Source organism: Meriones unguiculatus, chromosome 3 (genome assembly GCF_030254825.1).
Source record: "Meriones unguiculatus strain TT.TT164.6M chromosome 3, Bangor_MerUng_6.1, whole genome shotgun sequence".
Classification (NCBI taxonomy): Eukaryota; Metazoa; Chordata; class Mammalia; order Rodentia; family Muridae; genus Meriones; species Meriones unguiculatus.
In genome coordinates this window covers 49,383,653-49,455,741 of record NC_083351.1, presented here as the reverse complement: position 1 = coordinate 49,455,741, position 72,089 = coordinate 49,383,653, and the positions used below count along the sequence as shown (strand labels likewise).

The 72,089-nt window shown below is 38.3% G+C and overlaps 2 pseudogenes; both read left to right on the top strand.

Annotated features, from left to right (window-relative positions):
* The first annotated feature begins 33,810 nt into the window (after nt 1-33,810).
* On the top strand, nt 33,811-34,740 carry LOC110542121 (putative vomeronasal receptor-like protein 4; annotated as a pseudogene).
* Nucleotides 34,741-64,391: 29,651 nt separating this feature from the next.
* Nucleotides 64,392-65,300, top strand: LOC110542120 (vomeronasal type-1 receptor 100-like; annotated as a pseudogene).
* The last annotated feature ends 6,789 nt before the right edge of the window (nt 65,301-72,089 follow it).

Below are 72,089 nucleotides of genomic sequence, written 5' to 3'. Positions count from 1 at the left end.
TAAGCATTGAGAAGAACAGTAACTCCTGTGTCACCACAGGCACAAGGCTTGAGTGAGGAGACTCCTATTCTCACCATGCTCTAAGGGGAAAGAGGAAAAAACATTTCAGTTCTACACAGACACAGAGTTCATTGAATACTGAGAAAAAGTTTGTTAGAACTCAAAGTGGCCTTCAGAGGTGAGAGGAGCTTTATGTATTTCCTCCAGGACAATGGACAATGCTTCAAGCTGGGTGCTTGTGAGAAGCTCTGTAAGGCAGAGATTCCAAGATGTTGTGCATTTGTGTTTCCCCAGAAGAATTTACAGCAAGCAGTCAAAACGTCCTTTTTTTGTTTTAATAAAAGAAGAATACAGCTTTCTGAATTAATGCTATAGCAATGTCCCCTTTCTGCGGGCTCAGATTTAGCAGAAAACTGACACTTGATTAAATGGCATACCTCTCGCATGAGCCAATATTTAACATTTTTTATGATACATTTGATTTACTATCAGTGTCTATAGTAAATAAAGTCAAGTACATTAGCAGAAAATTTTGTCTTAAGTGTACATTTGAAACTTTTAAGCCCATTGTCTTGGTACCTGGGAGAGTCCCAAAAGCAGCAAAAGGGGAGAGAAGAATCCACCACTGCAACAGGCACTAGGTGGAGAAACTTGGGCTGTTGATTGACAGGTAGAGTTATAGACTTTCAACAAAAATTAATCAAAAGAGATGGGAAGGACACAATCGACCACAATGACATCTCAGTTCTGAACATATATGCCCCACATTCAAGAGCACCCATATTTGTAAACGAGAATTACTAAAGCTTATATCATTAAATGAACCCTACACATTAATAGAAGGAGACTTCAACACACCTCTCTCACCAGTGGACAGATCAATTGAGATGTAAATTAAATAGAAAAATAATGAAGCTAACATTATGAGTGAATTGGACCTAACAGGTATCTGCAGAACATTCCATTCAAACACAAAAGAATATACCGTCTCAGCATACCATGGAACCTTCACCACATACTCAGACACAACACGAGCCTCACAAAATACAAGAAATTTAAAATAACACCGTGTATTCTATCAGACCACTGTGGATTCAGACTAGACTTCAACAACAACAGAAACAATAGAATGCCTACAAAGTCATGCAAACTGAACAGCTCTGTACTTAATAACTACTTGGGTCAAGGAGTAAATAAAGAAAGAAATTAAAGTTTTTCTAAAATTCAATTAACATGAAGGCACAACATAGCCAGACTTATGGGACACAATGAAAGTAGTGCTAAGAGGAAAGTTCATAGCACTGTGCCTTCATAAAAAAAAGTAGAGAGAGTTTACACTAGCAACTCAGCAACTAATCTGAAAGCTCTACCAAAAAAAAAAAATGGAAGTAAACACACCCAAGAGGAGTTGACTGCAGGAAATAATCAAAATCAGGGCTGAAATCAATAACATAGAAACAAAACAAACAATACAGTGGATCAACAAAACAATGAGCTGTTTTGTTTTGTTTTTTTTTTTTGAGAAAATCAACAAGATAGACAAACCCTTAGCCACAACTATTTAAAATTTCTACCAGAGGACTCCTACAACTGATAAAAAACTTCAGCAAAATGTCTGGAAGAAAATTAACTGAAAAAGTCAGTATCCCTCCTTTATACAAGTGACAAGGGGACTGAGAAAAAAATTAGGAGAGCAACACCCTTCATAATAGCAACAAATAATATAAAGTATCTTGGTGTAACTCTAACCAAGCAAGTGAAATACCTGCATGACAGGAACTTCAAGTCTCCGAAGAAAGAAATTGAATATTTTAGATGATGCAATGATCTCCCATTCTTGGAATTGGGTAGGATTAACATAGCACAAATGGCCATACAATGTAGAAAAGAAACCTTTTTTAACAAGTGGTGCTGCCCTAAGTGAATGTTTGCATGTAGAAAAAATGCATATAGACCAGTATTTATCAAGCTTCACAAAACTTAAATCCAAGGACCTTGACGTAAAACCAGAGACTCTAAATCAATTAGAAGACAAAGTGGGGAAATATCTGGAACTCGGCTTAGGGGACAACTTCCTCAACAGAACAGCAACAGCACAGGCTCTGCTATCAACAATAATAAATGGGATCTCATGAAACTGAGAAGCTTCTGTAAGTCAAAGGACACTGTCAATAGAACAAAATGGCAGTGTCTAGGTTGGGAAAAAAATCTGACCAACCCTACATTAGACAGAAGGCTAATATCTAAAATATATGAAGAACTTAAGAAATTAAGCACCAACCAATTAAATAACCCAATTAAAAATGGGAGAGTTTGGTCTTTGTGTGGTTTAGGTATCAAGGTGGCTCTGGCTTCATAGAATGAGTTTAGTAATTTTCCTTGTGTTTCTATATTGTGGAATAATTTGAAGAGAATTGGAGTTAGTGCTTTTTAAAGTCTGGTAGAATTCTGTGTTGCAACCATCTGGACCTGAACATTTTTTGGAAAGGAGACTTTTGATGATTGCTTCTGTTTCCTTGGGGGATATAGAACAATTCAATCTTTCTACCTCATCTTGATTTAATTTGGTAGATGTAATCTATCAACAAAATTGTCCATTTCCTTTAGATTTTCAAATTTTGTGGCATATAGGCTTTTGTAGTAATACTTCATGATTGTATGGATTTCTTCAGTATCTGTTGTTATGTCCCCTTTTTAATTTTTGATTTTGCTGATTTGGATTGTTTCTTTCTGCCTTTTATTTAGTTTGGCTATGGGTTTGTCTATCTTATTGATTTTCTCAAGGAACCATCTCTTGGTTTCATTGATTTTTTGAATAATTTTATTTGATTCTAATTTATTGATTTCAGCCCTGAGTTTGATTATTTCCAGTTGTCTACTCCTCTTGGACATATCTGCTTCTTCTTCTTCTTCTTTACCTAGAGTTTTTGAGTAAGCCATTGAGTTACCTGTATGAGATGTTTCAACTTTCTTCTTAAAGGTGCTTAGTGCTGTGAATTTTCCTCTTAGAACTGCTTTTATTTTGTCCCATAAGTTTGAGTATGTTGTGTTTTCATTTTCATTGAATTCTAAGAAGTCTTTAATTTCTCTCTTTATTTCTTCCCTATCCCAGCTGTCATTGAGTAGAAAGTTGTTCAGTTTCATTTGTGTGTAGGCTTTTTGCTATTTCTGTTGTTGTTGAGGTCCAGCTTTAGTACATGGTGGTCATTTAGAATACACAGGATTCGTGCTCATGTATCGGTAGGATTAACATAGTGAAAATGGCCATGCTACCAAAAGCAATCTACAGATTCAATGCAATTCCCATCAAAATACTAACACAATTCTTTACAGAACTTGAAAGAAAAATTCTCAACTTCATATGGAGAAAAAACAAACAAACAAACAGAATTTCCAAAACAATCCTGTACAATAACAGATCCTCTGGAGGTATCTCCATCCCTGATCTCAAGTTGTACTACAGAGCAATAATAATAAAAACTGCTTGGTACTGGCATAGAAGCAGAAAAGTGGATCAATGGAACTGAATAGAAGACCCAAAAATAAACCCACACACCTGTGAATACTTGATTTTTGACAAAGAAGCCAAAACCATTCAATGGAAAAAACACAGCATCTTCAACAAATGCTGCTGGTCCAACTAGATGTGTATATGCAGAAAAATGAAAATAGATCCATATTTATCACCCTGCACAAAATTAAAGTCCAAGTGGAGCAAAGACCTCGATATAAAACCAGATACTCTAAATCGGTTAGAAAAAAAATTGGGAAGACCCTAGAACTCATTGGCACAGGAGACAACTTCCTGAACAGAGCACTGTCAGCATAGGTCCTAAAAGCAACAATCAATAAATGGGACCTCATGAAACTGAAAAGCTTCTGTAAAGCAAAAGACACTGTTGCTAGAACAAAACGTGAGCCTACAAATTGGGAAAGGATCTTTACCAACTCTATAGCTGACAGAGGGATGATATCTGGAATATATAAAGAACTAAAGAAGTTAAAAGGCAATAATTCAAGTAACCCAATTGAAAAATTCTCTGTATGGAGCTAAACAAAGAATTCTCTGTAGAGGAATATAGAATGGCAGAGAAACACATAAGGAGATGTTCAACATCCCTAGCCATCAGAGAGATGCAAATCAAAACGACCCTGAGATTCCATCTTACACCCATCAGAATGGCTAAGATCAAAATGTCAAGAGACAACACATGCTGGAGAGGCTGTGGGGAAAGGGGAACCCTCCTCCATTGCTGGGGGGAATGTCAACTGGTACAACCACTATGGAAGTCAATTTGGTGCTTTTTCAGACAATTAGGAATAGTGCTACCTCAAGATGCAGCTATACTACTTCTAGGCATATATCCAAAAGATGTTCAAGTACACAACAAGGAAAATTTGCTCAACCATGTTTATAGCAGCTTTATTGGCAATAGCCAGAATCTGGAACAACCCAGATGTCTATCAACGGAGGTATGGATACAGAAATTGTGGTACTTTTACACAGTGGAATACTACTAAGCAATTTAAAAAAAGGAAATTAATTTTGCTGGCAAATTCGAGCAAAAATCATCCTGAGTGAGGTATCCCAAAAGCATAAAGACACACATGGTATACACTCACTTATATAGACCTATAAGATAGGATAAACATACTAAAATATGTACACCTAAAGAAGATAAACAAGATAGAGGTCCAGGGGTAAGATGATCAATCCACATCTAGAAAGACAAAGGGGATGGACATTGGAAATAGGAGAAAACAAGTAACAGGACAGTAGCCTACCACAGAAGGCACCTGAAAGACTCTACCTAGCAGCGTATAAAAGCAGAGGCTGAGACCCATAACCAAGCCTTCGGCAGAGTGCAGGGAATCATATGAAGGAAGGAGGAATTAGTATATCCTAGAGGGGACAGGGAGCCCCACAAGGTTTAAATATATCTGAGCACAGAGGTCATCTATGGGACTGTTTATCCAACCAAGGACCATGCATGGATATAACCTGCTCAGATATAGCCCATGGTAGCTAAGTATCCAAGCGGGTTCCCTAGTAAGGGGGACAGGAATTGTTTCTGATATGAACTCATGATCTTCCCCTTCCCCCCTGAGGGAGGAACAACTTGCTAAGCCACAGATAATGATATTGCAACCTTATATGAAGATACCTGAAGACACCTGATAAGCTAGGGCCAGACAGAAGGAGAGGAGAACACCCCCTCTCAGTGGACTCTGAAGGGGACAGAGAGGGAAGGTTTGGGAGGGAAAGAGGGAGAGGGCTACAGCTGGGATATGAGTGAATGTGTAAAATTATTTTAAAATAAAAAATATTAAAAAAAAGAATACATGGGATTATTTCAGTCTTCTTGTATCTGCTGAGGATTGCTTTGTGATCAAGTATGTGGTCTATTTTGGAGAAGGTTCCATGAGGTGATGAAAAGAAGGTATACACTTTGAATTTGGGTGAAAAGTTCTGTAGACATCTATTAGGTCCATTTGATTTAGGAGCTCTGTTCAAAGACCTCAACATAAACCCGGACACACTAAATTGGTTAGAAGAAAAAGTGGGGAAACCCTAGAACTCATTGGCACAGGAGATGACTTCCTGAACAGAACATCAACAGCACAGGCTCTAAGAGCAACAATCAATAAATGGAACCTCATGAAACCGGACAGCTTCTATAAAGCAAAGGACACACCGTTGTCAGAACAAAACGACAGCCTTCAGACTGGAATAGGATCTTCATCAACCTTATATCTGACAGAGGTGTAACATATAGAACATATAAAGAGCTAAGGGACTTAAACAGCAACAAAGCAAGTAATCCAATTAAAAAATTGGGTACAGAGTTAAACAGAGAATTCTCAGTAGAGGAATATAGAATGGCAGAGAAACACTTAAAGAAATGCTTAACATCCTTAGTTATCAGGGAGATGCAAATCAGAATAACCCTGAGATTTCAGCTTACACCCATCAGAATGGCCAAGATCAAAAACTCAGCAAGTGACAACACATGCTGGAGAGGATGTGGAGAAAGGAGAACCCTCCTCCATTACTGGTGGGAATGTAAACTTTGCAACCACTTTGGAAATCAATCTGGTGCTTTCTCAGACAGGTAGGAATAGTGCTTCCTTGAGATCCAGGTATACCACTCCTAGTCACATATCTAGAAGATGTTCAAGTACACAACAGGACATTTACTCAACCATGTTTGTGGCAGCTTTACTCATAATAACCAGAACCTGGAAACAACCCAGATATCCCTCAATGGAGTAATGGATACAGAAATTGTGGTACATTTACATAATGTAATACTACTCAAAATTAAAAACAAGGAAATCATGAAATTTGTAGGCACATGGTGGGAACTATAAAAGCTCATCCTGAGTGAGGTATCCCAGAAACAGGAAGACACACATGGTATATACTCTCTTATAAGTGGATACTTGGCATATAACATAGGATAAACCTACTAAAATCTGTACAACTAAAGAAGCTGAGATAGATGGAAGACCCTGGGTAAGATGATCAATCCTCACTCTGAAAGGCAAATAGGACAGTGATTGGAAGAAGGAGAAATCAGGAAACAGGACAGGAGCCTACCACAGAGGGCCTCTGAAAGACTCTACCAGCAGTGTATCAAAGCAGATACTGAGACTCATAAACAAACTTTGGGCAGAGTGCAGGGAATCTTAGGAAAGAAGGGGGAGATAGTAAGTCCTGGAGTGGACAGGAGCTCCACAAGAAGAGCAACAGAACAAAAATATCTGGGCACAGAGATTTTTCTGAGACTAATACTCCAACCAAGTACCATGCATGGAGATAACCTAGAACCCCTGCTCAGATGTAGTCCATGGCAGCTCAGTAGGTTCCCTGGTGAGGGAAACAGGGACTGTCTCTGACATAAACTCAGCGGCTAGCTTTTTGGTCGCCTCCCCCTCATGGGGGAGCAGCCTTGCCAGGCCAGAGGAGGACAATGCAGCCAGTTCTGATGAGACCTGATAAGCTAGGGTCAGATGGAAGGGTAGGAGGACCTCCCCTATCAGTGTACTTGGAAAGGGGCATAGGAGGAGATGAGGGAGGGAGGATGGGATTGGGAAGGGATGAAGGAGGGAGCTACAGCTGGGATACAAAGTGAATAAACTGTAATTAATATAAAAATAGAAGTTTAAAAATGGGGTACAGAGCTAAACTGATAGTTCACAACAGGGGACTCTCAAATTGCTGAGAAACAATTAAAGAAATGTTCTGTGTGCTTAGTCATCAGAGAAATGCAAATCAAAATGACTCTAGGATTTCATCTTACACAAATCAGTATGTCTAAGTTCAAGATCTCAAATGACAACACATGCTGGTGGGCATGTAAAAAAAGGGAGCACTCCTCCATTGCTGGTGGGAATGTAAACTTTACAGCCACTTTGGAAATCAATCTGGCACTTTCTCAGACAATAAGGAACAGCGCTTCCTCAAGATTCAGCTATGCTACTCCTGGGCATATAGCCATAAGATTCTCCACCATACAAAAAGACATGTGCTCAAGTATGTTCATAGTGTCATTATTCATAATAGCCAGAAACTGGAAACAACTGAGATGTTCCTCAACCAAACAATGGATACAGAAATTGTCATACACTTACACAATGGAATACTGTTCAACTATTTAAAAAAGAAAATCATGAAACTTGCAGGCAAATGGATACAACTAGAAAAGATCATCCTAAGGATATCCATACTATAATCCACAGACCCAAAGAAGCTAAGAAACAAAGAGGGTCTAAAGGAGCGTGCAGGACTGTCACTCAGAAGGGGAAATAGAATAGACAACAAAAGTTATGAAGAGGAGACTCCAAGATGGTGGCGAGCAGAGCTCACCGTTTTGGAGAGGCGGAAGACATGAATCTCCGGAATTGATGATTGGAGAGTCAATTTAAGCTAGAATTTGGACTTTTGGGCTTTCTAAAGGAGAGGGGCCGCCACAGAAGCGTGGAGTGCTAGTAGATTTAGATTGGGCGTGGACTTCTCTGGGAAGGAAATAGGGCACTTCCCTTGTCCGGGCCTCCCGAGGGGAAACCCCCACACAGCACCAGGCAGCAGAACGCAAAGCTCACATCCGGGAGATCAAGGCAGCAGAGACAGTGCTCTGGGCCCCTACAGCAGCGGTCTGCTGTAACCACCCACTGATCACCCATCCCCTCCTTGGACACACATTCCACTCAGGGCCCTCCAGACCCACGGAGCGTCCCCTCCCCCATCCCACGGACTCGATCCCTAGCTAGTCCTCAGCAGGAAGTGCAGCAGAGCTCAAGTCCCAAGCGGCCAGAGTGCAATAACCCCAGAAACATCCTCATAGGAGGAGCGCAGACCCAATCACAGAGCTCCAACCACTGAGCGCTAACCACAGAGACTCAGATCCACAATACAATTCTTTCTGGATACCAAAGCCGCAAAGATCAGTGTCTGGGACCCAAGATGGGTGGAGGCAGGGAGGCAGGGCTCCAAACCCCGCAGCCACAGCGGAGAGCAGTAATGACCTGCTGAACGCCACCACCCCGAGGAGAACACACCCCACCTAGGGCCTTCTCGCTGAGCTCTTGACCTGCGGAACACACCCCCCCACTACCATCACCACCCGGCTCTGCAGGAGTGCACACACCGTGGAAACTCCATCCCGCTAGAGTGCATGCCCAATGCAGTGCTAGCCACAGAGACCCAGACCCACAGTACCACCGTTCCCAGATCTCAAGTCTGCAAGTGGCAGCACAGACTACACAAGGCTGCCCAGCCAGTGATTGTATGGGCCATCCAACGCCTCAGTGGCAGAAAACCAGCTGAATAGACACCAAAGACCAGCAGATTTGTAAAATCAATACGCCTGCGCACACATTCTTCAACAGCGCTTGCAATCCTTAGCGCCTGCAACAACTTCAGTGCCTGAAGGGTACCCCTCTCACACACTGAAGGCCTCTTCATTCACCAACACCCTGTCCCTTAGGACATACCCACAAGCACACGCTCAAACACACGCTATCCCACATTTATCCTTCTGTGCCTGCGAACTTTCCTCCTACAGGTATAGCTGAATAACCAACGCACACACTGAAACCACTAGACATCACCCATTTTCCTGAAGAATTCTCTAGATACCAGAGAAAAACCAGTCTGACCTGCAGAATCCAGGAACAGACAATAAACACTACGGATAACCAAATGGCCAGAGGTCGGTGAAAGAACACAACCAACACAAATCAAGATATCATGGCTTCACCGGCAACCTCCAAAATTATTGGACACTCCAACTCAGCAGAAACACAAGAAAATGATTTTAAAGCTATGATTATCCAGTTATTTAAGGCACATAAAGAGGAAACCAACAAATCTCTCAGAGAAATAGTCATAGAGAGTCAAACAGTTAAAGAGTATACAAAAAAAAACATCCCTTAAAGACTTGGCCTCCCAAATAGAAACAAAGAAAAACAAAGTGAACGAAGAAGCTCTTACAGAAACACATGCAAATATATCCAAACAATTGGAGGCAGAAGCAGAGGCACTAAGAGAGGAAACAAACAAAAAAAAAAATAGAGACCGTCTTGGAGACACAGGAATCCACACTCAAACAGATGAGGGAAATGTTGCAAGACATGAAAACAGAATTAGAATCAATAAAGAAAACACAAACCGAGAAAACCCTGGAAATGAAGAACTTAGAGAAAAGAGAAAGAATCACAAAGGTAAGCATCACTAATAGAATACAAGAGATGGAAGAGAGAATCTTGGGTGCTGAAGACACACTTGCAGAAATGGATACTTCTCTCAAAGTAAAATCAGAAAAATCCAAAACACAAACCATCAAGGAAATCAAGGACGCCATGAAAAGGCAAAATCTAAGAATAATAGGAATTGAAGAAGAAGAGGAGTCCAGGCTACAAGGTCCAGAAAATATTTTCAAGAAAATCATAGAAGAAAATTTTTCCAACCTAAAGAAAGAGATGTCCAATAACATACAAGAGGCCTACAGAACACCAAATAGACTAGACCAGAGAAGAAACTCCTCACGCCACATCATAGTCAAAACACTTAATCTACAGAACAAAGAAAAGATACTAAAAGCAGCAAAGGAAAAAGGCCAAGTAACATATAAAGGCAAACCTATCAGAATCACACCGGACTTCTCATCAGAAACTATGAAAGCCAGAAGGGCCTGGGGAGATATCATGCAGGCCCTAAGGGACCACAGATGCCAACCTAGACTATGTTACCCAGCAAAGCTTTCAATCAATATTTCAATCAAATAAAATATTCCACGACAAAACTAAATTTGAGCAATATTTGAACAGCAACCCAGCCCTACAGAAGATACTAGAAGAAAAATTCCAATCCAATGAAAACAAATACACCCAAGAAAACATAGGTTAAAGATAATTCCCAACAAAAATCAAAAGCAAACAAGCAATGATTCACAGTAAAATCGCCAACTCCACAATAATAGGAAATAACATTCAATGGTAATTATTATCTATCAACATCAATGGACTCAACTCTCCAATAAAAAGACACAGACTAACAGAATGGGTGTGGAAACAAGAACCACAGCATTCTGCTGCATCCAAGAAACACCTACGCAACAAAGATAAACATTACCTCAGAGTAAAAGGCTGGAAAACAGTTTTTCAAGCAAATGGACCCAAAAAACAAGCAGGAGTGGCTATCCTAATATCTAATAAAATAGATTTTCAACCAAAACTAATCAAAAAAAAAGACATAGAGGGGCACTACATTTTCATAAAAGGAAAAATTCACCAAGAAGACATCACAATTCTAAACATGTAAGCCCCAAATACAAGAGCACCTACATTCATAAATGAAACATTATTAAAGCTTAAAGCACACATTGATCGCAATACCATAAGAGTGGGTGACTTCAACACCCCACTCTCACCAAGGGACAGATCAACTAGACAGAAACCAAATAGGGAAATAAAAGCACTTACAGAGTCCCTAAATCAAATGGACCTAATAGACGTCTATAGATCTTTCCAACCAAACTCAAAAGAGTATACCTTTTTTTCAGCACCTCATGGAACCTTCTCCAAAATAGACCATATAGTTGGTCACAAAGCAAGCCTCAACAGATATAAAAAGATTGAGATAATCCCTTGTATTCTATCTGACCACCATGGACTAAAGTTGGACATCAACAACAATAAAAATAATCAAAAACCTACACGCACATGGAAATTGAACAACATGTTACTCAATGACAGCTGGGTTAAGGAAGAAATAAAGAAAGAAATTAAAGACTTCCTAGAACTCAATGAAAATGAAGGCACAACATACCCAAATTTATGGGGCACATTGAAAGCAGTGCTCAGAGGAAAATTTAGAGCACTAAGTGCCTTCAAGAAGAAATTTGTGATATCACATACAAGTAACTTAATGGCCCAACTTGAAACCCTAGAAAAAAAAAAAAGAAGCAGATACACCCAAGAGGAGCAGAAGGCTGGAAATAATCAAACTCAGGGCTAAAATCAATCAATTAGAAACAAATAAAACTATTCAAAGAATCAATGAAACAAAAAGCTGGTTCTTTGAGAAAATCAACAAGATAGACAAACCCTTAGCCAAGCTAACTAAAAAGCAGAGAGAATCTATCCAAATCAGCAAAATCAGAAATGAAAAGGGGGACATAACTACAGACACTGAAGAAATCCAAACAATCATTAGGTCATACTACAAAAGCCTATATGCCACAAAATTTGAAAATCTAAATGAAATGGACAATTTTCTTGATAGATTCCATCTACCAACAGTAAGTCAAGACCAGGTAGAAAGACTGAATAACCCTATATCCCCCAAAGAAATTGAAGCAGTCATTAACAGTCTCCCCTCCAAAAAAAGCCCTGCACCTGATGGTTTCAGCGCAGAATACTACCAGACTGTCAAAGAAGTGCTAATACCAATTCTCCTCAAACTATTCCAAAAATAGAAACAGAAGGAATACTACCAAACTCATTCTATGATACCCAAACCACACAAAGACCCAACAAAAAAAGAGAACTTCAGACCTATCTCTCTTATGAACATTGACGCAAAAATACTCAATAAAATACTTGTAAACCGAATCCAAGAACACATCAAAGATATCATCCACCATGACCAAGTAGGCTTCATCCCAGGCATGCAAGGGTGGTTCAACATATGGAAATCCATCAATGTAATCCACCACATAAACAAACTGAAGGAGAAAAGCCACATGATCATCTCCTTGGATGCCGAAAAAGCATTTGACAAAGTCCAACACCCATTCATGTTTAAAGTCTTGGAGAGATCAGGAATACAAGGCACATACTTAAATATAGTAAAGGCAATATACAGCAACATCAAACTCAATGGAGAGAAACTTAAATCAATCCCACTGAAATCAGGGACAAGACAAGGCTGCCCACTATTTCCATATCTCTTCAACATAGTACTTGAAGTCCTAGCCAGAGCAATAAGACAACTAAAGGAGATCAAGGGGATACAAATCGGAAAGGAAGAGGTCAAAGTGTCACTATTTGCAGATGATATGATAGTATTCATGAGTGATCCCAAAAATTCAACCAGAGAACTCCTTCAGCTGATAAACACCTTCAGCAAAGTGGCAGGATACAAAATCTACTCAAAAATCAGAAGCCATCCTGTACACCAAAGACAAAAGGGATGAGAAAGAAATTAGGGAAACAACACCCTTCACAATAGCCACTAATAACATAAAGTACCTTGGGGTAACATTAACCAAACAAGTGAAAAACCTGTTTGAGAAAAACTTCAAGTCTCTGAAGAAAGAAATTGAAAAAAGATCTCAGAAGATGGAAAGATCTCCTGTGCTCATGGATTGGTAGGATTAACATTGTGAAAATGGCCATCCTGCCAAAAGCAATCTACAGATTCAATGCAATTCCCATCAAAATACCACCTCAATTCTTTCCACACCTTGAAAAAAAGATTCTCAGCTTCATATGGAGAAACAAAAATCCCAGAATCTCTAAAACAACCCTGTACAACAACAGATCATCTGGAGGTATTTCCATCCCCGATCTCAAGCTGTACTACAGAGCAATAGTAATAAAAACTGCATGGTATTGGCATAGAAATAGAAAGGAGGATCAATGGAACCACATAGAAGACCCAGAAATAAATCCATGTACCTATGAATACTTGATTTTTGACAAAGATGCCAAAACCATTCAACGGAAAAAAGACAGCATCTTCAACAAATGGTGCTGGTCTAATTGGATGTCTACATGCAGAAAAATGAAAATAGATCCACATTTATCACCCTGCACAAAACTAAAGTCTAAGTGGATCAAAGACCTCAACATAAAACTCGATACGCTAAATCTGTTAGAAGAAAAAGTGGGGAACAGCCTAGAACTCATTGGCACAGGAGACAACTTCCTGAACAGAACTCCAACAGCACAGGCTTTAAGAGCAACAATCAATAAATGGGACCTCATGAAACTGAAAAGCTTCTGTAAAGCAAAGGACACCATCATCAAAACAAAACGACTGCCTACAGATTGGGAAAGAATCTTCACCAACCCTTTATCTGACAGAGGGCTAATATCCAGTATATATAAAGAACTAAAGAAGCTGAAAAGCAACAAACCAAGTAATCCAATTAAAAAATGGGGAACAGAGCTAAACAGAGAATTCTCTGTAGAGGAATATAGAATGGCAGAGAAACACTTAACGAAATGCTCAATGTCATTAGCCATTAGAGAAATGCAAATCAAAATGACCCTGAGATTTCACCTTACACCCATCAGAATGGCCAAGATGAAAAACTCAAGTGACAACACATGCTGGAGAGGTTGTGGAGAAAGGAGAACCCTCCTCCACTGCTGGTGGGATTGTAAACTGGTACAACCACTTTGGAAGTCAATCTGGCGCTTTCTCAGACAATTAGGAATAGTGCTTCCTCAAGACCCAGCTATACCACTGCTAGGCATATACCCAAAATTTGCTCAAGTACACAATAAGGACATTTGCTCAACCATGTTTGTAGCAGCTTTATTTTTAATAGCCAGAACCTGGAAACAACCCATATGCCCATCAACAGAGGAATGGGTACAGAAATTGTGGTATTTTTACACAATGGAATACTACTCAGCAATCAAAAAAGAGGAAATCATGAAATTTGCAGGCAAATGGTGGGATCTAGAAAAGATCATTCTGAGTGAAATACCTCAGAAGGAGAAAGACAAACATGGAATATACTCGCTGATATAGACCTAAAAGATATGATAAACATAATGAAATCTATACACCTAAAGAAGATAATCAAGAAAGCAGACAAGGGGTATGATGATCAATTTGTCTTTCATTTAGAAAGACAAATGGGATATGCATTGTACGTATGTCAGGAGTCTACCACAGAAAGCATCGGAAAGACTCTACCTAGTATTGTTCCAAAGTAGATACTAAGACTCATAACCAAACCTTCAGCAGAGTGCAGGGAATCATATGAAAGAAGGGGAGTTTGATGTGGAAAGGATAGGAGCTCCACAAGGACAAAACATATCTGGGCACAGGGTCTTTTCTGAGATGGACACTCAACCAAAGATCATGAGAGGATAAAACCTAGAACCTCTGCTCGGATGTGACCCGTGATAGCTCAGTAATCATTTGGTTTCCCATAGTAAGGGGAACAAGGACTATTTCTAACAGGAACTCAATGAATGGCTCTTCCCAAGGGAGGAGCAGTACTGTTAGGCCACAGAGGAGGGCTTTGCAGCCAGTCCTGAAGATACCTGATAAAACAGGATCAGATGAATGGGGAGGAGGTCCCCCCCCATCAGTGGACTTGGAAAGGGGCAGGGAGGAGATGAGGGAGGGTGGGTGGGATTGGAAAGGGAATGAGGGAAACAGCTGGGATACAGAATTAACAAAATGTACCTAATGAGAAAAATAAAATTAAAAAAAAAGTTATGAAGAAAATGGAACTGGGAAGGATATAGAATGTATATGGAAACAAGAGTGGGGATCATATGTGGGGAAAACAGGGCAGCGAGGTAAGAGTGCTGGGAACAAGAAGGAAAACTGAGGGGGCACATTGCTTTTTCAAGCTGGAGTCCTGTGAAAGGCTGGGCTCCTGGAATGCAGATAGGTTTTTTTTTTTTTTTGTTATTGTTATTGTGGGACCCTGGAATTGGGGAAACTTGTCAGAGGATATAAAAATGCTAGAGCACCACTAGGGGTGTATTGGAGTAGCTTTAAAAACTATTTTTTATGTTTCCTATGCCTCTTCCTTCCTTCTCCACCACAAACACCCCAACACCAGGTAGAAGAAAAAGAAGGTTAGTGGAAAGAAATGCTTAGTTTTCCTTAGCTACTTCCAGGCTTGTCAGGGTAGTCAGGTTCCTTGGGGAAATTCCAATCCTCATTTCAGAATATTTCCAACTTCTTGTCTCACTGCATCAACACCAACTAGGAACAGCAGGTAGAAGGCACCAGTAGCTTCTTCTTTCTCAGAGGCCCCTCAACACACTTTGGCTTCTGACATTTATTCTGTCAGGGTCTTCAGAATTATACTATTTGTAGCTGGCAAAGAATTGCTCTCAGAGCCCACATGAAGCAAATATTGCTGATGTTGACAATCTGAATCAGCCCCATATCACACAGTTGAGATTAAAACAAAAATATGTTTACTTATCATAAACCAAAACTTCCACAACAGATTGTCTGTTAGGCCTGTTGGTAGTTACATGCTGTTGCTTGCTGTAGGGTGAAGCTTGTCAAGCAGTTGTGTGCAGAGAGATGAGAAGACAAATTTATAGGTTCTGAAAATCAAACTTGCCCAAAGGAACTTGGTGCCCCTAACTTCTAGGAAGTACTCTAACAATAGTATCACTTTCTTTCTTCCTTATCCTTTTTTCTGTTCTGCCTAGTGTTAGTTGGTTGAAAGTGTAGAACAAGAGGGATGGAGAAGGGTGAAAGGAAAAAGAAATCACAAAGTAGCAAAGTCCATTTACACCCATTCAATGGCTTTTATAATCTAAAGGCCCTATGTTCTTCTACAATCCTTCCCAAAGCACAAAGCACATGTCTCTCAAAGGATTACCCCATCATCCTGGTACCATCTTGACTTAGTTAGAGCTTCTATCATTGTGATGAATATCATGACCAAAAGCAAGTTTGGGAGGCAAGGACTTATTTGGCTTATGGTTGTCCATATTTGGAAGAATTAGGGACAGAAACTAAGTAGGGCAGGAACCTGTAGGCAGGACCTTACACAAGGCCATGCAAGGGTTCTTCTTACTGGCTTGTTCCATGTGGCTTCCTTAGCTTGCTTTCTATTAGAACCCAGGACAATCAGCCCAGGGATGGCAGTACCCACAAGGAGTTGGACACTCCCTCATCTATTACTAATAAGAAAATACCCTCCAGGATATCCTAGAGCTAGATCTTGTGGAAGAAAAATTGGGATTTCCTCCTATCAGATGACTTTAGTTTGTGTCAAGTTGACAAAACTACCCAGCACATGGATCTAGTTTCATTCTTTGAGGAGATATCTCGTAATTCCTTGTTAATTTTTGGTGTAGTGGCTAATTAGGTTATGCCTGAATGTAACTTTCTCAAGTTTAATGTGAAGAAAAGGCAAGTCTCCTGCTGAGAGCCTGTCTATGACTCTGTAACCCTGCCACAGGCTCTCCAGGTATCCAGAGGGCAGAAAGGAAATGTTAGAGCCAAGATCAGATGTTGTTCTTTCACACCCATATATAACCCTCTCTATTTCCATTCTTATAGCTGATTGTGGTATCCCTGCTTCCAACAGAGAGAGATAAAAAAAGAGACAGACAAAAAGAAAGAAAGAGAGTGGTGGGAAGACAGAAGGAAGGGAGGGAGGGATAAACACAGAGACAGAAAGAAAAGAGAGAGACAGAAACATACTACACAGTGAGAGATAGAGACAGAGAGAGAAAGAGAGAGAGAGAGAGAGGGAGGGAGAGAGAGAGAGACCTTTCCAAGACCTCTCAATAACTCTAGTTTCAGGAGAAAGGCAAATATCCTAATTATTACTTCCAGGAATTTAGAGGCCTAGCACATACCTTCTGCTGGGCATTGAAATACTGTTAATGGATTGATGTTAATCTGTGTCTTTTAATCCTATTTTAAAATTTCTCCTCTATGAAGTTAGACATCCTTCAGTTTGATACATAGTTGTTTAGGATGGAAATGTCTTCTTGGTCAACTGTTTCCTTGATTAGAATGAAGGGTACCTCTTTATCTCTTCTGTTTAGTTCTAGATCAAAGTCTATTTTGTCTATATTTAGGATAGTGACAAATGCATTTTTCCTAGTTATATTGGAGTACTTTTGTCTATCCTTATACTTTATGGTGGTGCTGCTGCTTAAGATATTTTTCTTGGAGGCAGCACAAAAATGGAATTCATTTCTTGATCCATTCAGTCAGTCTGTAATTTTGAGTGCAGAATTGAGGCCATTCATAGTTACATTATTATTATTGTGCTTTAGTTCTGGTCATCATGTTAGTCTTTCCTGTTGTGTTCTCAGAGATACTTTATGTTTTAATACTTACTGCTTCATATAATTTCCACAGTCTCTCTGCTCTACTCTACTCATTTCTCTCTTCAGCCCCAAATAATGCTTCCTGTATTATCTTAGGTTTGGTTTGTTGAATATTATTATTTTAGGCTACCTGCGATGCGGAAAATTGTTCTTCCTTCAATGATAGCAGTAGTTTGGTGGATATATTATTTTAGATTGGATGTCATTTAGTTCTGAAGATACAATTTTGGAGGTTCTTCTGGCTTTGAAAGTTTATCTTGAGAAATCAGGTGTTCCTACCCCACTTTATCCTGGAATTAGGGAAGTTCAAGTTTTCATTTGATGGGTTTTGTTTATTTGTGACTTACATTTTTTTTTTCTCTTGGAGCTTTCAATCCTTTATTTATTTATTTATTGGTTTTGCATACTTAGTGTTTTAAATGTAAGATGCACTGACATTTTTGTTTCTTCAATTGTCTTTTTTGTGCTCTGTGTGCTTGTTGTATTGCAGGTGTGTCTTTGGGGCAGGTTTCTTCTCTGATCTTCTTGAAGGTTTTGTGTTTGCCATTGACTTGGGTTTCTTCTCCCTCCCCAATGCCTATAAGTTTAAGGTTTCATATTGTGTGTGTTCCCCCTCCTACACACACACAATACTTTGTAGGCAAGCATGCTACCAACTGAGCTACATTCCTAGCCCAATGGCCTGATTTCTGTTGATACTACATTTACATTACCTCATTTAGGTATAGTCTACAAGAAATATTACTTTCTCCAAGTGTGTTTGGGGAGGTAACATTTTCTTAATTTTAGCTGAAGAGCTGTTGTTTTCTAAATAAGACCCCGAATCCACGTCAAGTAAACGTGGAAACCAACTCAAATATTCTGGAGTTAGGAAAGATACCTTGGGGAATCCAAATGTTTTCCTAGTATTTCCACATCCTTGCCAAGATGTGTGGTCACTTGAGTTTTTGATTTTAGCCATTCTACAGGTATAAGATGGAATATCAGAGTCATTTTGATTTTCATTTCCCTAATGAGTGAGGACACTGAATGTTTCTTTAAGTGCTTCTCCACCATTTGAGATTCCTTTGCTGAGAATTCTTTGCTTGGCTCTGTATCCTATTTTTAATTGGATTATTTGGTTTGTTGGTATTTAATTCCTTGAGTTCTTTATATATTCTGGATATTAGTCCTTTGTCCGATGCAGGATTGCTGAAGATCTTTTCCCAATTCATAGACTGCTCTTTGTTCTACTGATAATGTCCTTTGCTTTACAGAAGCTGGCCCAAACCTAAACATAATAAAGCCTGTATACAGCAAACAGATAGCCAACATCAATGCAAAAAAAAAAAAAAAAAAACCAAAAAAAACCATACAATGGAAAGAAGACATCATCTTCAACAAATGGTTCTGGTCTAACTGGATGTTTACATGTAGAAAATGCAAATAGATCCATATTTGTAACCCTGTACAAAACTCAAGTCCAAGTGTATCAAAGGCTTCAACATAAAACTAGATATACCAAATATGCAGGAGGAAAAAATGGGGAAGAGCCTGGAACTCATTGGCACAGGAGGCAACTTCCTGAACAGAACACCAACAGCTCAGTCTCTAAGATCAACAATTAATAAATGGGACCTCTTGAAACCGATCATTTCTATGATGCTATTGTGAAAGGGAGTGTGTCTATGATCTCCTCTGTATGTTTTATTTTGCTTTTCAGGAAGAAAAATATTGATTTGTGCCAGTTGATTCTTCTGCCATAGTGCTGCATTTGCTTTTTGTATCTAGAAATGTTCTGAGAATTCTGGGATCTTTAATGTATACTTCATGTCATCTACAGAATGGATATTTTGACTTCTCTCCCTATGTGGATCCAGTCAATTTCCTTCTCTTTTCTTATGTTGTTTCAGCGAATCCTTTGGAAACCATGTTGAAAGGAATGTGGATTTTGGGCATCTTTGTCTCATTCTTGGCTTCAGGAGAACTGCATTTAGGATATTGTTTGCTGTGGGGTTCTAACCTGTATATTTTATTAAATTGGGAATGTTCACTCTAGTCCTATGTTTTCCTAGGAAAGTTATCATAAATGCATATTATATTTTTTAATTCCTTTTTTTCCCTGCATTTATTGCGATGAGTGTGTGGGTTTTGGCGTTTATATTTGGCTTATTAAATTTATTGACTTGTGTTTGCTGAACCATCCCTACGTTTCAGAGATAAAGCCAAGGTGTTTGGGGTAGACTTTTTGTTTTCTTGATGCATGCCTGTATTCTGTTTGCAAATATTTTATCATTTTTGAGTCTATTCTCATCAGGAATATTGGCCTTTAATTTGGTTTGTTTTTCTTTTCTTTTCTTTTGTTTTCTTTTCTTGTCTTGTCTTTTCTTATTCCTTTTTTTATTTCTGTTTTTGTTGAATCATTACTTGGTTTTGTTGAAAAAGTTATACTTGTTTTGTAGAAGCATTTTTTTGAAACATAGTGTTGGAAAGACTGGCTCTAGATCTTCTTTGGATATCTGGTAAATGTCTTCTCTGAATCCATCAAGTCATAGATATTTCTTGGCTGAAAGCCTTTTATTATTATTAAAGTATCCTCATTTTTTATTGGGCTATTTATGCTGTTGACTTCTTTGTTTAAATTTGTAATTTTGCACAATCTAGAGAATAATACAGGTCTTTCAGATTTTCCTACTGAATGGAGTAAACATTTTAAAAATATTGTCTTACAATGCTCTGAATTCACTTGGTATCCCTTATAATGTTTCCCTCTTCATTTCTGATTTTGTTAATTTAGATCCTCTCATTGTTTCTTTTGGTTTGTTGGGTGAAATGTTTGCCAATTACATTCATTGGTTCTTTTTATTGTTTTCTTTGTTTCTGTTCTGTTTATTTCTGCTTTTAATATTATTTCTTGCTGTCAATTTTGTTGTATTTGGTATTTTTCAACTTTTTGTGGTATATAATTATGAAATTTATTTCTGCTGTTTGTTTCTGATTTTTTTAATGTAGGCAATTAGAGCTATAACTTTTCCTCATATGATTACTATAGATGTATCCCAGAAGTTTGTTCTTATTGTTTTCATCATCAAATAATTCCAGGGAGTTTATATTTCTCCATTGATTTAATCTTTGACCCCCATCATCATTCTGTAATGAACTGTTTAATCTCCATGAGGTTTTGTATTTACAAGACATTTGTGTCTTATCAATTTAGCTTTGATTGAAGTATGGTCAAATTGCATACAAGGAGTAATTTCAAAGTTTTTTTTTTCATTTCTAATGATTTGTTTTTCATATCAGAATGCAGTTTATTTTAGAAAAGTTTCTGTGTGCTTCAGAGTAAAATGTGTCTTCTTTGTTCCTCTGTTAAAATATTCTCTAGGTATCTGTTAAGTCCATTTGATGTAATGTCATATATTTATCTGAGGTTTTTATTTATTTTGGTCTCGAAGACCTGTTTTTTAGAGAATGTTTGGTATTGAAATGACTTAATAATTATGGATGGTGTTAATCTGTGAATTTTAATCCAGGAGTAGCTCTTTTTAATGCAACTGGGGGTCCCAGACATTGATGAATATATGTTTAGGGTAGTAATGTTTTCTGTTAACTTTTTCCTGTATTAGAATGAAGTGTCCCTTTTATCTCACCTAATCAGTTTTGGCTCAAAGTCTATTTTATCAGATGTTTGGATAGTGACTCCTGCTTTCTTCCTGGTTCCATTTGATGGGGTTACTTTTGCCCATCCTTTTACCCTAAGGTGGTACCTGTCTTTAAAACTAAGACATGTTTCTTCCAAGCAACAGACAGATGTGTTTTGTTTCTTGATCCATTCATTCACTCTCTGTCTGTTGAGTGCAGAATTGAGGACATTCATGTGTAAATTATTGTTGAAATGTGTGTGTTAGTTCTGGCCATCAAATTGTTAATTTTGGAGTTGTTCTCATCGACACTCTCTGTTTTATGATTGTGCCTTCACATTTTTTTTCCCACAGTGTCTCTGCTATGCTCATTCCTCTCTTCAGCCTAATAAAATGCTTCCTGTGTTATCTTAGGTTTATTTTTTTTAAATATAAATGCTTTTTTGGCTGTATACTTTGTGGAAAATTATTCCTCTTTCCTCAGTCATAGCAGTATATTTCTTTATATATTATTTTAGATTGGATTTCATTTAGGACCTGGGCTGTCTTATTGCAGGCTCTTCTGGCCATGAAAGTTTTCCTTGAGGAATCAGCTATTCCTGTCCACTCTTTTCCTGGAATTAGGCAAGTTCACTTTTCCATTGGATAGGTTTTCTTTATTTGTGACTTGCACTTTTTCCCGTAATGCTTTCAGTCCACTTTGTATTTGTTGTTCTGTGTACTTAGTTTTTAACTACATAATGATGGGAATTTTTGTTTCTGCCATGTGTCTTTTGTAAACTATGATCATTTTTTATTTCTATGGATGTGTATTTATGCACTTTTCTCCTTGTGTTTGCCATTATTTTGTGATTGGTTTTCCCCATCTGTGCCTGTAATTTCAAGGTTTGATTTTTTTTATGTGTTCCATATCAACAATACTTTCCAGGCATGTTCTTTATGAACTGAGCTAATACCCAGCCACAAGCCCAATTTCTACTGATAATACAGTTATGTTACCTCACTCTTTGTGCTCTGTAAGAGAGGTTAGTTTCCCCTAGTGTGTTTGGAGGAAGTGAAATTTTAATAATTTTATAAAAAGAGCTGTTAATACCCAGGTAAGACCCTGAAGCCACTGTCAAGTGAGCAGGGAGGCCACAACAGATGTTTTGGAAACAGGAAGGATACTTTGGTGAATGTTCTTCTATTTGTTTTAAATAGAATATCATTATTGTTACTTTTGTTCACAAGGTTGGGATCAGTTAATCCACACAGACAAGCATGGTCTGGGGAGAAGAGCTCATACACAGGAAACCCAGAGCTCAGCTGTTCCTACTCTGCTGTTTAGTTGGAGTTAGGAAAGTTCACTTTTCCATTTGATGGTATCACTTTCTACCAACCTCAAGGACAAAATTGCCTTCTTCAGATGACAAGATAATTATGGGTCTAGAGAGAGATGAGCTGATGACAGATCTTCCTTATAACTATTTCTTAGTGCCTCATTCTACATGGATGTTTGTCAAAGGCCCAGACTGGTGAGTGTTTATTTCTCTTCATTAACAGGGAGAGCTGTATGTAGGTGGTAGAAATAAGCAGGATTATCTGTAAGAAATGAGTAGAGAATTCTTCGTTTAGAGTTTTACTTTTAAGCCTTACTGTATAATAAGCATAAAATGGATTTTTGTAGACTTAAAAATATCACTGTAATGATGACTAAAAGAACATAGATTTGACTTACTGTGGTCTCTAATGATAACATATGTGACAGTAGAAGGGCACTATTGAACATCAGACAGGGCCTAGCAGAAGGATGAACAGAGAGACAGGAAAGGCTAATAGGATGAATGTCATCAATGGGTATCATATATGGAACGAACATATTATGAAACCCATCAATTTTCAATAAATGTACATATATATATATATGAAAAATAGCTCTAGATGCAATACTTTAAAGAAAATACCTGACATAGGATTCTCCTGTGTGTGTACGCTAATATTTCTAAGAATATGATTCCATCTAGGTACTGTCAACTGTCTTAGTTTTACATCCTTAACAAAACACTGAAATAACATAGAGGAGGGGGTGAAAACAGAGAACAGACATTTGTTCGTTTGCAGGAGTACATTTGTTATATTAAGGTACATTAAATTGTATTTTTTATTTTCCTTATTTTCTCAAGTATGACTCTATGTGTTTAATTACATGAAACATAAGCTAAAAATATTCAACTAATATCATTAATTCAATGTTTCTCAGCAATGCCCTAATCTGCTAAGTTTGCATACAGTTGGGAAACTTTGGAAAGTTTAAGCTCAAGTCCTAGGAAAACACAGATATTGCTGACATTCTAGAAGTTTTAAAAAAGTTAGATAGATTTGTTTATTCTATTACAATGATTTCTAATAAAGTTTATCTTTTTGGAGTCATTCAGTAATTTATTAAATAAATATAGAATTTTAAAAAATATAAACAGGATAATTTTCAGAAGGTTTTTAAGAGTTTTGATTAAAATGCAATCAATTTTATTGTTTCCCTTTTTATAAATTGAAATCTAGAATATTGCTACTGACAAAATATGAGAAAGCTTTGCATTGCCAGTGAGAAAAATGTTCTTAAATCTTGAATAGTATAAAATTATTTAAAGTCAAAATCCCTAAGGTTTTCTCCTTTACTTACAAAATAAAATTTTTCATTAAAATATACATTCACAAATAAATACTAAAGAAATTTTATGCACCAGTGATGAATATCACAGGTCCATTTTTATTTTGCTGGAATATCATTTGCTAATGTAGATAAGAGAATCAAATGGACAATGAAGGCAGGTGTGGTGGCACATGCCTATAATCTCAGCACTTACAATGCATAGGCAGGAGCACCATGTGTTTGGTTAAAATCAGTCTGAACTACAGGTTGAGACCTTATTTCTTTATGTCTTAATCCTCTCTCTTTCTCTCTCTAACATGTACATATAGCAAAATTAAACTGAAAAACAGATAATGTAAAATTATGAAATAGTTTTTTATTTTTTTATTTTTTTCCAATGCAGTTTATTCAGGAACCTTGAACAATCATCTGACCCTGGGGAAAGCCAGCCCACAGTTTAAATAGCCTCTGGGTAGCAAACCCCAGCATGCCTCGTGGGCAATGCAGATAGGTCCACATACATGGAAGCAAGCCAGATCCTCAGCCTTAGCCAAATGTGGAAGAAATAGTTTTTTATAGGGAGTAAATGATATCAGTTAATGTCTTGAGTTAGTGTCACTGGCCACAGAATATAAATACCACAAAAATCAAATTGTAGGTATATGAATTAATGCTTTCAAGCATTTACAGAATTTTAAGTTTGTTTTTGTGACTTACATTAACTATCAGCACTGGTAAAACATGAAGGACCAGGGATTTGATCAAATCAACTGGAAAACAGAAGACACATTCTCCATTTTCCTTAAAGTTCATTTTATCTAACTAACATATTTTATCTATTTCTCAGTTCTCACTCAAGTGATGTGCAGGTATTCATGTTAGGAGCCCCCACACATCATATGCTATAGCTCTATTCTTTTTTTATCACTATTTTATTATTATTATTATTATTAGTTACACTTTATTCATTTTGTATCCTCCCCATAAGCCCCTCCCTCCTCCCCTCCCGATCCTACCCTTTCTCCCCTTTCTGCATGCATGCCCCTCCCCAAGTCCACTGATAGGGGAGGTCTTCCTCTCCTTCTTTCTGATCTTAGACTATCAGTTCTCATCAGAAGTGGCTGCATTGTCATCTTACAGTATTCCAATAATCAATCTCTCTCTCTCTCTCTCTCTCTCTCTCTCTCTCTCTCTCACACACACACACACACACACACAGAAACACACACAAAGACACACTTTTCCATTGAACACTTTCCTATCTTTATGTAACTCATGACATGCAACCTGTGATGAATCTCTGAGCTTGATGGCTTCCCCACAGTCTCTCTGCAGTGACCCTCCTGCTGCTGCTGCTTCATCTCAGCGGAGCTGGATTGTAAGTGTGAGACAGGAACATTCTAGTCAGTTTCTGTGTGCTTCCAGTCACAGCTGCACTAAATTCAATATCCAAAGAACAATTAGTGCATTTAAGTTATTTAAGAGTATCAGGTAATAGGTATGATTTAATACCTTATTGGTAAGTGATAAGTATTTATTTCTGCTGTCCTTAACTATTTTATAAAGGTTTCATGGAAGTAGTTTGAGTGGCTATGGTCTCCATCTCCTGAGATCACTGAAGATCTATCTATTCTTGTTGCTGACAGTGGACAGTTCATCAGGCAACACCATGCACCTTGTCACCTGAAAGTCACACACTCACTTTATGCTCTCTGAGCAGTCATATTGCTTTTAGGTCATTATCCACTAAATATGGTAAATCTGAAAATGAAAATGATACTTCTCACATACTTGTATGCTTTTTAGATTACTAAATTTCTACTAGGCAGAAGGCAAATATCAGCATAGTTTATAAGACAAGTCTGTTCTAAAATCCAATACTGTGATAATGAAGTGGTAAAGTGTTTTTTTCTTAGAAAACTTTAGAGCTATGCACAAAGCAGTTCTTTGGCTTTGGTTGAAGTTGTCTTCAGACAGCTGCCTGCACACTCTTTAGGTCTGGGTCAATCTAACAGTGATGGCCTCTCCACTATGATGTATGTGTATGGATACAATTTGGGCTTTATTACCCACAACTGAAATTACAGTTTAAATTAGTGTGAAAAACCCCCAGCACTGCAATTTCTCTTTGTTTTGTTTTGTTTTGTTTTTTGTTTTTGTTTTTGTTTTCAAAGAGCAGGCCAATCAGTTTATGTCAGAGGCAGTCCCTCTTCCCATCACTATGTAACCCACTTGGACACTAAACTGCCATGAATAGTCCTTGGTTGGAGTATGAGTCTCTGGGAAGTTCCCTGTATTCAAATTTTCTTGTTCTGTTGCTCTCCTTGTGGAGTTCCTGTTCTCTCCAGCTCTTGCTATTTCCCACTTCTTTTTTTTTTTTTTTTCAATGCAGTTTATTCAGGAACATTGAACAATCCTCGGACCCCGGGGAAAGCCAGCCCACAGCTTAAATAGCCTCTGGGTAGCCAACCCAGGCGTGCCACGGGGGCAATGCAGATAGGTCCACATACATGGAAGAAAGCCAGATCCTCGGCCTTAGCCAAATGTGGAGTTGTTCCTGACAGAGAGCACTCACCATCGGGAAGGTGGATATTTCCCACTTCTTACATAAAATTCCATTCACTCTGCATGTCAGTTGGTCATCAGGCTCAGCATCTGCTTTGATAGTCTGAGGGCAGAGGCTTTCAGGGGCACTCTGTGGCAGGTTCCTAGGTGGTTTCCTGTTTTCTTCTTCTGGCTTTCAGAAGCCCTCTGTAGCAGGTTCCTAGGTTGTTTCCTGTTTTTTTCTTCTTCTGATGTCCATCCTCTTTGCCTTTCAGGATGAAGATTGAGTGTTTTAGTTAGGGTCCTCTCTTTTGCTTAGTTTGTTTAGATGTACTGATTTTAGTGGGTTTATCCTATGTTGTATGTTTATATGAGTGAGTATATACCATGTGTATCTTTTTGCTTCTGGGATAACTCACTCAGGATGATCCTTTCCTGGTCCCACCATTTACCTGCAAATTTCATGATTTCCTTATTTTTCATTGCTGAGTAATACTGGATTGTATAGTTGTACCACAATTTCTGCATCCATTCTTCTGTTGAGGGGCATCTGGTCTGTTTCCAGCTTCTGGCTATTACAAATAAAGCTGCTACAAACATGGTTGAGCAAGTGTCCTTTTTGTGTACTTGAGCCTCTTTTGGATATATGCCTAGGAACGGTATGGCTGGATCTTGAGGAAGCGCTATTCCTAGTTGTCTGAGAAAGCACCAGATTGATTTCCAGAATGGTTGGACAATTTTACATTCAAATAAAAAAATTGGTTTGCTCAGTGCATGCAATGTTGACAACTCTGTAGCCATGACAGTTATGGTCTTTTTTTTTCTCTTCCAGTCTCAGCTTCAGTGAACCTCAGAGAAAGATGTCACTTGATCATTTAGAAGGTATGTCACTACTGGATGAGACAAACATTTAGGAAGCAATAGATATGAAGTAGAAAGATTGAATAATATACTTTGTAAAAAGAAAAAAACATTTTTAGAATACTATTTTTTACATTATGATCTGTTTTATGCCATTACATGTGCTATATTAATAAAATATAGTTCATGAAAATTATCATGCATATATGGTTTGTGCAGTTGTGATTTTAAAATTGGAATAGGGTTGTTGCTCTTTTAATTTGGAGACCAACACTTGAATAAGTTATTATCAGGGAATTTTCATTTATTTATTAATTATTTTTCATATATGAATATTTAGCTTCCTTGTATGTCTCTGTACCTCTAGTGTGCCATGACAGAGAGGGCAATGGATCCTCAGAACTAGAGTTACAGATTGTTATGAAGCACCATATCAGTGTTGGGAATCTAATCCAAGTCCTCAGCAAAAGTTAAAACTGCACTGAACCACTGATCTATCTCTCCAGCCCACCTCCTGGATTTTTAAAGAACAGACAATCACTGTGTGGCTATCCATGTGTATGTTTTCTTCTTCTGGCTTTCTGAAGCCCTCTGTAGCAGGTTCCTAGGTTGTTTCCTGTTTTTTTCTTCTTCTGATGTCCATCCTCTTTGCCTTTCAGGATGGAGATTGAGTGTTTTAGTTAGGGTCCTCTCTTTTGCTTAGTTTGTTTAGATGTACTGATTTTAGTGGGTTTATCCTATGTTGTATGTTTATATGAGTGAGTATATACCATGTGTGTCTTTTTGCTTCTGGGACAACTCACTCAGGATGATCCTTTCCAGATCCCACCATTTACCTGCAAATTTCATGATTTCCTCTAGAGCCAGAGGTTTGGCTCTAGCGATTGGGATGAATCCTTTCCTCTATTAGACTGAACTCTTTGGGCACAAAAAATTGTGACTGTAAAATGTGTGATCTATGGTGTTGTATTCAGGGAAATATTAGAGTGTGGTCTCTTCCACTAACTTCTTCATTACTTCTACACATGCATGTATGCATACATCTATACATGGAAATTATAAAAGTGAATTTGAAAATATAATTTCTCACAAGAACCTGAGTCAGTATAACCATTTTCTACATCTCTATCACAAAGCTGATTTTAAAGTACTGAATTAAGTTAATTCAATAATAATCTTATATAGGTAACCAGGCCAAATAACTTACATAAGCATCAAAAGTAAGACTGTTGAGTGAAACTGTAAAAATGTCTGGGTGCTAGTGATGTATAACACTTGTACCTTGTGTTCCACTGCATGGGGAGGAATCTCTTAAAAAGAAATTCCCAAAGAGCATCAATATATATTGATCTCCACCAAGTTCATGTTTGTTATAATGTGTGGAAAATAGTACTCATCTTAATGTAACAGGTGTTCTCTAGTTGGTGGATCCTAGTTCCACATCTTCAGATGTGATTATGTAGCCTTTAGTAACTACAGAAACTAAGAAAGCAAAATTAGACCATTGGCAACATAGGGGTTGTTAGAGAGCAGAATAGCAGCGTACAAGTATGTATTCAGGGAAATCAAGTAACAAGGCTCCTTATGCAGGAAGGAGTGAGGTAAGCACAGAAGGTCTGAGGAAGATAATGGTGAGTAGAAGAACACAATTGATCAGATAGGGAAATGGGAAACTGGATGGGCTCTTAGGTAAGGGCGAGGAAGATATATACAAAAAAGGTAGTTAGGTAAAATAACAACATGGATTGCTGAAAAAGACATAAGGAATCATACTGTTTCCTCAAAACTCAGCTACACCTCTCCTAAGAACATACCCAAAAGATGTTCAAACATACAACAAAGACACTTGCTCAACTATGTTCCTAGCAGCTTTATTCAGAATAGCCAGAATCTGGTAGCAACCTAGATGTCCCTCAACCGAAGAATGGATAAAGAAACCATGGCATATTTACACAATGGAATACTATTCAGCTTATTAAAACAAAGAAATCATGAAATTTTCAGGCAAATAGATGGAACTAGGAAAGATCATCCTCAGTGAGGTAACCCAGACTCAGAAAGACACACATCGTATTTAGTCCCTTTTAAGTGGATTTTAGCCATATAGTACAGAAGTTAAAAAGCAAATTAGCAAAAAAATTCTTTACAGACCTTGAAAGAAAAATTCTCAACTTCATATGGAATAACAAGTAACCCAGAATTGCTAAAATAATCCTCTATAATAAAAGATCATCTGGAGGTATCTCCATCCCTGATTTCAAGCAGTACTATAGACCAACAGTAATAAAAACTGCATGGCACTGGCAAAGAAACAGAATGGTGGATCAATGGAAGTGAATAGAAGACCCAGAAATAAACATACATACTTATGGACACGTAATTTTTGACAAAGATGCCAAAACCATACAATGGAAAAAAGATAGCATCTTCAACAAATGGTGCTGGTCTAACTGGATGTCTACATGTGGAAAAATGCAAATGGATCCATACTCATCACCCTGCACAAAACTAAAGTCCAAGGGTATCAAAGACCTCAACATAAAACCAGACACATTAAATCAGTTAGAAGAAAAAGTGGGGAACATCCTGGAACTCATTGGTACAGGAGACAAGTTCCTGAAAAGAACACCAACAGCACAGGCTCTAAGAGCAACAATCAATAAATGGGACCTCATGAAACTGAAAAGATTCTGTAAAGCAAAGGACACTGTCATCAAAACAAAACAAGAGCATACAGAATGGAAAAGAATCTTAATCAACCTTCTATCTGACAGAGGGCTAATATCCTCTATATATATAGAATTAAAGAAGTTTAAAGCAACAAATCAAGTAATCCAATTAAAAAATGGGGTACAGAGTTAAACAGAGAATTCTCTGTAGAGGAATATCAAATGGCAGAGAAACACTTAAAGAAATGCTCAATGTCATTAGCCATCACGGAAATGCAAATCAAAACAACCCAAAGATTTCACCATACACCCATCAGAATGGCCAAGATAAAAAACTCAAATGACAACACATGCTGGAGATGTTGTGGAGAAAAGGGAACCCTCCTCCACTGCTTCTGGGAATGTAAACTTGTACAACCACTCTGGAAATCAATCTGGTGCTTTCTCAGACAACTAGGAATAGAGCTTCCTCAAGATCCAGCCATACTACTCAGAGGCATATATCCAAAAGAGGCTCAAGTACACAAAAAGGACACTTGCTCAACCATGTTTGTAGCAGCTTTATTTGTAATAGCCAGAAGCTGGAAACAACCCAGATGCCCCTCAACTGAAGGATGGATACAGAAATTGTGGTACCTCTTCACAATGGAATATTGCTCAGCAATAAAAAACAAGGAAATCATGAAATTTGCAGTAAATGGTGGGAAATGGAAAAGATCATCCTGAGTGAGCTAAGTCAGAAGCAGAAAGACATACACAGTATATACTCATTCATATAGACATATAATATATGATAAACTTACTACAATGTGTACACCTAAAGAAACTAATGAAGAGGAAGGACTCTGCTTACAATGCTCATTCCCCATTCCAAAAGGCAAAGAGGATGGACATCAGAAGAAGAAAACAGAAAACAAGTTAGGAGCCTGCCACAGAGGACCTCTGAAAGGCTCTGCTCTGCAGACTATCAAAGCAGATGTGGAGACTTATGGCTAACTGTTGGGCAGAGTGCATGGAATCTTATGAAAGAAGTGGGAAATAGTAAGATCTGGAGAGGACAGGAGCTCCACAAGGAGAGTAACAGAACCAAAAAATCTGAGATCAGGGGTCTTTCCTAAGACTCATACTACAACCAACTACCATGCATGGAGATAACCTAGAACCCCTGTACAGATGTAGCCCATGGCAGTTCAGTGTGCAAGTGGATTCCATAGTAATGGGAACAGGGATTGACTCTGACATGAACTGATTGGCCTGCTCTTTGATCACCTCTCCCTGAGAAGGGAACAGCCTTACCAAGCCAGAGAGGAAGACAATGCAGTGACTCCTGATGACATCTGATAGATTAGGATCAGAAGGAAGGAGAAGACCTCCCCTGTCATTGGACATGGGGAGGGGCATGCCTGAAGAAGGGGGAGGGAAGGTGGGATTGGGGGTAGAGGAGGGTGTGGTTTATGGGGGGCTACAAAGTGAATAAACTGTAATTAATAAAAATTAAAAAATAAAAAAAATTCATGGTGAAAAAATAAAAAGAATGGAGAGCTAGAAAGACATGGAGGGGACAGGTGTTCCACAAGTAGACCAACAGAACCAAAATATATGGGCCCAGGGGTCTTTTCTGAGACTGATACTTCAACCAAGGGCTATGCAAGGAGACAACCTAGAACTATTGCTCAGATGTAGCCCATGGCAGCTCAGTATACAAGTGGTTACCCTAGTAAGGGGAACAGAGTCTGTCTCTGACATGAACGCAATGGCTGGCTCTTTGTTCACTTCAACCTGAGTGTGGGGTGGAAAAGACTTATAAGGCCACAGAGGAAGAAAATGCAACCAGTCCTGATGACACCTGATAGGCTAGGGTCAGATGGAAGTGGAGGAAGATCTCCCTTATCAGTGGACTAGGGGAGGGGCATGGGATTAGAAGAGGGAGGGAGGATACAAGGGAAGAGGCTACAGCTAGGATACAAAAATGACTAAATTGTAATAAATAAAAATAAATAAATAAATTTAAAAACAGAAAGGGACCTGAGGTGACAGGAGCTCCACAATAAGACCAACAGAGCCAAGTAACCAGGGCATCAAACAAGGACCATGCAGGAACTGGACCTAGGTGCCCTACAAAGGTTAAGCTGATGGGCATCTTAAACCTCATGGGAGTCCTCTAGTAAGGGAAGTGGGGACTCTATCAGACAAAGCCACACTTGCCAGGATTTTGATCACTTTCCTCTTGTGGGACTGCCTTGCCAGGCCACAGGGGAAGAGAACATGCTTAGTCCTGATGCAACTTGATGAGCTGGGCTGGATGGGAAAGGAAGCTCCACTTTTTGAGGAAAAGGAGAGACTGGAGAGGAAGGTAGACAGTTTGGGAAAGGGAGGATGGATGGGACTATAACAGGATGTAGAGTGAATAAAAATAAAATTAAGAAAAAGAAAATTATTTACTTCCAGCCTTTATCCCCCAAAAGTAAAGAACAATATCGTTTGTCTAAATAGCTCAAAGTTAATTTTTTTAATACTAAATTGGAGTTAGCAAAAGGTTTAAATGGGATAACAACTGCACTGGAAGTCATCCAAGTCTTACAACCATATTGGTTCTACAATTAATAGTGGGTGGAAAGTACAGGAAATGTCTCCAAAGCATCTATTTCTTCAGTTCTAGCTTCTGAGGATGTAAGATTTGTGGAAGAGTAAGCAAACAAACAAAAAAAGAATTGAGATAAACATTTTGCTGATTCAAATAGTGAGATTATCTTGAATTATCACTGTGATTCAATTAGAAATTTCAATGAAAACATTGTTATAAATTACAACATAGTAAAATTATAGACTATGAGAATGACTCACCTGATTGGATTCTTTTAGTGATTTTTTTCTTCAGACTGACACAGTTTTTTTTCAGTTGTACAAATGTGATTAATATTTTCCGCTCCTCACTACTATTTTAGGTGGTAACAATAAAATGAGGCAATTTAAATCAATAGGATTGGATTTAAATTTTTTATTTTTTTTTAGTATTCATCACAGGTTATTTAGTTTGTATCCCAGCTTTAACACCCACCCTCATTCCCTCCCAATCCCACCCTCCTTCCCTCATCTCCCCCTGTCCCTTTCTAAGTCCACTGCTAGAAGAGGTCCTCCTCCCCTTACATCTGACTGACCCTACCTTATCATGTATCTTCAGTACTTGCTGCAATGTCCTCCTCTGTGGCCTAGCAAGGCTTTTTCTTTCTCTGAGGTGAGTGGAGGTAAGGGAGCCAGTCCTTGAGTTTGTGTCAGAAATAGTTCCTGTTCCCCTTACTAGGGTACCCACTTGGATACTAGCTACTATGTACTACATCTGAGCAGGGGTTCTAGGTTATATCCAAACATGGTTCTTGGTTGGAGAAACAGTCTCATAGAGGACCCCCGTGCCCTTATATATTTTTCCTCGTGGAGCTCCCGTCCTCTCCTGGTCATATTAACAAATGAAATGGACATAGGAAGTAGGAGAAAACAAGAAACAGGACAGGATCCTATCACAGAGAGCCTCTGAAAGACGATACCTAGAAGCACATCAAAGCAGATGCTGAGACTCATAACCAAACTTCAGCAGAGTGCAGGGAATCATATGATAAAATAGGATTGGTTTTCTAAAGTTGATATGCAGGTGCAATACAGGCACACAAAGTATGTGTTCTGTATAGATATGAATGTGGATGCATTCGTTAATCTATATGTGCTATATATACAAGTGACACATGGAGGCTATCTACAAATGTAGGCTATTGATGGACAGTCTGGAGCTTCAAAAGTTAAAAATACGGATTAATCAAAAATTATTTGGGAAAATGGAGTGATGATATAGACATACTGTCCAAATGATTACAAGTTTGATGAGTAATCTTTTTTTTTTTTCAGATATAAGAACTATGCTTCCACTATGGTCTTAAGATGAATACACTTCTCACCTATGTCCTCATTAAAGGATGTCCTTTATATTCAAGCTGGGCTTGGAGTCCTGGCCAATATGTTTCTCCTTTTTTTCTATTCTTTCACAATCCTAGGTCACAGACCTAAGCCCATGGACCTGATGTCTTGTCAACTAACCTTCATTCATATAATGATGCTCTTTACAGGAGGAGACATTTGGCTTGTAGACATATTTGAGTCACTGAACATTGAGAATCACATCAAATGTAAGGCAACTTTCTACATACACAGGGTAACGAGAGGCCTCTCTATCTGCATCACCTGCCTCCTGAGTGTGTTCCAGGCAGTAACTATCAGTCCCAGTAGCTCTCTGTTGGCCAAGTTTAAACATGAGCTTAAAAAATACATGATCTATGCTTTCTTATGTATTTGGTCTTTGAATTTGTCCTTCAATAGTAACCTGATCTTCTATGTTGGTGGTTTTACCAATGTGAGTGAGACAAACCAGATGAAGGTCACTAAATCCTGCGTAGTCTTCCAAATGAACTATGTCATCAGGGGATTGATTTTAACAGTGACAACCTCCAGAGATGTGTTTCTTGTAGCAGTCATGCTGACCACAAGTGCATACATGGTGATGATCTTGTTCAGACATCAGAGGCAATGCAAGCATCTTCATAGCATCAGCCAGCTGAGAGCATCCCCTGGAAAAAGGGCCACCCAGACCATCTTGCTGCTGGTATTTTTCTTTGTGGTCATATACTGGGTGGACTTCATCATGTCATCTACCTCATTCCTTGTGTGGATGTATGACCCAGTCATCCTGACTATTCAGAAATTTGTGATGAATGCCTATCCCACAATTACTCCTTTGGTACATATCAGTTCTGATAAGAGAATCATCAATGTGCTGAAAATCTTGCAGTTAAAAAGCTACTAGATTTTTTAAAGAATTTTTTATTCTTTTAAAAATAATGAATTCTTTTTATGGTAGCCAACCATGCTTGGGGAGACTGTCCTGCTCTTTGGGTGGATGACACCTAAATGAGCATCAGTACAAAGTCCCAATTTATTTCTAATATCAGAGATCAGACATCTACTCTTGCCTGATGCGTCTAAAACAAAAAGGGGGAACTGTAGAGAGTTGCGTAATGCCGCACCTTAAAGATGGAGCTGGTTTCCGCCTTCCACCTTCCTGATGGTGAGTGCTCTCTGTCACGAACAACTCCATATTTGGCTAAGGCTGAGGATCTGGCTTGCTTCCATGTATGTGGACCTATCTGCATTGCCCACGTGGCATGCTGGGGTTGGCTACCCAGAGGCTATTTAAGCTGTGGGCTGGCTTTCCCCAGGTTCAGATGATTGTTCAAGGTTCCTGAATAAACTGCATTGAAAAAAAATAATAATGAATGCATTTTTATTTATATATTGTGCCAGCATGTATGCATGTGTGCATTCCAGGTGACCTCAGATTTCTGAAGAGTATAAATCAAGCCTCAATAGATACAAAAAAATTGAAATAGCCACTTGTATTTTATCAGATCACCTTGGACTAAATCTGGAACTCAGTAACAACAGGAAGAACAGAAAGCCTATTAACACATGGAAACTGAAAAACCTTTCTACTCAAGGACCACCGGGTCAGGGAAGAAATAAAGAAAGAAACTAAAAACTTCCTAGAATTCAATGAAAAAGAAGACATAACATAGCCAAACTTATGAGACACACTGAAAGCGGGGCTAAGGGGGAATTCATAGCACTAAGTCCCTTCTTTCAGAAACTGTAGAGTTTTTATGCTAGCATATTAAAAGCATACCTTAAAGCTCTAGAATATAAAGAAGCCAACACACCCAAAAGAAATAGATGGCCGGAAATAATCAAACTCAGGGCTGAAATCAATAATTTAGAAACAAGTAGAATGATAGAAAGAATTAATGAAGCCCAGAGCTGGTTCATTGAGAACCCCTAGTCAAACTAATTAAAAGGCATAGGGAGAATATCCAAATTAACAAACAGAAATAAAAAAAAAAGCCCATGTTTCACAAAATTGATAAACTTTGTGGGTTTTTTTTTTGTTTGTTTGTTTTTTGTTTTTGGTTGAGAGACTTTTAATAACTGCCACTATTTCCTTAGGGGTTACAGGACTGTTTAGTTTGCCTGCCCTTAATTTAACATTGGTAAGTCCTATTTATCAACAAAATTATCCACCTTGTTCAGATTTTCCAATTGCATAGAATATAGGCTCATAGCCAAACATTGGGTGATGTGTAGGGGACCTTGTGGAAAAATGGGAGGAAAGAGAAAAAGACCTGGAGGTGAGAGGAGCTTCACAAAAAGACCAGCATAGCCTACTAACCAGGGCCCAAAGAGGCTTGCTGGTACTGAAGCAAAAATCATCAGGAACTGGACCTAGGACCCCTACAAAGATTTAGCTTATGTTAGACTTAGGCCTCATGTGGGTCCTCTAGTAAGGGAAGTAGAGACTGCATTGGACACAGACTCACTTGTCCTCTGTCAGATATAGGGTTGGTGAAGAGCCTTTCCCAGTCTGTAGGCTGTCATTTTGTTCTGATGACTGTTTCCTTTGCTTTACTGAAGCTTTTCAGTTTCATGTGGTCCCATATGTTGATTGTTGATCTTAGAGGCTGTGCTCTTGGTGTTCGTTCAGGAAGTTGTCTCCTGTGCCAATGAGGTCAAGGTGGGAGGGGGGTTGTAAGGAAGTGAGAAAGAGGGGGAGAGGGAAATAGATAGATACATAGATAGATAGAGAAGTAGATAGATAGATGGATAGATAGATAGATAGATAGATAGATAGATAGATAGATAGGTAGATGGAGAAATTTCTAAGGCTTTCCAAGAGCTTAAGTTCTAGAAGAAAGGTAAATATCCTAATTATCAGTTCCAGAAGTTTAGAGGCCACCTAGGGCATACCTATTGTTGGGTATTGATTGAAATCACCTACTGTGGATCACCTAACAATGGATTGATGTTAATCTGTGTCTTTTAATCCAGTTCTAAAATTTATTTGATATGAAATTAGTTGTCCCTGAATTTGATACAGATTGGTTTAGGGTGGTATTGTCTTCTTGGCCAACTCTTTCCTTGATTAGAATGAAGTTTGCCTCTTTATCTCTTCTGATTAATTTTAGTTCAAAGTCTCTTTTGTCAGACCTTAGGATAAGGACATCTGCCTTCATCCTTGTCCCACTGTAGCACTTTTGTCTATTCTTTTACTCTGTCGTGCCTATCTTAAAAATTAAGATGTGTTTCTTGAAGGGAGAAGATAAAGAGAATTTATTTCTTGATCTATTCGGTTAGTCTGCAACTTTTGAGTAGAGAATTGGTGCCATTCATGTCTAAATTGTTACTGAAATGTGTGTTTTAGCCTTGGTCAACATGATGTTGATTTTTGTTTTTGATTTTTTTTTCACTGTGACTTTATGTTTAAATACTTTTCGGTCATATTTTTTCACAGCCTCTCTGCTATGCTAATTATTTTCTTCCACCCCAAATAATGCTTTCTGTATTACCTTAGGTATGGTTTGTTGAATATAATTTTTTTAGGATGTCTATGATGTGGAAAATTGTTCCTCTTCTTTCAATCATAGCAGTAGTTTTGCTGGGTATACTTTTTTAAATTGGATATAATTTTGGACTTGGGATGTATTGCTTCTGGCTCTTCTGGCTTATAAAGTTTAGCTTGAGAAATCAGCTGTTCCTTCTCCATGGGATTAGTGAAGTTCACTTTTCCATTTGATGAGTTGTCTTAATTTGTGATTTGCGGTTTTTCTCTTAGAGCCTTCCATCCCCTTTTTTGTTTTGTATGCTTAGTGTTTTAATGTAATGGAAGTTTTGGTTTCTTTGTAAACTCACTTATGTTATGTAAATATGTTTTTATTTTAATTCCAACTGTAGGATTTCAGTTGAGCTTTTGTATGTCTGCAGCTGTTAATTTTCTCATGCAGGGCATCACCTTGATAGCTGGTAAATGCCTGCATTGTGTGGTACAGAGAGGAGTGTGTTCTAGGGCTCTGAGGATATAAACATGAGAGCCCAGAAAAAGAAAGTGTGGCATGTGATGTTGGCATGTGGCAAGTGGCAGTTTGAAGACACCAGAGATGAACGGTGTGGCTTTTGGAGCAGACAAAAACACTTGGGCTGCAGTGGCTTGGAGGAGACTGCTGGCTTTGTTTGATGGAGATTGGTATAGGCCTAATAGTACCAATCAACCCTAAACAGCTAGGAGAAAGAATTCAAGGGGTCTGTACCTCTTCACTCGAGTAACATTCTCTCTCCTATATATTGTTCAGGGTTTGGGGAATAGAGATTTAAAGAACCACACACACACAAAAATAATAATTTAAAAAGGATAGCTCCATTTAAAAAATATTTATCTATTCATCTTTATTTTATTTGCATTAGTGTGAAGGTGTCAGATCCTTGGAATGGGCATTACAGACAGTTGTGAGATGCCATGTGGGTACAGAGAATTGAACCCAGGTCCTTTGGAAGAGCAGAACGTGCTCTTAACCAGTGAGCCATATAAGATGCATAAAAAATTTGCTTCTGTGCTTGTCTTTTTGTGTGCTTCTTGTATTTGTATTAGTGAGTGTTTGGGAAGTTTTCTTGTATGACCTTATTGAAAGTCTTGTGTTTGACATTGATACGGGTTTCTCTTTCCTCACCTGTACCCATAATTTGAAAGTTTACTTTTTTTATGGTGTCCCACATACAGAATACTTTCTAGACAAACACTGTAACAACTGAGCTATATTTCCAGCGGCATAGCGAGATTTCTGCTGATAATACACTCACATTACTTTACATCTGTGTGCTCTACAAGAAAGACTACTTTGCCCAGATGTGTTTGGAGGAGGTGACATTTTCTTAATTTTAGCAAAAGAGCTGTTACTCTCTAGGTAGGACCCTGAAGCCACTGTCAAGTAAGTATGGAAGCCACCACAAATATTTTGGAAGCTGGAATGATACCTTGGGGAAAACTGAAATGCTTTCTACTTCTTTTAAATAGAATATTATTATTGTTTCTTTTGTTTTGTTCACAAAGTTAGGATCAGTCAATCCACATAGACAGATGTGGCCTGGGGAGAATATCTTACACATGGAAACCGACCGCACAGCTGTTCCTATTGTAATGTTCTCTTGAAATTAGGAAAGTTCACTTTTCCATTTGATGGCACCACTTTCTAACATCCTCAAGGTCAGAACTGCCTTCTCCAAATGACATGATAATTGTGGGTCTAGAGGGAGATGAGCTAATGACATTTCTTCCCTATAAGTACTTCTTAGGGCTTCATTCTCCATGGATGTTTATGGCAGGCCCAGCTGGGTTAGTGTTTCTTTTTCCTTTACTTAATACTAAGAGCTGAAAGTATGTGATTGAATGAAAGAGGAGTTTCTGTAATAAGTGATTCGAGAATTCTATGCTTCTGATGTTACTTTGAACCATAGTTTATCATAAGAAAACACACCAGATGCTTCTAGACATAATGACATCAGTATAATGATTTATAAAAACACATACATTTCACTTAATATGATCTTTGATTATAATACATGTTACAGTAGAAGGGAGTCTATTGGAAAGAGAAAAGAGGCCTAGCAGAAGGTGGACAGAGTGATAGGAAAGGCTACTAGGGTGAAGTCAATCAATAGGCATTATATATTGAATAAAAATATTATGGAACCCATCACTTTTTATAATGAATGTACATTCATATCTATGTTAAACATAGTTCCAGATGCAATATTTTAAATTTTAAGGAGCACATGTGACATAGGATTCTCTTGAGTGTATACTCTAATAATTCTAAAAATATGGTTCCATCAAGGTATTCCCAATTGTGTTAGATTTCTATCCCTGTAACAAAACACTTGAAGTACCTTAGAGGGCAAAAAACAAAGAACAGATATTTATTGGTTTTCAGGAGTACATTAGTAATATTAAGGTGCATTTAAATTGTATCTTGTAACTTCTAGTTTTACTACTTTTCTCAAGTTAACTGACTGTATACATTTATTTAAATGAAACTTAAGCTAGGATTGTACAATAATATTAACTAAATTAGTGTTTATCAGTAATTTCATATTTTAAGTTTGCATATACTTAGGAATTCTTACAAAGTTTCAACTCTTGGCTTAGTAAGACCTAAGACTTTTTAACATCATATAAGTTTTAAAATTTTTACATAGATTTGTCTACTCTATTGCAATGATCCCTAATATAGTAGATTTTTATTGGTACTTTATTTTTTATTTAAATTATTTTTTAATTTTTATTTATTTATATTATTAGTTACATTTTATTAACTCTGTATCCCAGCTGTATCCAACTCCCTCATTCCCTCCCAATCCCACCCACCCTCCCTTATCTCCTCTCTGCCCATTTCCAAGTCCACTGATAGGGGAGGAGGTCCTCCGTTAGGGAGAATGGTCCTTCATCTGACCGTTTTTTGTCAGGTATCTTCAAGACTGGCTGCAAAGTCCTTCTCTGTGGCCTAGAAGGACTGCTCTTCCCTTGGGGAGTATGGAGGCCAAAGAGCCTGCCATTGAGTTCACGTCAGAAATAGTCCCTGTTCCCCTTATGAGGGTACACACTTGGATACTGAGCTACCATGGGCTACCTAGAACAACTGAGCAGAATTTCTAGGTTATATCCATACATGGTCCTTGGTTGGAGAAACAGTGTCCTATAAGACCCTTGTGCCCAGATATATTTGGTCCTTATGGATCTTCTATCCTCTCCAGGTCATATTACCTCCCCCTTCTTTCATATGATTCCCTGCATTCTGCCGAAGTTGTGATTATGAGTCTCAGTATCTACTTTGATACACTGCTAGGTAGAGTCTTATAGAGGCCCTCTGTGGTAGGCTCCTATCCTGTTACTTGTTTTCTTCTACATGTAATGCCTATCCCAATTGTCTTTATAAGTGAGGATTGATCATCTTACCCATGGTACTCTTTCTTGTTTATCTTCTTTAGGTGTATAGATTTCATTTTGTATATCATATCTTATAGGTCTAAATAAGTGAGTATATACCATGTGTGTCTTTCTTCTTCTGAGATACCTCACTCAGAATGATCTTTTCTAGATCCCACCATTTCCCTGCAAATTTCATGATTTCCTTCTTTTTCACTGCAGAGTAGTATTCCATTGTGTAAAAATACCAGTTTCTGTATCCATTCCGCCGTTGGTGGACATCTGGGTTGTTTCCAGGTTCTGGCTATTACAAATAAAGGTGCTACAAACATGGTTGAGCAAATGTCCTGGTTTTGTAATTGAGCAACTTTTGGATATATGCCTAGGAGTTGTATAGCTGGGTCTTGAGGAAGCGCTATTCCTAATTGTCTGAGAAAGCGTGAGATAGATTTCCAAAGTGGTGTATGGGTACTTTAAAATACCTGGAAATCTTACATAACTTTTCATCTTCTTTAAAAGTATATTTTTTTATTTATATGTGTGAGTACATGTATGCATGTGTGCATTCGTGGTGCTCAAAGATATCAAAAGAAGTCATGGGATCCCCTAGAGCTGGACTTACAGAATGTTATAAGGAGTAATTCTGGTGCAACACATTTTTTTCTAAAACAAAGATTCTTCTTAAACTTTAATATTTCAAGTAGCAAAACAAGATTTTTATATGACTTAAACAAAATCTCTGGTATTACTTTTCCTACTTTTTATCATAAGTATGTCCCTGATGTTGAGGTTACTCAAAGGTAGCTGCTTGTTGATAGTGACTTTTAAGCCTTTCTTTTGAAAATGCCTTCATCTTCTCTCAGTTCCCAATAGAAGTTTAAATTGTAGCTTTAATTCTGCTAACTCATTAAAAGTTATCTGGATCCTACTGTGAAGTGAAATTTTCCATTTTTTAAAGCAGGGTTACTCACTATGAAAATTTCATACACCTGTTTGTTTTCACTTTATTTCACCTACACAGCCCTTCACTCTGAGGTAGTGTCTATCTTTGTTGCATAGGTGTGTTTCTTGGATGCAGCAGATTGTTGGATCCTGTTTCAACAACTATTCTGTTAGTCTGTGTCTTTTTATTGGAGAGTTGAGTCCATTGATGTTGATAGGTAATAGTCACCATTGAACATTAGTTCCTATTATTGTAGAGTTGGTGGTGTTACTGTGATTCATTGCTTGTTTTTTTTTCAATTTTTGTTGGGAAATTATCTGTATCCTATGTTTTCTTAGGTATAGTTGTTTTCATTGGATTGGAATTTTTTGTTTAGTATCTTTCGTAGGGATGGTTTGCTGTTTAGATATTGCTTAAATATAGTTTTGTCATGAAATAGTTTGTTTTCTCCATTTATGTTGTTTAAAGCTTTGCAGGGTATAGTAGTCTGGGTTGGCATCTGTGGTCCCTTAAAGCCTGCATGATATCTGCCCAGGCCCTTCTGGCTTTCATAGTTTCTCAAGAGAGATCCTGTATGATTCTGATAGGTCTACCTTTTTATGTTACTTGGCCTTTTTCTCTTGATTGTTTTTTTTTTAATTTTTATTTAACTTTTATTAATTACACTTTATTCCTTTTGTATCCCCCCATAAGCCTTTCCCTCCTCCCCTCCCGGTCCCACCCGCCCCCCCCCCCCTTCTGCATGCATGCCTCTCCCCAAGTCCACTGATAGGGGAGGTCCTCCTCTTCTTCTTTCTGATCTTTTTTTTTTTTTTTTGTTCTTCTCAATGCAGTTTATTCAGGAACCTTGAACAATCTTCTGACCCTGGGGAAAGCCAGCCCACAGCTTAAAATAGCCTCTGGGTAGCCAACCCCAGCATGCCTCGTGGGCAATGCAGATAGATCCACATACATGGAAGCAAGCCAGATCCTCAGCCTTAGCCAAATATGGAGTTGTTTGTGACAGAGAGCACTCACCATCTGAAAGGTGGAAGGTGGAAACCAGCTCCATCTTTAAGGCGGGGCATTACACAGCTCTCTACAGTTTCCCCTTTTTGTTTTAGATGCATCAGGCAAGAGTAGATGTCTGATCTCTGATATTAGAAATAAATTGGGACTTTGTACCAATGTTCATTTAGGTGTCATCCACCCAAAGAGCATCAGACCCGTCCAATACCTTTTTCTCAGAGGCGGGACCTGAGGCATCAACCTGCATGCAATCAGACATGCTCTTCTTTGGGTCGAAAGTGGCTGACCCTGAGTGCAGTGCTTAGCCTCGCATCCTGAGTGTAACATTTTAGCTTTTTATGGTAGCCAACCATGCTTGGGGAGACTGTCCTGCTTCAATGGCTGTAAAGGTCTGAATGATCATGGCTGCATTATGCTGTTGTGAGACTCTAATCTTGCATATACACCACAGGCAAACCAAGGAGACCAACACCAGAAGGCCTGCTAACACTCCCATGCCCGCCCATTCCTTCAGATGATTCATGGCTGCAGCAATCCATGATGATAATCCTGTGGCTAGTCCTGTGTCCACTCTGGTAGAATTTGCCGTAACAATGGCCACTCTCAGCTGCTCCATCATAGTATCGAATTCTCCAGTCCAATTACCTAAAATATAGCTAGACAATTGTCTAGACAGATTTGCAGCATGGGAAAAATTCTCATATTGTATGCTAGTGACACAAAGTCCAGCATACTTCCATTGACAGCCAAGTTGAGCGATTTGCCATAAGGTATCAATTTGCTCCTGCACGAGGTCAATCCTCTGATTGAACACCATCAAGTCTCCTTTTAGTTGAGCATTAATTCCTTTTTGTACATCTAAAGCATGAGCTACATTGGCTAAAATATTATTTAGGGTCTGAGCAGTCTGCATAGTATGACTCATGGCTAATGCCGCGGTAGTAGCTCCAACAGCCGCCAATGAGATGGCAGTAAAAATGGCAGCTGTAATTCCAAGATCCCTTTTCTGTCCGAAGAGAGTCATAGTGTGAAGGGCATCAATGGGCACAGGCACCCAGCGAGGCATGCGAGTAACCAGGGCATACCTAAATTCACTAGCATTCCGGCATTGGGCAAAAAAGCAAGTATCATTACCACAATTACTTGGCTCTATCTGGCTAACAATGAATAAAAATGGGGGTTATAAACAAACAGGTGTGGACTTATAGGAAATATTATGAGAAGCCTTAACCCCCTCATTGGACCATCCTGCATCAGTTCTAGAACTAGCCTTGGTGGTGTCCGAGGTCTAAGTAGGTTCAGGAGACTATTGCCCCCAGGGGCGAGACGTGCTCCACGTAAATTGACTAACTCCATGTTTTCCTCCACTTTTGAAAGTCATTTAAGGTTCTTAAATTATCTTTTCTTTTTTTTCCTTTTTTTTAAATTTTTCATCAATTACACTTCATTCATTCTGCATCCTCCCATAAGCCCCTCCCTCCTCCCCTCCCCATCCTAACCTTCCTCTCCTTTCTGCATGCATGCCACTCCCCAAGTCCACTGATAGGGTAGGTTCTCCTCTCCTTTCTGATCTTAGTCCATCAGTTCACATCAAAAGTGGCTTCATTGTCCTCTACTATGGCCTGGTAAGGCTGCTCCCCCCATTTTTTCTTTGTTCTGTAGCTTAAGTGTTTTGACTATGATGTGGCACGAGGAGTTTCTTTTCTGGTCTAGTCTATTTTGTGTTCTGTAGACCTCTGTGTATTTATGGACATCTCTTTCTTTAGGTTGGGAAAAATTTCTTTTATTATTATTTTGAAAATATTTTCTGGACTTTGGAGCCTGGAATCTTACTTTTCATCAATTCCTATTATTCTTAGGTTTTGCCTTTTCATGGCATCCTTGATTTCTTGGATGTTTTGTGTTTGGGATTTTTCCAATTTTACTTTTTCTTTGAGAGAAGTATCAATTTCTGTGAGTGTATCTTCAGCACCAAAGATTCTCTCTTCCATCTCTTGTATTCTATTATGATGCTTACCTTTGTGGTTCCTTCTCTTTTCGCTAAGTCTTCCAGCTTCAGGTTTTTTTTTTTTTTTTTAGTTTGTGTTTTCTTTATTGTGTATAATTATGTTTTCATGCCTTGCACCATTTCCTTCATCTATTGGAATGCGGACTCCTGTCTCTCTATGATGGTCTCTATTTTTTTGGTTGTTTCCTCTCTTTGTGCCACTAATTGTATCTCTACTTGTGCCTCTATTTGTTTGGCTATATTTGCCTGTGTTTCTTGGAGAACTTTTTGATTTCTGCTTTCTTTGCCTCCACTTGGGTGGACAATTCTTTGAGAGATTTGTTTGTTTCCACTTTAACTGTCTGGGTTTGAATGGCTATTTCTCTGAGAGATTTGTTTGTTTCCTCCTTATATGCCTCAAATAACTGTATAAGCATAGCTTTAAAGTCATTTCATTGTGTTTCCGATGTGTTGGAGTATCCATTAATTCTGGGGATTGCCAGTGAAGCTACGATGTCTTGATTTATGTTGGATGTGTTCTTTTGCCGACCCCTGGCCATTTGGTTATCTGTAACTTTCACTGTTTGTTCCTGAATTCTCCAGAGCAGACTGGTATCTGGAGAATTCTTAAGGAAAATGAGTGCTGTTCAGTGGTTTCAGCATGTGCATTGGTGTTTTAGCTGTACCTGTGGGAGGAAAGTTCATAGGTGCAAAAGGACAAATGCAGAGAAGCATGTGAGTGTGCCTGTGTGTGGAAGTGTGCCCTGAGCGACAGGGTGCTAGAGAATGTAGAGGCCTTCAGTGTGAGAGGGGGCACCTTGCAGGCTATGAAAGGGTCACAGGTGCTTAAAATATTGCAAGCTTTGTTGATTATTGTGGGCACATATTTCCTGAGTAAGTCTGTGGCTTACAGGCTACTGGTATTCTTCTCTAACTGAGTTCCAGGAGTTATTTGCCTAAACTCCACTGGTAGATCCACAGAGCAAGAGCTTCAATGTCCCATGAGGCCCTCTGTTTCCCACAGTGGAGGTGTGGGTGGGAGGGGTCTGATGTCTGGCTGCTAGCTTAGAAGTACCCTGGATCTGGTGTTCTGTAGGCACTTGAGGGCACACTTACTGTCTAGCAGGTCAAATTGAAAAGCACTGGGGTTCCTCCTGTTCTCTACTGGCTGGATTGGACCTGCTGAGTCAAATATGGTAGGGTGAGCTTAGTCAGCTCAGTGGTGCTGCAGCTGTTGAGCTAGGGAGTCCAGCTGTGGCTGCAGAACTAGGGTGTCCAGGTGATTGCTGGTAGGTCCTGGGGAGCCACTAAAGTGGTCCACAGACCTAGGATGCCCAACACCTGGTGTACCTAGGCGTTTTTGCAGGTCTGCTGGACTTTGGTGCCTGTTCAGCTGGCTTTCTGTCACTGAGGGGTTGGATGGTCCATACAGTCACTGGCTGGGAGGCCCTTTGGAGTCAGTACGGCCGCTCACATACTTGGGACCTGAGAAGGATTATACTGTTGATCTGGGACTCTGTGGGGGGCACTCGGAGGGCATGTACTCCGAGGGGGGAAGTTCCACTGACAGGAGCTCCGTGGGGCCAGTGTGAGCTCTGGTGTAGCAGGAGCCATGTGAGAGGGTGCTTGGCAGGGCAGGGGGCTCCTCAGATGTGTGCTCCTGGGATGGAGTTCAGTAGGCAGGTATAGCCTGTCCAGGCTGAGGAGCTAGAAGCCCTGCCTCTGTGGGCTTGGTCCCCAGGCAGTGAGTTTTGTGCTCAGCTGTTTGGCGCTCTGTGTAGGCTCCCCTGAGGTGGAGGGAGGCCCAGACAAGGGAAGTGCCCCTCTCTGTTCCCAGAGAAGTCCATGTCTGATCTGAATGTATGTGTTCTCTGCTTCTGTGTTGTCCCCTCTCTTTCAGAAAGCCAAAACATCTAAATTCTGGCTTCGATTGTCCCTCTACTCACCAGTTTCTGAGATCCAGATCCTATACCTCTCAAAACAGTGAGCGCTGATTGCCACCATGTTGGATCCCCCAGTGTTTCTGATTTTTAAATGTAGGCACTTAGAGCTATAAATTTCCCTCATAGGATTGAGGAAATAATCCTAGAGACATTTTTCATATTTTCATTTTCAAATAATTGTAGGAATTTTTATTATTACTATTGATTTTTTTTTACCCCTCATCATTCTGTAATGAACTGTCTAATCTCCATGAGTGGTTTATTTACTAAAGATTTGTTTGTTATAAATTTTCTTGCAGTGTGGTTAAATTGCATATGAGGAATGATTTCAAGGTTTTTTATTTGTAATGATTTGTTTTGCATTTCAGTATATAGTCCATTTTAGAAAAGTTTCTTTGTGCTGCAGAATAAAGTGTGTATTGGCTTTTTGGTTAGAATATTCCCTACACATCTGTTAAGTCTATTTGATGTATGATGCATATATTTATCTGATATACCTGTTTATTTTTGCATAGATGACCTTTTTGTGAATGATTGGTATTGAAATCACTTACTATTTATGACTTGATGTTGATCTATACCTTTTAATCCAGAGTAGATTTTTTTATTTTTTATTTTTATGAAATTGGGTTTCTAAACGTTGGTGAATATATGGTTAGAGTAGTAATGTGAACTGTTTCCTTTGTAAGAATGAAGTGTACCTCTTTACTTCATCTAATTAGTTTTAGTTCAAAGTCTTTTTTGTTAGATGTTTGGATAGTGAATCCTGCTTTCTTCTTGATTTCATTCGATTGGATTACTTTTGCCTATCCTTTTATTTACTGTAAGTTGGTGTTTATCTCTAAGACTAAGACATGTTTCTTGTAGGCAGCAGACTGATGGGTTTTATTTCTTGGTTCTTTCATTCACTGTTTGTCTTTTGAGTGAGGAACTGGGAATATTCACGTTTAAATTATTATTGAAATAAATGTGTTAGGTCTGGCCACCATATTGTTGATTTTTGGTGTTGTTTTCAGTGGTGCTTTCTGTTTTAGTAATTACAGCTTCATTTTTTTTTATCACAGTCTCTCTGCTGTGCTCATTTCTCTCTTCAGCCCAAAATAATGGTTTCTGTGTTACCTCAGGGTTTTTTTTTTTAATAAACAAGCTTTTTAAGCTGTTTATTTTATGGAAAATTGTTCCTCTTCCTTCAATCATAGCAGTATATTGTTGTGTATATTATTTTATTTTGGATATCATTCAGGACTTGGGATGTATCACTGCAGGCTCTTCCTGCTTTGCAAGTATAGTTTGAGAAATCAGCTGTTCTTAATTAATAATTAATTAATTAACTATTTTCCTGGAATTAGTGACATTAACTTTTCTATTTGAAAGGCTTTCTTTATGTGATTTTTCAATGTTTCTCTTAGAGCTTTCAACCCCAATTTTTGTTCTGTATACTTAGTGTTTTACTTGTAAAATATATGAGAAATTTGTTTTTGCTCCTTTTTTGTGTTCTATGTGCTTCTTGTATTTGTATGGCTATGTCTTTTTTTAGTTTGGAGCAATTTTCTTTTACTATCTTATTGAAAGTATTGTGTTTGCCATTGACTTTGGATTCTTCTCTATCACATGTGCCTGTAATTTAAAAGTTTGATGATTTTTCATGGTGTCTCACATACACAATGCTTTCTCTGCATGTACTTTATCAACTGAGCTACATCCCGATCCCCACAGCCCGATTTCTGCTGATAATATAGTTACATTACTTCACTTCTGTGTGCTCTGTAAGAATGATTACTTTCCCCAAGTGAGTTTGGAGGAGGAGAAAATACCTTAATTTTATCAAAAGAGCTGTTAATATTTAGATAAGTCCTCAAGGCCACTGTAAAGTAAGCATGGAGGCCACAACAAATGTTTTGGAAGCAGGAAGGATACTTTGGTAAATGTTTTCCTATTTGTTTTAAATAGAATATTATTTTTGTTACTTTTGTTTTGTTCACAAGATTGGGATCAGTTAATCTGTACAGACAGGTGTGTCCTGGGGAGAATAGCTCATACATGGGAAACCCAGAGCTCAGCTGTTGCTGCTTCCCCGTTCTCCTGGAATTAGGGAAGTTAACTTCTCCATTTGTTGGTACTTCTAACAACCTGAAAGACAGAACTGCCCTCTCCAGATGAGATGATAATTATAGGTCTAGAGGGAGATGAGCTGATGACATATCTTTCTTATAACTACATTTTAGGGCCTCATTCTACATGGATGTTTGTCAAAGGGCCAGCCTGGTGAGTGTTTCTTTTTCTCTTCATTAATGATGAGAGATGAGACTAGGTGGTAGAGTGAAGCAGGATTATCTGTAAGAAATGATTATAGAATTATCTGCTTGGAATATTACTTTTGAGGCTTACTGTATAATAAGCACCCAACAGATGCTGGTAGACATAAAGATATCAGTATAATGGTTAATAAAAGAACAGATTTCACTTAAAATGATCTATGATTATAATATATGTGACAGTGGAAGGGGGCTATTCAAAAGAGGACAGGGTCTAGCAAAAGGGTAGATAGGATAGGCTAACAGGGTGAAAGTCATCAATGTATATCATAGACTGAATGAAAATATCACGAACCCCATCACTGTTTACAGTGAATGTACATTCATATATATAAATATTTATATATTTATAGCTCTAGATGCAATATTTTAAAGAGCACATGTGAAATAGGATTCTCCTGAGAGTGTATTGTAATAATTCTAAGAACATGATTCCATCTGTTGCCAATGGTGTAAGTCTTCCATCCCTTTCACAAAACACCTGAAATTCATTACAGGGTGAAATACAAAGAACAGACACTTATTAATTTGCAGGCATACATTTATAATATTAAGGTACATTTAAATTATATTTTGCATTTTCTCATTTTAGTACTTTTCTAAAGTTAACTGATTATATACATTTAATTATATAAAACTTAAGCTAGGAATATTCAACAAATATTAGCTAAGTTAGTGTTTATCAGTAATTATCTAGCCTGTTAAGTCTATATATATTTAGGAATTCTTAGGAAAGTTTCAACTCATGTCCTAGTAAAACATAAGACATTGCTAACATTATAAAATATGTTTTTTATAAATTTAGATAAATTTGTTTATTTTACTGCAGTGATTTCTAATAAGGTGTATATTTTTGGAATATTTAAATGTATCTATAAATCTCACTTCACCTATTTATTAAATCCATGTAAAGTTATCCTTACAAAAATGTAAACTGGATAATTTTCAGAAGATACTTGAGCGTTTAAAATATATTCAGTTTTAATATTTCAAGTTTTTGAAACTGACCCGTTACACTGAAAATGATATAATATTGAGTATAATACTGATATAATATTGAGTGCTTTTCATTAAAACTGAGATATATATTTTCAATCCTCAAATAGTATAAAAATATTTAAAGTCAAAATTCCCAAGGTTTTCTTCAATAGTTACAAAATAAACTGCTCATTAAAATATGCATTCACAAAAAAATGCCAAGTAGATTTAAGCTTAATATTATCACAAGACTATGTTTTCATTTTGCTGGAATATCTTTTACTGATGTGTATACGAGAATCAAATGGACAGTGAAGGCAGGTGTGGTGGCACACGCCTATAATCTTAGCACTTTTAAGGCAGGAGCATCATCTGTTTGATTGAAGCCACTCTGAACTACAGGTTGCGGTCCTTATCTCCTTCTCTTAAACACACACGCACTCACTCACACACACACATACACTTTTGCAATGAAACCTTTCCTATCTTTACTTAATTCATGCCATGCAACTTGTGATGAAGCTCTGAGCTTGATGGCTTCCCCACAGTCTCTGCAGGGACACTCCTGCTGCTGCTGCTGCTTCATCTCAGGGTAGCTGTATCGTAAGTGTAAGACTGTAATATTCTAGTCAGCTTCTGTGTGCTTCCAGTGAGTTTTGTGCTTTTACCTGCACAAACCTCAATTTACAAAGAACAATTCATGCTTTTAAATTATTTAAGAGTAACAGGAAATATCTATGGATTAATGCATTATTAATAAATAAGCAGTATTTATTTCTGCTCTTCATACCTGTTTCATGGAACTAGCTTGTGTGGCTAAGGTTTTTCACCTCTGGAGATTCCTGTAGAGTTATTCTCACTGTTAAAGTGGACAGTACATCAGGCAACATCAACTATCTTGTCACCTGAAAGCCACATACTCACTGTTTGTTCTCTCAGCAGTCATACTACTTATAGGTCATTACTCACTAAATGTGTTAAAATGTAAAACAAATTGATACTTTTCATCTACTATACTTGCATGTTTTTTAGATTATTAAATCTCCACAAAGCAGAAGGTAAATATCAGCATAGTTCAAAAGACAAGACTGTTCTAAAATCAAATACTGTGATAATGAAGCGATAAAGTGGCTTTTCTTGGAAGAATGTAGAGCTATGCACAAAGCAGCTCTTGGCCAATTTTACTGCAGGTGTCCTCAGACAGCTGCCTGCACACTCTTTAGGTCTCCGTCAATCTAACAGTGATGGCCTCTCTATTATGATGAATGTTTATGGATACACTTTGGGTTTTATTACTTACAACTAAAATTACAATTTAAACTAATGTGAAAACCCCCAGCACTGTCATTTGTTTTGTTCCAAATAAAATAAATGGATTTTCTCAGTGCATGCATTTGTCAACAACTCTGTAGCCATGGTAGCTGTGGTATTTTCTCAACTAGTCTCAGCTTCAGTTAACCCCAGAGAAAGATGTCATTGAGAAGGTATGCCATTTTCTGCATGGAACAAACATTTAGAACTCAATGGATATGAAGTAGAAAGGTTGAAGAATATACTTTTGGGAAAAGAAAAGAAACATTCTAGAATAATAACTTTTACCTTATATTATCATTGTTTTATATTACATAATTTACAGGTGCTATATTAATAATTGAATATTAATGAATAAGTGAATAAGTGATAAAATAATACATATATGGTTTGTGCAATAGTAAATTTTTTAATTTAATTTAATTTTATTAATACACTTTCTTCACTTTGTATTCCCCCATAAGCCCCTCCCTCCTCCCGTCCCAGTCCCAACCTCCCTCCCCCTTCTTCACGAATGCCCCTCTCCAAGTCCACTGATAAGTCCTCCTCTCCTTCCTTCTAATCTTAGTCTATCAGATCACATCAGGAGTGACTGCATTGTCATCTTCTATGGCCTTGTAAGGCTGCTCCCCCGTCAGGGGGAGGTGATCAAAGAGCAGGCCAATCAGATTTTGTCAGAAGCAGTTCCTCTTCCCATTACTATGGAACCCACTTGGACAATAAACTGCAGTGGCTACATCTGTGCAGGGGTTCTAGGTTATCTCCATTCCTGGTACTTGTTTGGAGTATGAGTCTCTGGGAAGATCCCTGTGTTCAAATTTCTGGTTCTGTTGCTCTAATTGTGGAGATCCTGTCCTCTCCATATCTTACTATTTCCCAATTCTTACATAAGATTCCATGCACTCTACCCAACAGTTGGCCATGAGTCTCTGCGTCTGCTTTGATACGCTGCAAGGCAGAGCCTTTGAGAGGTCCTCTCTGGCAGGTTTCTAGGTTGTTTCCTGTTTTCTTCTTCTTCTGAAGTCCATCTCCTTTGCCTTTCGAGATGGGGATTAAGCATTTTAGTCAGGGTCTTCTCTCTTAATTAGTTTCTTTAGATGTACAGATTTTAGTAGGTTTATTTTATATTATATGTCTATATGAGTGAGTATATACCCTGTGTGTCTTTCTGCTTCTGGGATAGCTCACTCAAGATGATCCTTTCCAGGTCCCACCATTTACCTGCAAATTTCACGATTTCCTTCTTTTTCATTGCACAGTAATACTCCATTGTGTAGATGTACCACAATTTCAGCATTCATTCTTCAGTTGAGGGGCATCTGGGTTGTTTCCAGCTTCTGGCTATTACAAATAAAGCTGCTACAAACATGGTTGAGAAAATGTTCTTTTTGTGTACTTGAGCCTCTTTTGGATATATGCCTAGGAGTGGTATGGCTGGAACTTGAGGAAGCGCTATTGCTGGTTGTCTGAGAAAGCACCAGATTGATTTCCAGAGTGGTTGTACAAGTTTACATTCCCAGAAGCAGTGGAGGAGGGTTCCCCTTTCTCCACAACCTCTCCAGCATGTGTTGTCACTTGAGTTTTTCACCTTGGCCATTCGGATGGGTGTAAGGTAAAATCTCAGGGTCGTTTTGATGTTTTGATTTGCATTTCCCTACTGGCTTATGATGTTGAGCATTTCTTTAAGTGTTTCTCTGCCATTTGATATTCTTCTACACAGAGTTCTCTGTTTAGTTCTGTTCCCCATTTTTTATTTGGATTACTTGGTTTGCTGCTTTTCAGGTTCTTTAGTTCTTTATATATAGTGGATATTAGCCCTCTGTCAGATAAAGGGTTGGTGAAGATTCTTTCCCAATATGTAGGCAGTTGTTTTGTTTTGATGACTTTGTTCTTTACTTTACAGAAGCTTTTCAGTTTCATGAGGTCCCATTTATTGATTGTTGCTCTTAGAGCCTGTGCTGTTGGTGTCCTGTTCAGGAAGTTGTCTCCCATACTAACGACTTCTAGGGTTTTCCCCACTTTTTCTTCTAACCGATTTAATGTGTCTGGTTTTATGTTGAGGTCTTTGATCCACTTGGACTTTAGTTTTGTACAGGGTGATAAGTATGGATCTATTTGCATTTTTCTACATGTAGACATCCAGTTAGACCAGTACTATTTGTTGAAGATGCTATCTTTTTTTCTATTGTATGGTTTTGGCATCTTTGTCAAAGATCAAGTGTCCATAAGTGTGTGGGTTTATTTCTGGGTCTTCTGTTTGGTTCCATTGATCCACCATTCTGTTTCTATGCCAGTACCATGCAGTTTTTATAACTGTTGCTCTTTAGTACAAGGATGGAGATACCTCATGAAGATGTTTTATTGTAGAGGATTGTTTTAGCAATTCTTGGTTTCTTGTTATTCCATATGAAGTTGAGAATTTTTCTTTCAAGGTCTGTAAAGAATTGTGTTGGTAATTTGATGGGAATTGCATTGAATCTGTAGATTGCTTTTGGCAAAAGCCAAAAATGGCCATTTTTACTATGTTAATCCTGCCAAGCCATGAGCATGGGAGATCTTTCCATCTTCTCATATCTTCTTCTAATTCTTTCTTCAGAGACTTGAAATTTTTTTCATACAAGTCTTTGACTTACTTGGTTAGGGTTACACCAAGGTACTTTATATCATTTGTGGCTATTGTAAGGGTGTTTTTTCCCTAATTTCTTTCTCAGCCCTTTTGTCTTTTGTATACAGGAGGGCTACTGATTTGTTAGAGTTTGTATCCAGCCACTTTGCTGAAGGTGTTTATCAGCTGTAGGAGTTCCTTGGTGGAGGTTTTTGGGTCACTCATATATACTATCATATTGTCTGTAAATAGTGATAATTTGACTTCTTAGTTTCCAATTTGTGTCCCTTGATGTCCTTCATCGGTCTTATTGCTCTAGCAAGAACTTCCAGAACTATGTTGAAGAGATATCGAGAGAGTGGGCAGCCTTGTCTTGTCCCTGATTTCAGTGGGAATTCTTTAAGTTTCTCTCCGTTCAGTTTGATGTTGGCTATAGGTTTGCTGTATATTGCCTTTACTATGTTTAGATATGTGCCTTTTATCCCTGATCTCTCCAATACTTTAAACATGAATGGATGTTGGATTTTGTCAAATGCTTTTCAACATCTAGGGAGATTATCATGTGGTTTTTTTCTTTCAGTTTGTTAACATGGTGGATCACATTGATGGATTTCTGTATATTGAATCACCCCTGCATTCCTGGGATGAAGCCTACTTGGTCATAGTGGATGATATTTTTGATGTATTCTTGTATTCGGTTTGCAAGTATTTTGTTGAGTATTTTTGCATCAATGGTCATAAGGGAGATTGGCCTGAAATTTTCTTTCTTTGTTGGGTCTTTGTGAGGTTTTTGTACCAAGGTGACTGTGGCTACATAGAATGAGTTTGGTAATGTTCCTTCTGTTTCTATTTTGTGGAATAGTTTGAAGAGAACTGGAGTTAGCTCTTCTTTTAAGGTCTCATAGAATTCTTCACTGAAACCATCTGGTCTTGGGCTTTTTTTTTTTTTTTTTGGATGGGAGACTTTTGATGATGACCGCTTCTATTTCCTTGGGGGATATAGGACTACTTAATTGATTTACCTGGTCCTGATTCAGCTTTGGTAAGTTGAATTGATCAAGAAAATTGTCCATTTCATTTTATATTTTCAAATTTTGTGCCATATAGACTTTTGAAGTAAGTCATAATGATTGTTTGGATATCCTCAGTGTCTGTAGTTATGTCCCCCTTTTCATTTCTGATTTTGTTGATTTGGATGGTGTCTCTCTGCCTTTTAGTTAGCTTGGCTAAGGGTTTGTCATCTCATTGATTTTCTCAAAAAAAAAAAAAACAGCTCTTGGTTTCATTGATTCTTTGAATTGTTTTATTTGTTTCTCATTGATTGATTTCAGCCCTGAGTTTGATTATTTCCAGTTCTCTACTCCTCTTTGGTGTGTCTGCTTCTTCTTTTTCCAGGGTTTTTAAGTGAGCCATTAAATTGTTTGAATGAGCTGTCTCGAATTTCTTCTTGAAGGCACTTAGTGCTATGAACTTTCCTCTTAGCACTGCTTTCATTGTGCCCCACAAGTTTGTGCAATACTAAATTTTAACAGCCACATACAACAGTGCATTCTCAGTTTCAAAATCAGAATAAGGTTACTGTTTTATTACTTTAAAGATCAAGACTTGAATTAAATATTGTGGAACTTTTTACATCTATCTATCTATCTATCTATCTATCTATCTATTATTTTTCATGTATTTGCATTTTGCTTTTACGTCTGCATACCACTAGTATGCCATGTCAGAGAGGTCAATAGATTCCCCAGAACTAGAGTTGCAGATAGTTATGAGCCACCATGTCATTGCCGGGAATCTAACCCAGGTCCTCTGCAAGAGGTAAAAGTGCTCTTAACCACCAATCCAATCTCTGCAGTTCATATCCTGGAGCTTTAAGGAAAAAAGAACATTACTGTGCTCCTACTGTAAATGTATGTTGGTGAAAGAATCAGATGTTTGCTCTGGTGATTTGAATGAATTCATTCCTCCACTGGATTAAGCTCTTTAGGCATAAAAATATAAATATATATATATAATCTGTGGCTCATGGTGTTATATTCATGGGGATGTTGTAGGATGGTCTCTTCTATTAACTTCTGCATTATTTCCATTATATGTTCATGCATCTATATATGTGAATTATGCAACTGAACTTGAAAATATAATTGAGTGCTTTTCCCCCCTCACAATCTGAATCAGTAGTCATTTTCTATTCCTCCGTCATAAAACTGACTTTAAAATTAAATTAGTTCACTAATAAATTGATCTGATTAACCCGGCCAGATGAGTTACATAAGACCAAAGGTAAGATTGTTGAGTGAAACTGTAAAAATGTCTGGGAGCTAGTGATGTGTAACACTTGGGACCTTGTTTTCCAGTGCATCAGAAGGAATCTCTTTTAAACAGAAATTCCCAAAGAGCGTCAGTATATGGTCATCTTCAGCAAGTTCATATTTGTCATAATGTGTGGAAAATAGTAATCATGTTACTGTTACTTCTTCTCTCTTGTTGGAGGCTCCTAGCTCCACATCTTAGGATGTGACTATGTAGCCTGTAGTAACTATGGAAACCAGAAAAGCAAAATGGGACCATTGCCATTATAGGGGTCCCAGTGGGAGCAATAGAGAATAGAAGAGCAAGGTTCAAGTGTGTGATCAGGGAAATGGGAAAAACAGGGCTCCTTAGCCTGGGAAGAGGGAGGGAAATACAGAAGAAGGTGTGCGGAAATAACGGTGAGTAGCAGGATACAATTGATAAGATAGAGAAAAAGGAAAAATGAGAGAAGGGGTGGATTCATAAGGGTGTGGAAGGTAAATACAGAAGTAGGAAGTTAGATAAAATAACCATATGGATGGTTGGAAAAAACCATAAGGAATTATAATGTTAATGATTTGCTTCCTTTTTCATTTTTTATATTAATTAAACTTTATTCACTTTGTATCCCAGCTGTAGCCTCCTCCCTCATTCCCTCCTAACACTACCCTCCCTCCCTCATCTCCTCTCAAACCCCTCTCTAAGTCCACTAATAGTGGAGGTCCTCCTTCCTTTCCATCTGTCCCTAGCTTATCAGGTCTCATCAGAACTGGCTGCATTGCCTTTCTCTGTGGCCTGGCAAGGCTGTTCCACCCTCAGGTGGAGGTGGTCAAAGAGCCAGCCACTGAGTTCATGTCAGACACAGTCCCTATTCCCTAACTAGGGCACCCACTTGGAGACTAAGCTACCATGGGCTACATCTGTGCAGGGGTTCTAGGCTATATTCATGAATGGTTCTTGGTTGGAGTATCAGTTCCAGAGAAGACCCCTGTGCCCATATATTTTGGTACTGTTGCCCCCCTTATAGAGCTCCTACCCTCTGCAGTTCTTACTATCTCCCCTTTCTTTCATAAGATTTCCTGCACTCTGCCAAAAGTTTGGTTATGAACCTCAGCATGTGCTTTGATACACTGCTGGATAGTCTTTCAGAGGCCCTCTATGGTAGGCTCCTGTTCTGTTTCCTGTTTTCTACTTCTTCCAAAGTCCTTCCCAATTGTCTTTCTGAGTGAGGATTGATCATCTTATGTCAGAAGCCGTTGATCTGGCAGCTGCTTTGATATTTAAATCTCAGTGGAAAGACTACTTTTACCAGGCCTTCACTGAAGCCAGGAAAAAATTTACAAGTCCATCTCCTTTTGTTTGTGACAACAGGTGGGATAGCTTGTGAAGATCACACCTCTTGCTTCACCTCCTTGTAAATTTAACCCATTGTTCTGAGCTGTTTTGCTCTGGCTTAAAAGCTCTCTACAATAAAGTCAGGCTGCTGCTGACTGGTCGAATCTGGAGCCTCTTAGAAAATTCCGATGTGCGTTGTGTGTTAGTTTATTAATTTTCATCCTCACTCCCAACTCAAGAACCTTTTGACTCTGCTGGCGGGCTCCAGCAGATTGGTGCCCGGACATGGGGCTTGAGATGCAGGGAATCAGTGAAGGATACCACAGCTGTTGGCGAGCTCACATCATTAAGTAGAAAGGGCGCAGTGAGTAAATCCAAAAATAAAAATGGGACATTAGCCTAGTGTTATTTGTATGGAACTTAATTAAAGATAGTCTGTATAAGAAGCAGGAAAATGAGAAATTTAAACTTTCAGGCTCAGAGAAAAGGAGGTTAGAAAGATGGCAGGCTACAAGAGAAAATGATATTATACCATCAGCTCCTCCAGAGGAGTTATATTTCCCTCCTGATGACAGTAATTTCTTTCCAGAAGGAGACTTTGAGGGAAACTTACATCCTAATGAGATTGCAGAGTTGGAGGAAGAACCAGATCACTATTATTCTGAGAGATACCTTCTGAATCAGGCTATGCATGTTAAAAAGCATAAGCCTTGGCAAAAAAGAAATTAAAAGACTAAAATGTGGCTTGGAGGAAATAAACAGAAAAATTGGAGAATTAATTACTAGGAAAAATGAGGCTCAATCCCCCACTCCAACTCCATCATTCGTTACAGTTTTGGGCCCTACTCCTGTGACTACTACAGTTGCAGTGGCCAAAAAGACAAGGGGATCTTTTACTTTGTCCACTGTACGGGCAACTGTATTCCCTTTGCAAGCTTCTTTACAAGAAGCTAGGCAAAATGGAAGAAAATTTACAGGGTTATTGGATACAGGAGCTGATATTTCTGTCTTAACTGTTGATCAGTGGCCTATGCATTGGCCTAAACAATCCTCTATTACACAGTTATGAGGAATAGGACAAAGCCAATGTCCTGAACAAGGTAGTGATGAGTTAACTCGGAAGGATGAGGAAGGACACGAGGGAACTTTTAAAACATACATTATTCCTGGACTTCCAGTTAATCTGTGGGGTAGAGATGTGATGAGTAACATGGGAGTGTATCTTTTTAGTCCTAGCAATGCAGTTACCAATCAGATACTTAATCAAGAACATCTACCAAATTCAGGATTGGAAAAATCTGGACAAGGCATAGCTCAGCAATTAATTCCTACCCCAAGAAATTTTCAAAAGGGGTTGGGTCATTTTTAGGGGAGGTCACTGAACAACCTTTGCCTCATGCAGATCCAATAACATGGAAAGCAGATGATCCTGTGTGGGTGAATTGGTGGCCTCTTTCCCTTGAGAAAATTAAAGCTGCTGAGCAGTTAGTACAGGAACAGCTTGATAGCAGCAATATTGTTCCATCAAACTCACATTGGAACTCCCCTATTTTTGTTGTAAAAAAGAAGTCAGAAAAATGGAGACTTTTACAAGATCTCAGAAAAGTAAATGAAACCATGGAATTAATGGGAGCCTTACAACCTGGATTGCCTACCACTTCTGCTATACCTAGAGATATTTTTAAAATTATACTAGATTTAAAAGATTGTTTTTATACTATTCCTCTTGCTCCTCAAGGTTGTAAAATATTTGCCTTTAGCATGCCATCAATAAATTTTAAAGAACCTATGAAGAGGTATCATTGGCTTGTATTACCTCAAAGTATGGCAAACAGTCTGACCTTATGTCAAAAATTTGTGGCTCAAGCTGTTTTTAAAACTAGAGAGGCATATTCTTCTGTGTATATTATTCATTATATGGATGACATTTTACTGGCTCATAAAAATGAAGGGATTTTATTAACTGCTTTTACACACTTACAGCAAGCTTTAAAGGATCTAGGTTTAGAGGTTGCACCAGAAAAGGTGCAGACAGAACCACCCTATTTGTATTTGGGACATAAATTATATCCTCACACCATTATGCCTCAAAAAATTCAATTAAGGAAAGACAACCTAAAAACTTTAAATGATTTTCAAAATTTGTTAGGTGATATTAATTGACTAAGACCCCATTTAAAATTAACTACAGGAGAGCTAAAACCACTTTTTGACATTTTAAAAGGAGAGGCTGATCCTTTGTCAAAAAGGGAGCTTACCAAAGAAGCTCGTGATGCTTTGCAAAAGATAGAATTAGCTATTGAAAAGCAGCATGTTCAATATATTGATTATTCAAAAGAATGGGGTGCATATATTTTGCCTACTGTTCATATTCCAACTGCTGTATTGTGGCAAGAAGAATCATTATTATGGTTGCACTTGCCTGTCTCCTGTTCGTGTTCTGACACCATATTATGAAGCAGTGGCTAGTTTAGTTCAAATGGCTCACACAGAATCTCGCAAGTATTTTGGTAGAGAACCCTCTTTAATTGGAGTCCCTTTTACCAAACAGCAAATAGATTGGTTATTTCAAAATGCATATTGTTGGGCGATAGCTTTTGCTCATTATTTAGGCTGTATTGATAATCATTATCCAAAACATAAATTACTTCAGTTTGCCAATGAGCATGCTTTTGTATTTCCTAAAATAATTAAACAAGAGCCATTACCTCAAGTTCCAACAGTATTCACAGATGGATCGATCTTCAAGTGAAAAAGCTGTATATGTACTACAGGGACAAACTTTTTTGCAAACATTGCCAGCCTCAGCTCAAGTTGTAGAATTACAAGCTGTTGCTGCAGTCTTTAAAAATATGGCTTCTACCTCTTTCAACTTATACACTGATAGCCATTATATAGCTAAAGCTTTACAAGTCCTAGAGACTGTACCATATGTTAATACAGCTAATAAATACAAGATCTATTTAGAGAGATTCAACAAAGTACTTGGAGCCATGTACAGCCTTGCCATGTAGGGCATATTAGAGCTCATTCAGGGCTTCCTGGACCTTTACCTTCAGGGAATGATTTAGCAGATCAAGTCACACATTTGGTTGGATTAACTCAACAAGAATTGGCTCAAAATTCTCATGTATTACATCATCAAAATAGCAAGAGCTTAAAAAATTTTTTAATATTACCAGAAAAGCCGCTAGACAAATTGTAAGATCATGTTCCTCTTATCCTGAACATTTTAATGTACCTCATTATGGTGTCAATCCTAGAGGCTTGACTCCCAATCATTTATGGCAAATGGATGTAACTCATGTCCCAGAATTTGGGAAACATAAATATGTTCATGTAACAATTGACACTTTTTCAGGATTTATCATGGCAACTCCCTTAACAGAAGAACCCTGTTATAAGTCATTCATGTTATAAGTCAAACATGTTATAAGTCATTCTTAAAGTGTTTTGCTGAAATTGGTATTCCTTCCATTATAAAAATTGATAATGGCTTGGGATATATGAGTCTAGCTTTTCAGCATTTTTGTGCACAAATGAGTGTAAGTCATAAAACAGGCATTCCATATAATCCTCAAGGCCAAGGAATTGTGGACCGAGTCCATGGATCTCTTAAGAACCAATTGCAAAAAATAAAAAGGGGGGGAGCTATATCCCCAAACACCACAGAATTATATTAAAATCATGCTCTATTTATCTTAAATTTTTTGAACGTGGATATACAAGGCAGTTCTGTGGCTGATAGATTGTGGCATCCTAATACCAAAAATAATTATGCCCAAGTAAAATAGAAAGATCCGGTTACTGGAATATGGCAGGGCCCTGACCCCATATTAATATGGGGAAGAGGGCATATTTGTGTTTTTCCAGAGGACGCAGAAGGAGCCAGATGGATCCCAGAAAGGCTGGTATGATTTGCAGGAGTTGTTCACCAGAAGAAAGATGTTCCAGCTGCAGACAATCATAAATTGTGCCCTGACTGACACCGAAAAACTGCATTGGACTTAAGCTCCTGACCTGCTTTTGTTTAATTTTGCTCCTGGGAGAAGGCGTCATGTAGAGAAACCTCTTATACAATGGATTGCTGTGTTAATAAGGACAATTCTCAACAAAATCACAAAGAATAAAAAAGAGGACTAACTGTGAAACTTTGGTCTGACTGGTTTTCAGCAGACCAAAACAAGCTCGCTTCAAAAACTGTTGGGAGGGCCCTGTAAGTGCCTATGTAAATTCCCCTTTTGTTTTGTTGTTTGAAATTTTACCAAGATTCAAACTTTAATGTTTCTTGCCTTCAGTGTAAAGTAACAAACTGTATTTGTAAGCTTTCAAATGGTTCTGATTGCTTGACAGCCTTTTACTATGGTTCCTGTAAATGTTTCTCAGACTTGGTAATTTACACAAGGAATAATTTGTTAAGTCACCTTTATGGAGTGTTATTTTGGACTTGGCTTGTGATAGGAGATGTGTTCCTACCAGCGACGCTGCCTGAAGGCCTTTTAGAATGTCAAAGCTCAGCTGATCAAACCCCAGTGTTTACCCTAGTAGAGGTTGGTAGTCAGAGACAGGTAATGTTTCTCTGGGATATGTTCAACCCAAGACAGGGCATGAATGATGGAATTCATGTAGCAATGACAGGTAAGAATATGTATTATGAGAGAAACAACCTAAGACAGGCACATCTTCTACTCCATAACTCCATAACTCCATAACTTTTTAATTATGGCTAATTAAAAAAAAAAAAAAAAAAGGAGACCTGTCGGGAGCCATTTATCTGGCAGCTGCTTTGATATTTAAATCTCAGTGGAAAGATTGCTTTTACCAGGCATTCACTGAAGTCAGGAAAAAATTTACAAGTCCATCTCCTTTTGTTTGTGACAGCAGGTGGGATAGTTTGTGAAGATCACACCTCTTGCTTCACCTCCTTGTAAATTTAACCCATTGTTTTGAGCTGTTTTTGCTCTGGCTTAAAGGCTCTCTGCAATAAAGTCAGGCTGCTGCTGGCTGGTTGAATCTAGAGCCTCTTAGAAAAGTCCCATGTGTGTTGTGTGTTAGTTTATTAATTTTCATCCTCACTCCTAACTCAAGGACCGTTTGAATCTGCTAGGAGGCTCCAGCAATCTTACCCACAGTCCCCCTTCTTGCTTAGCTTCTTTAGATGTACAGATTTTTATAGGTTTATTCTATGTTATATGTTTAGTATCCACTTATAATTAAGTATATACTGTATGTCTCTTTCCGCTTCTGGGATACCTCACTCAGGGTGATCTTTTGTAGATTCCACCATTTCCCTGCAAACTGGTTTTTAATTGCTGAATAGTATTCTATTGTATAAAGTTTATATTCCTACCAGCAATAGAGGTGGGCTCCCCTTTCTCCTCATCCTCTCCAGCATGCATTGTCACTTGAGTTTTTTTTTTTTAATATTAGCCGTTCTAATGGCTGTAAGGTGAAATCTCAGGGTTATTTTGATTTGCATCTCCCTGATGCCTAAGGACTTTGAGCATTTCTTTAACTGTTTCTCTTCCCTTCTATTTACTCTACAGAGAATTCTCTGTTTAGCTCTGTACCCCATTTTTTAAATTGGGTTACTTGGTTTGTTGTTTTTTAACTTCTTGACTTCTTTATATATTCTGGATGTTAGCCCTCTGTAAGATATAGGGTTGGTGAAGATCCTTTCCCAGTCTATAGGCTGTCATTTTATTCTGATGACAGTGTCATTTGCTTTACAGAAGCTTTTCAGTTTCATGAGGTCCATTTTGATTGTTGATCTTAGAGCCTATGCTGTTGGTGTTCTGTTCAGGAAGATGTCTCCTGTGCCAATGAGTTCTGGGCTCTTCCCCACTTTTTTTCCTAACTAATTTAGTGTGTCTGGTTTTATATTGAGGTCTTTGATCCACTTGGACTTTAATTTTGTGCATGGTGATAAATATGGATCTATTTGCATTTTTCTACATATAGATATCCAGTTAGACCAGCACCATTTATTGAAGATGTCTTTTTTCCATTAAATGGTTTTGGCTTTGTCAAAAATCAAGTATCCAAAGGTTTGTGCTTCCTTCCCCCAACTCCGCAAAAAGTAAAGAAAATAGTGTTTGTCTTTACTAACTAGCTGAGAGTTAGTTCTTTAATCCTGCATTGGAGTCCACACAGGGTTTAAATATGATAGAAACTGAAGTGGAAACCATCTAGTTCCAATTGTAGTCATAATGGTTCTACAATTAATAGGGTGTAGAAGGTACACTAATGGTCTCTAAGTACATCTGTGTCTTCAATTCTAGATTCTGAGAATATAAGATTTCTGGAAAAATAAACAAAAATGATGAATTGAGATAGACCTTTGGATGATTAAAATAGAGAGATCATCATGAATTATGACTGTGATTCCATTAGAATTATGAATGAAAACATGGATAGTTACAAAATAGAGAATAGTAAAATTATAGAATATGAGACTGACTCACCTGCTTTTTTGGGTTCATGTAGTGATATTTCTCTCTAGACTAACATAGTTTTGTTCAGTTGTATAAATGTGTATTGTATTCTGTGTCCTCTACTACTGTTTTAGGTGTTAATTATATAATGAGGCAATTAATTATATTGAGACAAATTATATAATGAGGCAAAGCAATAGGATTGGATTTCTAAGCTATGAAAACCAGATACAGTACAGGCACACAAAATATGCCTTCTGTATAGATATGAATGTGAATATATTTGTTATTTATAATTTGCTATATACAAGAGATGCATGGAGGATCTATAGAAATGTCTGATGTACAGTTTGGAACATCAAAATTTAAAGAGAGAGATTAATCAAGAATTAGTAGGGAAAATAGAAATTGGTATAAATATAGTATTCCATAAATTACAAGTTTGATGTATAATTTTTTTCAGATACAAGAAGTAGGCTTCCACTATGCTCTTTTTTTCATTGATGTCTTCATTCAGGAATGTCCTTTATTTTCAGACTGGGGTTGGAGTCCTGGTCAATATGTTTCTTCTTTTTTTTCTATACCTTCATAATCTTAGGTCACAGACCTAAACCCACAGACCTGATGTCTTGTCAACTGTCCTTTGTTCACATAATGATGATCCTCACAGGAGGGAACATTTGGCTTACAGACATATTTGAGTCACTGAACATTGAGAATGGCTTCAATTGTAAGGCAACTTTTTACACAAGCTGGGTGATGAGAGGCCTCTCTATCTGCATCACCTGCCTCCTGAGTGAGTTCCAGGCTGTCACTATCAGTCCCAGTAACTCCTTATTGGCAAAATTTAAACATAAACTAAAAAACAATACACGATCAATGCTTTCTATATTTGGTCTTTCAATTTGTCCTTCTGTAGTAGTCTGATATTCTATATTGGCGCTTATACCAACATGAATGCAACCAACCAGATGAAGGTCACTAAATCCTGCTCACTGTTCCCCATGAATTACATCATCAGAGGATTGATTCTCACAGTGATAACCTCCAGAGATGTGCTTCTTGTAGGAGTCATGCTGACCACAAGTACATACATGGTGATTATCTTGTTCAGACATCAGAGGCAATGCAAGCATCTTCATAGTATCAGCCACCCGAGAGTGTCCCCTGAGAATAGGGCCACCCAAACCATCTTGCTGCTGGTGGTTTTCTTTGTGATCCTGTACTGGGTGGACTTCATCATCTCAATTACCTCATTCCAATTATGGAAGTATGACCCCTTCATCCAGACTGTTCAGAAGTTTGTGATAAATGCCTATCCCACCATAACTCCTTTGGTACAAGTCAGTTCTGATAAGAGACTAATCAATGTGCTTAAAATCTTGAAGTCAAAGTGCAACTATATTTTTTAAAGATTTTCCTCCTCTTTAAAAAATGAGTCATTTGCTATTATTTGAATGTTGAAATGCTATGCCATCATGCATGCATATATGCATTGTGGTACTCACATTGGTCCGAAGAAGTCATGGGATCCCTGGAACTGGAGTTTTAGATGTGTGCAGTTGACATGCCAGTATAGCAGCAGTAAATATTTTTCCTAAATTATAGATTCTTCTTAAATTTCAATTGTTCAAGTAGCAAAGTGAGAATATTCATACGATTTTAAATAATTTGTGTTATTACAGACATACATTCTTTTGACATTTCTGATGCCAAGTACTATAATGTTCTTAAGTTCATTGTACACTGTAAGTTGCTATTTTCACATAAAATCTCTTTTCTCATTTTTACTTTATATCATAAAGTGTCCTTGATGCTGAGGTTACTGAAAAGAAGCTTCTTGCTGATAGTGACTTTTTAAGCCTTCTGTTGAAAACATTTTACTCTACTCTCAGTCATAAAGAGTGGTTTAAATTATAGTTTAAATTCTGCTTACTAATTAAAATTTCTCTGGATATAAAAATAATGCAAATTTAAATTTTCAATTTTTATCACATTTCCCCAATGATACTTATATGAAAATTTCACATACTTGTTTATTTATACTTCATTTCATGTACATTTATTGAAATATTATTGGTAAATAAAAATTATTTATATAGACATACATGATCTACAATTTGTTTTGTTGTGAATGTGAGTATGCTCTATGTATGTGCACAGATGCAGGATATGTGTTCATATACTTGTGGAGGTTGGGAGATAGCCATAGCTGTTGTTCTTTAGAAGCTATTCACCTCATGCTTTGATAAAGTATCTCTCATTGTATTTGTGTCTTCCCATGTAAGCCAAGATGGTAACCGTAGAAATTATCTGGAATTACTACCATACCCCACCACTTAAACTTTATCTTTTTCTTTTATTGAAAAAAAGATTTTTTTCATACAGTATATTTTGATTAGGGTTTCCCCTTTGCCTAGTCCTATCAGTTCGTCCTATTCTCCTCTCCCACCAGATCCACATCCTCTCTGCCTCTCCTTATAAAACAAACAGATCTCCAAGCAATAATAAAAAAAACCAATAAAACAAAACTAAAAAGTATCAGAGTAGGACAAAACAGAAAAATAAAAAGCACAATGAACATCACCTTTAATAGCTGAGTAATGTTCTATTATGGAAATGTAGCACATTTTCCTTACTCCTTCATCTGAAAGTAGACATCTAGGTTGGTTCCAATTTCTGGATATTATGAATAATCAGTCTCTGTAGAAGGATGAAGTGTCCTCTGGGTGAATGACCAAGGGTAGTATAGCTGCATCTTGAACTAGATCTATTCCCTACTTCCTGAGGAACCATCACATTGATTTCCATATTGGATATACTGTTATGCCCAGTTCATGAGACCCCGCAAGACCACCAGGAATTGAATCTGCTGCAAATATATGAGGATCTTTTATTATAAGCTCGAGCTTGGGTAGTAGCATTCTCCCTGGTTGAAGAGGAGGAGTGCTGCCCCACGGTCTAGGTTTTTAAAGAGAAAAAACACAAGCGGGGAGTTACATGCCTTGGTGTTACATAACTAAGGGAAACTGACTTTTGAAATGATTGATTTACTTTAGGCACCAAGACTATTAACAGTTCTGGCCTGGCCATCTGGGCTGGTTTCCTAGCAACTGTATTTCTAGTGAGTAGGGAAAGAATTCAGTAAGGCTAGTTCCTTTCCTCAGGTGGCTGGACATGTCTACACCTGGTTGGGTTTCGCCCAGGCCTGTGCTCCAAACCTCAAAAAAATACCCCCAAAACAATTTTTAATTTTTTGGTCTCTCATTCCCCTCTTCCCATGATCAGTCTTGGGTCTTCCAGATATAACACCTAGAGTCATATCTGTAAGATTTACCTTTCCACAATGGGATCTGAGTACCATTAGCTGTATCACTCTCAAGCATTTCTTCATGAAAGCCATCAAACAATTTAAAAGACAAGGCCCAAAGTTAAAAATCAAAATGAGTAGGCATTCCATCAGGGTGGATAGAAGGGTAGGAAGCCAAGGAGAACTATTATATCAGAATTGAAATCATCCTCTGGAATCTTTTCTCTGTAGGGTCTCTCCAGGCTCTCTGTTATTCTTGCTAAGGATTTCCTAATCATTCCTGACTGGTTTACATAAAAACAACATTTCTCTCTAAAGGCTGCACATAGCCCATCCCATTGTAAAAATAATAGATATAAGCCTTTTCTGCTTTGTAACACTACTTCTACCAAGAATAAACATTCTTTTCTAAATGGGTGATTGAGTGCTCAAGGAATTGAATATCTTTATCAATATCTGCCTTTAAGCTGTTATAATTTTGACTTTGTACATCCAGTGTTGCAATACCAGTTCCTACTCCAGCTAAGCAGATCCCCAAGATAATAGCTAATGTCATGGAGCCCCTTTTGACTTAGAATTTCAACCTGTTAGGTGAGATTTTTGGTGGAAGTCTATTCATTTGAAGATGATTCAGTGCTGACCATGGGGCTGTTGACATCAAGGGGCTGGGAAGGCTGAAATGCCAGCCAAAGGCTGGGCAATGGGGCAGTCCTCAGAAATGTCAATTCTTTGGTCTCTCAGTACAAGTTTGTTTTCTCAAGAGCAATTCATGAGTGTTCTCCTTACTTCACATCCTTGCCAGCATGAAGTGTCATTTATATTATTCAACTTGGCCATTCTGACTAGTATAAGCTGAAATCTCAAAGTAGCTTTAATTTGCATTATACTGATGACTAGGGATGTGGACCAGTTCTTTAAATATTTCTCATCCATTTGAGTTTCCTTTTTTGAGAATTCTCAGATTTGGTCTGAACACCACTTTTAAATTGGGCTGTTATCTTGATGTCAAGGTATTTTTAAACTTAAAAACAAAACATATTTAGGGTATTAGACCTCTACTGGCTGGTTTTGTCAACTTGACAGAAGCTAGAGTCATCACGGAGTTAGGGGTTTTAGTTGATGGATTTTCAGTATGAGATCCATCATAGTGAATAAGGCATTTTCTCAATTAGTGATCAAATTTCATAGTCCTTTGCGGGTGGTGCCATCCCTGGCTGGTGGTCCTGGGTTATATAAGAAAGGAGGTTGAGCAAGCCAGTAAAAGCAAGCCAGTAAGCAGCATCCTTCCATGGCCTCTACATCAGCTCCTGCCTCCAGCTTCTAACTCTGGTTGAGTTCCTGCTCTGAATTCTTTGGTGATGAACAGAATTGTGGATGTGTAAGCCGAATAAACCCTTTCTAAAAGTCTTTTTCTCTACCTTGGTGATGCAGATACAGGACAGATTAAATCAGAATAAAAGGAGATAAAGGCAGTTTATTAGGAGGCAGCTCTTGCTGGGGGCAGGGCTGGGGTCATCAATTCCACAGGTGGAGTTGCACACTCCGGCAAAGCAAGTGTGTCAGCTAGAAGCTGGGCTTGTGCCCATATGTTGTTGAAAACTTAGCCTCCTGGGGTGCAAGCTAGGGTGAGTTGCTGGAAATGCAGTGACAAGGAGTTGGGACAGGTCACCCAGGAGTTTTCTCCGTGCAGGTGAAGTGAGGGAAGAATAACAGATGGGGTTCCTTGGCTTGTGCAGGGGCAAGCAGGGCTTCTTCCAAAATATCCTGACTTTTTTGGATATAAGTGTACTTCAGATCTGGCTACTTCCTGCAGTCATGGGACAATGTGTGTGTGTGATTGTCAGGGAGTCGGGAATTCCTGGGCTGGTGATCAGTAGGAGGTATGGGTGCAGAAGCATTTGGTTAACTGCCATCCTGGAGACTATGCAAATCCACCCCCAAGGGAAAAGGATAAGGCAAAGGTTTGGAAAGAAACACAAAGTGAGAACAATTGGTCCCATCATAGGGGCAAGCAAACAAAATGAGGCCTGCCATCAGAGAGGAAGTGGGTTGTGTGTGCCATCTGAGGTCCTCGTCCAGTTTCTGGAGTAATTATCTGGGTCTCTATCAGGCCTGACATGTTGATATCCATGCTCTTCAGGACCACCTGGGGCTAACCACTTTGAAGATGTCCAGATTTTGAGGAAACAATTGGACTTGGCACAGTATTGGAACAAATACATGTACATACACACATTAAGAGAAGCAGATAAAGTTAAAGTTAGATAGGTTAGGGAGAAAAAATAAGAGAAAATGCTTCTTCACAGTGGGGACTAATTTCTTTAAAGCCCTTTTCAAGATGAAAACCAAACTTTGCTGTGGAGATCTCTGAGGTTGTTGAATTAAACATTGAGAAGGCCAGGAACTCCTGTGTCACTCTAGAAACAAGACTTGTTGAGAAATGATTCATATTCTCAACATGTCCCATGGTAAGGGAAGAACAAATATTTATGTTCCACAAAGACTCAGGGTTCATTGAATATGGAAAAATAGTGTGGTAGAACTTGATGTGGCCTTCAGAGGTGAGAGCAGTGTTATGGAATCAACTTCTTGCACAACATGGACAGTGTTTCCAAATGGGTGGTTGGGAGCTGCTCTCTGAGGCAAAGACTCCAGGATATTGTGAGTTTGTGTTTCCCCACAAGATCTCTAGCAAGCAGTCTCTGACTTTTTTTTTTTTATTAAAAGAAAAATACATCTTTCTGAGTTAATGCTGGAAAAATGCTCTTTTTCTGTTGGCTCAGGTTTAGCAGAAAAGTGTTGATACATTTGCTCCATCCATGACCTGTGTACACAAGATAAACTTAAATAGGTTAGGAAGAATATTTTTTCTTAGGAGTACTTTTGCAACTTTTCAGCTGTGGTCTTGGTAGTTGAAGGAGGAAAGCTCCAAAACCAGGAAAAGTGGGGGATTGCACCCTCTGAAATAGGCAACCTTAGATTGTTGATTGGTAGGGTTGTTTTTTGGAGTTTGACCCATGAGAGTTGGATTCATGTCAATTTCTTGAAACTTATACTCTTTTTAAGTTTAAAAAAGAGGTACATTTTAGATATGTTAGCATCACCATTGTTTGTAATCTGTACATATTTTTAAGTTCATTGACCTCACAAATGGAAACCAGTATAGATATTAGTAAGTTTGGAAGCACATTTAGTCTGGATACCTCCATGGATATGAGTAGTAGCCCAATAGAATTTCAGAGAGTGGGCACCCAAAAATCAAGCCTTTTTTTACATGCCTCTCTCACTTGCCCTCTTGCTACCTGGCCTCTTCTTATGCCTAAATTGATACCTGTGCAGTAATAAGAAAGGGCAGCGGATACACAGTGTATCACTCTCACACCTAGGTCCATAGTAATTCAGAAACCAGAGCCCAAATGGCCTTTAGAGGGAACCCAGAGTTAAGAGCATGTGACTGTGACCATCAAATTGACAGTTTGTACATATGAAGCAATGCATACATAACATTTAGTGTAATGGAAGTTTTGGTTTCTTTGTATGTTATATAAATATCCTTTTATTTTAATCTCAAATGTGGGATTTAATTGGCCTATACTTTGTCTACACCTGTTAATTGTTTCTTGTGGAGCATGACTTTTGCCAGCTGGTAACAGCCTCTCACACGTGGCATGGAGAATGGCAATGTCTAGGACACAAAGAGTGAAAATATGAGGGGTGAGAAAGAGGTGGTGTGGTGTTTGGTGTGGTGTTTGGTGTGGTGTGATGAGGCATTTGGTGTTCATACATGGTGTATAGCAGTTTGGAGTGGCCAGAGATGGTTGTGGTGGTTGGAGAAGATAGAAAGAGGAGAAACGCTTCTAGGAACAGCAGTCTGAAGACTATTAGCTGAATCTGTGGTTGACAGATATTGTATAGAGCCCTAAAAAAACCCGTTGACCCTAAATAACCAGGAGAAGTAAAGGGGTCTGGGCCTCCTTTCCCCACTAACCTTTTCTCTCTCCTATTTAAGGATGCAGGGGGTTGTTGGTAGAAAGGAGGTAGAGGCCTAAACACCCCAAGTAAAGGAAAATTTTTCAAAAAGAGCACTACAATTTAGTCCCAGGCAGTATTTGTAATGGAAAACACCACCTTTGGGAAGGGAATCTGGCTCCAGCCCACACCAGTCTTGTCCCCAAGGAATCAGATAATGAGGACTATAGGTATGATGTACCTAAGCCACTTGTGCTAGCTGCACTGGCTGGGTGGACCTGTCTGACATCTCTGATGCCAGCTCCTTCTTTGGCTGGTTGTCTCTAGATGATGATCTCCTAAACTTCAATGAGGGTTTCCAAGTTCCTGAGCACCCCACCCCCGATCATTTCCTCAGAGAATCAACTCTGAATGAAAAGCAAGTAGCTATCAGCAAGGTGTGAGCACCATTGCTAACTCTTTTGCCATTGTCTCCTCATAGCAGTTCTTAAGCGAGATTAATCACCTCATGAGTCAGGGCTATTCCTACTAGGAAATTCAGAAAGCTCTGATCATTGCCCACAACAACAATGAGATAAGCAAAAACACCTTCTGGTGTAGAGGTGACCTTCATTCACATTGCATTAAGATGTGTCTTTGTATATTCCTTGTTAATTGCAGAACTGAGCTAGGTGAGCTAAGTGCTAACACATTCTGGTATTGCAATTACTATTGAAGAATCTCCTTTCTCAATGTTATGTACACATTGTTCTCCATCATCTCTCAGTAGTAATAAAGAGCTGAAGAGCCTACAGAGGGCAGGAGAGGTAAGGTGGGATCCAGGTCCCAAAAGAAGGGCCCCAGGTGGAGCAGGGAGAAAGAGACAAAGAGAGCAAGAGAGACATGAGGAGATCTGTTTTGATGTACTTTTTAAAAACTCATT